The sequence below is a fragment of the Gossypium raimondii genome, chromosome 8 (genome assembly GCF_025698545.1).
Source record: "Gossypium raimondii isolate GPD5lz chromosome 8, ASM2569854v1, whole genome shotgun sequence".
Taxonomy (NCBI): domain Eukaryota; kingdom Viridiplantae; phylum Streptophyta; class Magnoliopsida; order Malvales; family Malvaceae; genus Gossypium; species Gossypium raimondii.
Genome location: NC_068572.1, coordinates 6,847,641 through 6,919,729, shown reverse-complemented (window position 1 = coordinate 6,919,729; position 72,089 = coordinate 6,847,641). Strand labels below are relative to the sequence as shown.

Sequence of the window (72,089 nt, the reverse complement as noted above, 5' to 3'; positions counted from 1 at the left end):
ATTTTTAATTAATTTCTAAGATTAGGGATGAGCCAGTTAATTTTCTTTTTAAAACATCCTTGCATTTGAGATAGTATTCTAAACTTAAATGAGGATTATTGTAAAAAACTAAGCATACGACCATGTCTTCAGGCCATATGGATCTGGGGAATTGTGTGGTTTCAAAAATATTTGCTTCTAATATTCACATAGTTGTGTCACGACCCATGTCTGCTATACGGTCGTGTGGTTGGCCATGTAACTTTTATAACACCGCCTAACCCATCTCTGTCGCCAGATTAAGGTTACAGAGTATTACATTACAATTCAGAACATTTGATTTCAAACAGAACATTTATTCAATTTACACATTCAATTTATAGCATACAATGCACTTACGGGCCTTAAACGGATCCTACGTGGCCCTAAAAATAGTTTGGGAGCATTCTAGTGTCAATTTGAAACAAAACAGGGGTCACGCGGTAGTTTGACATAGCCCAGATCGTGTGGACATTCAAAGTCTAGACACACGGCCGTGTTCCAGCCCGTGTGTCTGCCTATGTGGGTATTCGAAATAGGGCCACACTATAATGACCTAAATTCAAGGTTATCGGAACAGTGGTTTCGAGACCACAAATTTGATGAGGAAAAAATTATTTTTCTTATATATTTATGGTCTACGTTTTCACAAAATGATTTCGTGAAAATTTCGTTCGAAAATTTTGACGTTTGGGCACTCAATTTAGTCAAAAGGACTAAATTGTAAAAAATGCAAAAGTTGAGTTCTACATGTTGGAGGTGTCCAATTGTTATGAAACTTTAAATTGGAGGTCCTTATATGGTAATTAGACCATTGATTAAGTTGGTAGACAAAAATGGACATGAAATAAGTGAAATAGAAAATTTTTAAGTTAGGGGCAATTTGGTAATCTAGTAATTAAAATGAATTAAAAGGAAAAAAGATGGCAAATTGTGCTCATCTTCTTCATTTGGACGAAATCAGCAAGGGGGGAAGCCATAGTTAGGGTTTTCAAGTTTCCAAGCTCCATAATCAAGAAGAACAAAACTCGAGGTTAGACAAAGGGAAGAATAAAGTTGAAGACTAAGTTGGTGAATTGGGCTATATTTGGTACCGAGGTAAGTTTACGGTAAATAAATGAAATATTTCAATAATTATTATTAATGTTGATTTATTCCAGCAACTATGAATTTATTCCATGAATTTATTTGATGTTGATTCAAGTATAAAATGATAAAGAATTAATATTAAAAAGTCCCGTTGATACATAAGGAAAGTACTGGATACAAATGTCATGACATTTGGGTAAAGAGATCCCATGTAAGACCATGTCTGGGACATGGCATTGGCATCCTTGAGATCATGAGAGGTCCCCTAGAAGACCATGTCTGGGACATGGCATGGGCACCGAGATGAGAGGTCCCATGTAAGACCATGTCTGGGACATGTCGTTGGCACCGAAATGAGAGGTCCCCCGTAAGACCATGTCTGGGACATGGAATGGGCACCGACATGAGAACATCCCATGTAAGACCATGTCTGGGACATGGTTTTGGCATGTTTTTACCAGAAGAGACCCGAGTATCCTTATTGTTCCAATGTAACTCAGTGGGCTTATAAACAAATCATGTTCAGGAAAGTTCAGTTAAAAACATAAATGGCAAGCTCATGTAAGTTATAGGAGTTAAGAATTTATTATATTATCAATTGATATTCAATGATGCAGAAAGAGAAGAGTAAGTTATGCATACAAGTATACTAAGAAAACAAGCAAGAGAACTAGAATGAGATTATCTAAAGAGTAAACTAGAGATATAGACACTTGAGTTTAATTATTTGTGTTTAATGTTGTTATTTATTTGCTAGTAAACTTACTAAGCTTTATGCTTACTTATTTTATTTCTCTTTCTCTTATAGTATTGCAAGGCTACTTCAAGGATCCTAAAGAAGTCGGAGATCGTCCACACTATCAACCACAACTGCTCGGTATGTTATGATGAAACTCGTTTGAGTTATGGCATGTATAGGGATTTAGTTATTTTGCATGTTTGTAATTATGATTTTGATAAAGAATGAGGTGTAAGTATTTGATGATGAATGATTATTAAAAATGGTTAAGTATTAAGGTGTTTGTTGTTATAAGAGTCTAGGTGATAAATTATGCATGGAAATCATGAAATGGGTAAAATTTTGTAGAGAAACAGAATTCAGGCAGCACAGTGACGTGACTTTGAAAAATCACCTAGGATGGTATAAAATGAATTAGAGGGTGAATGATATATAGAATTAAAGCTTGTTGAGTCTATTTTCCTGTAAAAATAATAGTTTAGCAAAAGAAATTTTATATTTTGAGATATGTGAATTTTAGTGAGACAGGGTCAGATCTATTTTTGGAGTCCCCTGTTCTGAGTTTAGAAAATCATTAAAAATTATAAAAAATGGTTATGAGTTATAGTTTATATTCTTAGATTCCTTAATGAGTCTATTTTCTGTAGGAACAATTTGGAACACCATATGAAAATCTTATAATGAGAAAATTTATTTTTATTAACAAGAGGTCAGAACAGTCGAATGGTGTAACAGGGGAGATTTTAACTAATAAACTGTACTAATTGGCTAAGCCAAAAATTTTAAAAATTTTACGGTAGAAAGATGTATGAGTCTAGTTTTAGATAAAATTTGCAGAATTAAATTTTGAGTTTTGTAGCTTGAGTTATAATCAATTTAGTAACTGCTGTGCGATTGGACATGTTTGCTGTAAATAGTGAAATTAATTTTCAAAGTAAATTTTTTTGCTACGAATTAGTAAGATAAACTAAGTAGTGCCTCGTGCTTGACTCCGGCAACGGTCTCGAGTAAGGGGTGTTATACACACGGTTGTGTCGCAGGCTGTGTGCCAAACTGTATGCGCATTCGATGTTGGGTCACACGACCGTGTGCCAAACTTTGTTACATACTATTTTAAGACACAAGGTCATGTTGCAAATCGTGTGAAACCTACACCTAAAACAATAATGACACACGACAGTGTGGGATGGCCGTGTGTGGTACACGGCTGTGTGACAGCCCGTGTGCTTCTCAAAATGACCCTAAAAAAAGCCAAAGCATTAACCTTTTCTTGCATAACAAACCATTTCAATCATTTTGACTTGACCAAAACACTTTAAAACATACCAAAACCAACCAACTTAGGTGCCTACCCAATATGCCATCAATTAACACCACAATTCAATGTATTAACTTGACTCAATTCAACATTTCAAGTTCATTCATTAAGCTTAATTCATATATATCAAATAACCATTTCAAAGCATACCATTCAACCACATTTTACCTACTTTCATATGAGCATGCATAAATGTCACATACCATATTTTTACACTTTCATCTGCAATCTATCAACTAAGGACATTAAGACACATATAAGCTTGGCACAAACTTAAAACAAACCAAATTATCAAATCAACGTTCAAGCCTTATTACATGCCAAAACATATATATATATATATCATTTCAAGTAAATGTCTATCTAATATACCCTCATTGGCACCACAACTTAACATCCAAATCCATTCAAATCCAATACAATAAATTCATACCTTAAACTTACATCACACGTCTACCATTTAACCACTTCATTCACACATCAATGAACCAAAAGCCATCTAAATCTCAAGGCATTCACAAGTGACCAAAACATATACTTACATATTTACATTTATAAGCCAACATCTAGACATATAGGCAAATAAACTTAAACCACATCACATTGATAAATAACATAAAAACTCCTATTACATACCATTTATAACCGTTAACTAAAACAACCAAAACTACCAATATGATGAATGGATAGTGTGATTGTGCTCCTATGCGATTCCAACCAATTGAGCTTTCGAATGATCAACAGGAAAAGAAAACAACTAACATAAGCAAATAATGCTTAGTAAGCTCATATAAATCTTAAACGTAATCTTATTTGATTAAATGCAAAAAGTACATATTTTATGTAATTTAATTGGTCAATTTATGAGAATGCACTACTGATTTTCTCCATTGAATTTTATACAAGGGTGCAATTTAGGGTCAAAAGAGAAAAAAGGAGAAGCAATTGGGCCAGATTGAAGAAATGAGCAAAGAAGGCGAGCCAAAATAGAATTTTTCCAAGATGTAATTAGCTGAAATTTTATTTTGACTTAGTGGGAGATTATGTAGGGATTTTGATATTATGGGAATATTTTTCCTTAATTTTCTATGGCTAGTGGCCTTTAATTAGGCAAATTTGTTCAAGGCCACTAGTATAAATAGGGGCTACTATGTTCATTCATTCATCAAGTTTTTCATCAAGCTTTCATCTCTGGAATGCGATCTTTCTTTCCTTTTCACGAAAATTATTTGTTGTCTTTGGTTTCTTTACTTTCAATTTATTAATTTCTAGCTTGTCACCAACTACACTACTTACATTTTCTTTTTCATTTATCCAACCTTCCCCAATTATGCCCAATTCCAATACGCCTCAAACTTCAGCCAACTAAACCCATTTTCAGCTTTAGGTCAGTGTTAACCTCATCAAAGACCCGTGAGTTACGAACCCGAGCAATTTAACTCCTAATTTTTAGTATTTATTATTTCTTCGGATTAAGAGTATGACTTCATCAACTCACAAAGTCAAATCAACACTAAGCCAAAAAAGACGTCATTTGAGTTAGTATGGTTAGACGTACAATTGGAATTCCGAAATGATCGATTGTCTAATCGGTTTTCCGTGAACACATTGGCATGCCAAGTGGGGATTGTTGTTTGGTTCCGTCAAGGGAAGTAGTAACCGAATTTAAATGTCCCACGCGATTGAGGGCATTGGTTTGAGCTAGGCTCTTCTAGAAAGCAAAGCTGCCGGAGTTCTAAATCACAAACGTTTCGTAGGTTGATTGATCGGCAAGGGTTAGTTATTGGACGTTCTGTAACTAATTTACACAAGGAAGAGTTGGTGTCCGAGGCGTCCTTGGTAGCTATAACTAGCTTATTGGAAAAGAGGAGTTCATCTAATTTCGAGGATTGGTTCAAAGACGGAAAAACCCATGCCTGAAGTTGAGCTAAGTTTAATTATTTTTTCTTCATATTTATTTAACTGTTTTTATTATTTTGTTTTCAGCTTTTACTTTTTACGCATTTTTTCTATTTATTTCAGGTTTCAAATTTTATCCCCCAGAACTTCTTGGGCAAGACAACTGCCCCGACATAAATTTGGTCAAGAGGGCAACAATTTGCAGTAAACCCAGTCTTTAAGGGATCGACCCTACTCCCTATATTGCTTAAATTTGCAAATTAGGCGTAGGATTATATTGGTGGAATCGACAACCATCAGTTTTGGCACCGTTGCCAGTGACTGTCAACACTCACAATTGTTTAAATCATCTTCATGACCAGATCTTCATCCGGAGATCTCGAATATGACCCAGAGATCGAGAAATTGGCACGAGCACGACAAAAAAAGACGAAAATTCTTAAACGTGTAGGTAAAGCAAAAGTTGAGCTAGGACAAGGGATCCTAGAATCTGACGTCGAAAAGTTGAGCCAAGTAATTCGTGCAGAGGAAATTCGACGTGGGAAACAAGTCGAGGTGGTTGAACCCAAGACCGAACCACTTTTTGAAACAAAATAAGCAAAAGACAACCTCAGTGAACCAGAAAGGATGACAAACCGAACCATTCGTCAACTAGCCATTGCTCCCAACTAGGAAACACCGTTATGCATCAACTATCCAACCGGAGAAACCCGTTTGGAGTTGAAATCAGGCCTGATTCACCTTTTGTCCACTTTTCGAGGCTTGAAGAACAAAAATCCACACACTCACTTAAGAGAATTCCACATAGTCTGCTCAAGCATGAAACCCCAGGGAGTAACCGAAGATGAAATCAAACTTCGGGCATTTCCTTTTTCTTTAGTTGATACAGCAAGAGAATGGTTATTTTACTTACCCCCCGGTTCTATTGCAACGTGAGATGACTTATCTCGTGTATTTCTTGATAGATTCTTCCCAGTATCGCGAGCAATTGAACTTAGGAGAGGCATAGTGGGAATTCGCCAAATGGAGAGTGAATCCCTCTATGACTATTGGGAGCGGTACAAAAAACTATGTGCAAGTTGTCCTCAACACGGTTTGACCGAGTAATCACTCATTCAATATTTCTACGAGGGTCTGCTCCCTATGGAAATGAAGATGATTGACACTGCTAGTGGAGGGGCGCTTGTCAGTATGACTCCTCAGAGGGCAAGAGAACTGATATCCACCATGGCGGTAAACTCTCAACAGTATTGGCCGAATTCAGAACCCACGAGACGGGTTAATGGGGTAAACGTTTCATCCTTAGAAGATAAATTAGATAAGCTTACTAATATTGTTCAATCCATGCTTACAGAAAAGAAAAATTTGACCTAACTGTGTGGAATTTGTACTACGTCTGAACATCCGACGGATTTGTGCCCAATCCTTAACGATAATTCAATGGCACATGTTGATGCTATCAGAGGTTTTCGAAGACCTCCACAAAGACACTATGATCCTTTCTCCAATACCTATAATCCCAGGTGGAAGGATCATCCCAACTTGAATTATGGAGCTAATCGCTGATATAATCCATCATACCAACCGAGACCTCTGCAACCACCACAACAACAACCCAAGCCGAGCACATCTCTAGAAGCTATTGTGGAAAGACTTGCCGTTGATGCTGCAAAATATCAACAAAGGACAAACGCATCAATACAAGAGTTAACTAATCAAGTTAGTAAACTCTCGATGGCAGTTAATCATTTGGAGTCTCAAGGTAAACTAACTTCCCAGATAGAGTCGAATCCTCGGTAGAATGTAAGTGCAATAACTCTTCGTAGCAGAAAAGTTTTGGAAACAGTTCCAGATAAAAGTCATGGGTAAGACAAGGAACGGGAAAAATAGATGTCTGATCCAAAAGACAGACCAGAATCAGAAATTCAGAAACCAGTCGTGATGCCACCTCTTTTTCTAGGGAGGCTCACAAAGGATAAGAAAGAGAATGAGGAAAAAGAAATCCTCGAAACATTCAGGAAGGTGAAGGTAAATATCCTTTTGCTCGACGCTATCAAACAAATCCCTCGTTATGCAAAATTCCTCAAGGAATTGTGTACTAGCAAGAGGAGGTTAATAGGTAATGAAAGAGTAAATGTAGGAGAAAATGTCTCCACAGTATTGCAAAAGAAAGTTCCGCCCAAATACAAGGACCAATGTATGTTTGCTATTTCCTAAGAGATAGGTAATGTACGCATTAAGAAAGCCATGTATGATTTAGGAGCTTCTATTAATGTTATGCCTTATTCTATTTATAAGTTGATTAATGCGGGTCTTTTAAAAGAAACAGGAGTAATAATGTAGTTGGCGGACAGGTCAGTCTATCCCAAAGGATTGCTTGAAGACATCCTTATTAAATTTAACAAATTAGTTTTCCCTACAAATTTCTACATTATTAATACGGAGGATGATAATTCAACTAATTCGTCTAACATTTTGCTTGGAAGGCCTTTCCTAAGTACCGCAAGCACAAACATTGACGTTCAGAGTGGAACACTGACAATGGAGTTTGATGACGAAATTGTGAAATTCAATGTCTACGAAGCTATGGGTCATCCTAACTCATTATTAAATATTTCTAGTATTGATAATATAGATTGTTTAACTCAATCTTATTTCGAATATCATGACTATGATGAGTTGGAAACTGTCCCCTGCAGAAGCATTGACATGGATGTTTTAAATCATCTCGAGGAATTAACAATTATAGAAGAATCGTTGCGAGAAATTGTCAAACACTTGGAGACGCAACCATCATTGACGACCGAGGTAACCAATTTGAGCTATTACCTTTCCAAACTAAAATGTTGCCCTCGATTTTACAGCCACCAACCTTGGAGCTTAAAGAATTGCTGGACCACCTTAAGTACGTCTTTTTGGGAGAGAAAGATACTTTACCGGTGATAGTGTCAAACAAACTAACCCAAGACGAGGAGGAAAGTCTAGTTCGAGTTCTGAGGGATTATAAGAAAGCTATTGGTTGGACAATAGCCGACATAAAAGGGCTAATTCTATCCACTTGTATGCACAGAACTTCCATCTAAGATAACACAAAACCAAAGAGAGATGCTCAGAGGCACCTTAATCCACCCATGATGTAGGTAGTAAAGAAGGAGATCCAAAAACTGTTGGATGCTGGAATGATATACCCGTTCTTTGACAGGGATTGGGTTAGCCCGATTCATGTTGTTCCCAAGGAAACTGGCGTGACAGTGGTGAAAAACTCGTCAGGAGAGGTAGTCCCTACCCGAGTCCAGAATGGATGGAGGGTTTGCATCGATTACAAAAAGTGGAATGCAGCTACCCAGAAAGACCATTTTCCACTTCCCTTCATCGATCAAATGCTCGAGCGATTAGCTGGTAAGATCCATTATTGTTGTCTCAATGGGTACTCAGGATTTTTCCAAATTCCGGTGGTGCTAGAGAATCAAGACAAAACAACTTTCAAATGCCCCTTTGGAACGTTCGCGTATAGACGAATGCCGTTTGGACTCTGTAATGCTCTGGCCACTTTTCAGAGATACATGGTGAGCATATTCTCCGATTATGTCGAGAAAATTATTGAAGTCTTTGTGGATGACTTCACAGTATACGGTAACCCTTTTAACGAATGTCTCGATAATCTTGCTAAGATATTACAAAGATGCCTAGAATTTAATTTTGTTTTAAATTATGAGAAATGTCACTTCATGGTTGACAAATGATTAATTTTGGGTCATATAGTTTCCTCGAAAGGAATTGAGGTCGATAAGGAAAAAATAGATATTATTAACTCGTTACCTTACCCACATACGTGAGCAAAGTTTGTTCGTTTCTTAGCCATGCAGGATTTTATAGACGATTCATGAAAGACTTCTCGAAAATCATGCAACCGCTTTGCAGTCTGTTACAAAAGGATAAAAAATTTGAATTTGATCAGACTTGTAAAGACGCATTTAACATGCTGAAGCAGAAATTAGCCTCCGCTCCCATAGTGGAACCACCAAATTAGAACTTCCCGTTCGAAATCATGTGTGATGCAAGTGACCAAAGTGTGGGAGCTGTTCTTGGCCAAAGAATAGGGAAAGAGCCTTATGTTATCTACTATGCTTCGAAGACTTTGGATGCTGCCCAAAGCAATTACACAACCACTGAGAAAGAATTATTAGCTGTTGTGTTTGCCTTAGACAAATTTAGATCTTACTTGTTGGGAACTAAAGTGATTATCTTTTCTGATCATGCAGCTTTGAAATATTTAATAGGGAAGAATGAGGCAAAACCTTGACTGATTAGGTGGATTTTGCTCCTACAAGAGTTCGATTTTGAAATCCAGGATAAAAAGGGATGCGAAAACTTAGTAGCTGAACATCTGAGTCGATTACTGATTCCAGTAGACGACACACCATTGAAAGATAACTTCCCAGATGAAAACCTATTTTCAGCAAATGCGATTCATCCTTGGTACGCAGACATAGTAAATTATCTCGTTACAGGTACTATTCCTTCAGAATTACCAAGGTCTAAAAAAATAAGATAAAGAAAGATGTTTGGTATTACATTTGGGACAACCCTTACCTTTGGAAGCATTGCTCCGATCAGGTAATTCGACAGTGTGTAGCAGAAACAGAGGTACAGTCTATCTTAACTTTTTTCATTCTTATGCATGTGGAGGACACTTTAGTCCTAAACGCACCGTACATAAAATTATCGAATGTGGACTATTTTGGCCAAACATATTTCGTGATGCCTTTTTATTCTACAAAACCTGTGAAAGGTGCCAAAAAGTTGGGAACCTTATTTGTCGAAATGAGATGCCCCTTACTCCTATTCATATTTGCGAAATTTTCGATGTGTGGGGCATCGATTTTATGGGTCCTTTCGTTTCTTCTTTCGGTAATTTTTATAAATTCTTAGCTTTTGATTACGTTTCTAAGTGGATAGAGGCGAAAGCCACTCGTAATGATAATGCTAAGACTGTGGTTGACTTTCTTAAAAGTTTTATCTTTTCCAGGTATGGCACTCCACGAGCATTAATCAGTGACAGAGGAACTCATTTTTGAAATAAGCTCGTAAATACACTTATGGAGAAATATGAAGTGACTCAGCGGATTGCCATTGCTTACCATCCATAGACAAACGGGCAAGCTAAAGTGTCGAATCGAGAAATCAAATCCATTTTGGAAAAGACTGTTAAACCTAACAGAAAGGATTGAAGTTTGAGACTAAATGACACACTTTGGGCTTATAGGACAACTTACAAGGGACCAATAGGCATATCACCTTACTGACTCATTTTTGGTAAACCGTGCCATCTCCTTGTCGAATTAGAGCACAAGGCATTTTGGGCAGTTAAGTAGTGTAATATGGCGATGGAGTCTGCAGGAAGGTCTCGAAAATTGGACATCCAAGAACTCGAGGAAATTAAAAACGATGCATTTAAAAATGCTCGAGTTTATAAAGAAAAGACGAAGGCGTTTCATGATAGTTAATCACTAGAAAGCTATTTTCAATAGGACAAAAAGTTCTCCTATACGACTCCACCTTAAAAATTTTCGCTGGTAAGCTTCGATCTAAATGGATAGGTCCATTTACTATTACTAATTTATTCTCAAATGGTGCAGTGGAAATTCAAAGCAAAGAAGCCTGGAAGTGCTTTAAGGTGAATGGTCAATTACTGAAACCCTTCTACGAGAATTTTCAAACGAACACAGTTGAGGAGATTGTTCTCGAGGAGCCTAAAACTTGAATAACAGGTCGTCGAGCTAACGACGTTAAACAAAGCGTTGTTGGGAGGCAACCCAAATTTTCCCTTTATGCAAATAAAATTGTTGGAAGGTAAAACGGAAAGTGAAAATGCATGTCGAGGATCGGTTCTGTCTAAGGAAAGATTTGGTACTTAGGAATGCCCATTGTGGCTCACCTCTCTTTCTTGGGAACTTACCTGGCACATTTATCATGACTATTTTACTAAATCTCATAATCTTGGTTTTTAATAATTTATTTCTTGAATATTTAAGCATAGCATTAGCGAAGCTATAAAATCGAGAAATAAAAATTACACATTTTAATTTTAATTTATTTTTATTTTTATTTTTATTTTTATTTTGCAGGTAGACATTCCAAGACAAAATTGAAGCCCCCATGTCAGCCCATAAAATTCCTTTAATTTCAGCCAAGGCCCAATCCACCTACCCACCATTTAACATCGTGGACACACCTACGAGGCAACCCTCTACGACGTTGAAATACATGAGGAGTTTCTTTTTTTCCTTTCCCTACTTACCTTTACTTTTTATCATTTCGTTCAATTCAAATTACATTGGGACAATGTAAAATAAGTAGAGGGAAGGGAACATATATTGGTTCTATTTTGCTTATCCGTTTTCGCTGTTTTTGCATGTTTTCCGTGAAAGATAAAATTTTTCTTTTGATAAATTGGGATGGTACACTTGTGGTTTGACCTATTTAGCTATTTAGTTCTTTACACATAAACCTTTCAATAGCCTAGACTTAGTGGGTAATAATTTTTTTTACATGTCAAATTTTTGTCTTCTCTTGCTAAAAAAAAAGAAAAAAAGAAAAAAAAGGAATAAATAAATAATAATACTCCTCTTATACGAATGTTAAGAGTGAAAATTTGGGGTTGTACATTAGGCTGAGTAACCAGAATGTGGTGTTTGGGTTGTCATCACATCTCGCGTAAAAAGGTACGTATGACTGTCTAATTTCTTTACACTCACTCCGCTAACAAGCTATCATGAGTAGGGAGGAATAACTCAGTTAGAGACATCCGAATCGAGTAATCGGAACATGGTGCTTGGGTTGTCATCATGTCTCACGTAAAAAAAGTCGAAAATGTCCTAAGTACAAAAATATATAAAAATAATAAAATGAAAGGTAAGTCTATCAAGCTCGAATAAATTCTGAAATATATTTACTTACTTCTTAGGCTAGGTTATTTGAGATGTTAATGTGCTAGGATTAAATTGTTGAATTGTGCAAACCATAGGGGTCAAGTCCTATTTTGGAGGAGATTATTCCTTTTGCAGATACATGCTTAATGCTCGAGGACTAGCATTAAATAAGTAAGGGGGATTTGATTAAATGCAAAAAGTGCATATTTTATTGAATTTAATTGGTCAATTTATGAGAATGCAGCATTGATTTTCTCCATTTTATATTGAATTTTATACAAGGGTGCAATTTGGGGTCAAAAGAGAAAAAGAAGAAGCAATTGGGCTAGATTGAAGAAATGAGCAAAGAATGCGGGCCAAAATAGAAATTTTCCAAGATGTAATTAGCTGAAATTTTGTTTTGACTTAGTGGGAGATTATGTAGGGTTTTTTGATATCATGGGAATATTTTTCTTTAATTTTCTATAGCTAGTGGCCTTTAATTAGGCAAATTTGTTCAATGCCACTAGTATAAATAGGGGTTACTAAGTTCATTCATTCATCAAGTTTTTCACCAAGCTTTCATATTTGGAATGCGATCTTTCTTTCCTTTTCACGAAAATTATTTGTTGTCTTTGGTTTCTTTACTTTCAATTTATTAATTTCTAGCTTGTCACCAACTACACTACTTACATTTTCTTTTTCATTTATCCAACCTTCCCCAATTATGCCCAACTCCAATATGCCTCAAACTTTAGCCAACTAAACCCCTTTCAGCTTTAGGTAGGTGTTAACCTCGTCAAAGACCATTGAGTTACGAACCCGAGCAATTTAACTCCTGATTTTCAGTATTTATTATTTCTCTGGATTAAGAGTATGACTTCGTCAACTACAAAGTCAAATCAACACTAAGCCAAAAAAGACGTCGTTTGAGTTAGTGTGGTTAGACGTACAGTTGGAATTCCGAGAGGATCGATTGTCTAATCGATTTTTCATGAACACATTGGCGTGCCAAGTGGGGATTGTTGTTTGGTTTCGTCAATTGAAGTAGTAACCGGATTTAAATGTCTCACGCGGTTGAGGGCATTGGTTCAAGCTAGGCTCCTCTAGAACGCAAAGCTGCCAGAGTTCTAAATCACGAATGTTTCGTAGGTTGTTCGATCGACAAAGGTTAGTTATTTGACGTTCCGTAACTAATTTACACAAGGAAGAGTTGGTGTCCGAGGCATCCTTGGTAGCTATAAGTAGCTTATTGGAAAAGAGGAGTTCATCTAAGTTCGAGGATCTGTTCAAAGACGGAAAAACCCGTGCCTGAAGTTGAGCTAAGTTTAATTAATTTTTCTTCAGATTTATTTAACTGTTTTTATTATTTTGTTTTCAGCTTTTACTTTTTACGCATTTTTTCTATTTATTTCAGGTTTCAAATTTTATCCCCCCGAACTTCTTGGGCACGACAATTGCCCCGACATAAATCTGGTCAAGAGAATAACAATTTACAGCAAACCTAGTCTCTGAGGGATTGACCCTACTCCCTATACTGCTTAAATTTGCAAATTAGGCGTAGGATTATATTGGTGGAATCGAAAACCATCATTATCGAATAGGCTTAATTTATGTAATTCATAAATAATTCCTTCGATATGCTTAAGAGATTATCCATTTCCTATTACAACATCAATATCACAAGTCAAAGAGTTCAATAATGAAACATCAAACATTCATTCATATCAAGGAACATATATTGGAAGGAAATCCATATACATAACATTCGTCACATCTCTAATACGAAACATCCATACATTCAAAGCTTTTATGTCAAAACTTTCCAGTCCATCTATTATAGTTTCATAACATTTTATATAATTAAGTTCATTCGTTTGAGTCTTTATTAGCCGTTGAACCAAATGAAACAACATCGGATACACAGGAACTATGCTCACACAAAGTGTGCTTGTACATGTAATTGAAACATTTTTTGTAATACTCACACAAGCTGTGAAATGGGCTTGCTCACACGAGCAGTGAAATGGGCTTGGTCACACGAGCTGTGGGTTGGGATGTTAAGCTACACGATGATGCTCACACGAAATGTGGGGAATCTGCAACAAATGCAGGACCTCAACCATCGGTAGGACATCCAAGACTAGCACCTAAAACCTTATAACCCCTAATGACATGTCATTTGTATCCTAGGTATTCACAAGGATCAAATGGGACACATTACAACCTTTGATTCCTTTTCCAATATAACATTTCACATACATATTCTTGAAATTTACATTTTCCACATTTGGAAAATTGATCACCGTAATCATTTAATCTCATTAAGCATATAACACATAATAATCATTTAAGATATAACTAACATTATTATTCATTAAAATTTAAACAAATCTATAAATAATGAATTAACCATTATACAAACTTACCTCGACTACAATGGTTATAAAAGTAAAGTCGATGATTAATCCAAAACCTTAGCTTTTCCTCGATTCAAATCCGATTGATTTGTTTCTTGATCAAGATAACAATTTTCATTCAATTAAACCACTCAAATAACTTAATATAATTAATTCAACTTATAAACCTTATCAATGGGATACTTACGAATTTAACCCCAATATTTTACCTTTTATGTAATTTAGTCCCTAAACGTGAAACTTGCAATTTAACCACTTTTAATTTAAATTCATGCTAGCCAATTTTCCCTTAGTCTTATAATAGCCCATACGTTTCCTCATTTCATGCAATTTACATTGAATTTTACTATTTCAACAATTTAATTCCTAAACATTAAAATCATCAAAAATCACTTAACAAAATACTTACATTTAACTACCAACTTTAATAATCTATCAATTAAAATAAAAAACCTTAAAATCATTAATTTTAAGTCCCTAGAGTTTTAACAATTTTACGAATTGACCCCCGGGCTAGCTAGATTAAACTAAAACGGTCACAAAAATAATAAAAAATTAAAAACGGGATCAAAATCATACCATGCAAGCCAACAATGCTTGATCGAATGCCTCCTTCTTCTCTAATGGCTTTTGGTTGTGAATTTTTTTGAAGAAGAAGATGACAACATTTGTTTTTGTTTTGTTTATGTTATTAATTTATTAAATTACCATTTTATCCTTTAAAAACTAATTAAATTTCATGAAAATTGCCATCAAAATTGTCCAATTTAATGATAAATGGTACATTTTCAATTTAAGCCTCCTTATTAATCCTTCCCTTGCCATTTGACACCATTATCTAATAGTAACTTACTTTTTTAACTTTTACGATTTAGTCCTTTTCGTTTAATTAACTATTTAAATATTAAAATTTCTTAACCAAATTTTATATGACCTTAATAATACTTCGTAAATATTATTAAATATTTATAGGCTCAGTTTAAAGTAACGAGGTCTCGATACATCATTTTCTAATACCACTTGACTTTAGGGACATACCACTTAAACCTAATTATTCTTTCAGTTAACAAAAAATATTAAATTAAATTTCCACTTAATTCTATATTTGACTCGTAAATATTAAATAATAATATTTATGGGCTCACTCATCAGATTTGTGGCCCCAAAACCATCGTTTCTAACATCACTGAAAAACGAGTTGTTATAACTTTCGAAAATTATGTCCCTGTTTAAAATTTTAAGTTTTCTTTTTCAATTTTATAAATTTTACCTCTAAGTCCCTGCAAACAGGTTTCAAATGCAACCAAACCTATCACAACCAGGTTTGGCGAATCAATTCGATTCAAGAGACTACGTTGGCGAAGACCGCCTAAGATGCGAGACATAGACCAGATAAGGTTGGTAACTTCGTGGCGATGCGCTTAGTAAAACTTCGCCAAAACTGCGAAGTTCCACTTCGCGGATGGTGAGTTCGTGATGAAGATGAGAACTTTATTAGGTGGACCTTTCCACTAATAAGTCTTGCACCCGTGTTTTTGTGTCATTGTTGATGTAAGCATAGTAGTTAGTGGGACACATTTAAGTTATCTAGCATCCTAGTGGAGGTAACGTGTTCGTAATTAGGACGCCTGCAGAGCCTAGTAGGATATGATTAACTAGTAGAAGTGTGTGAGAAAAAGTAATGATTAGAGTAAATCCTGAGTGGGATTTAGATGTGAGTTATCTATTAATAGGATAGTCTGATAGTGGAAAAAAGATTTTTTGTTTCAGATTCTTTACTAGAATTTGTTGTTATTGAAGAAAAATCATGAGATTTCTTCGTTGTTAACGAATGTGTTGTCTGTTAAGCTTAGAAAAGTTTCTATGCTAATCGTTTACTGGTAAATTCTTAAACCTTTCTTTAAATTTTACCAAATAAATGGAAGCTAATGTAAGAGAGGTTCAATAGGATTTCTTTAAATACTGGAGAGGAAGTAAGCTTCTACCTAGAAACTATTTGTATGTCTACAAATTCTTGACATTGCATAAAGTTTTGGTTATTTTTTATTATTAAAGAGGTCTTTTTATCGTTTTAGCCAAATAAATTGGAAAAGGACCCAATAATAAAAGGAATGAACCAGTAGAGTAAACAAAGCATGTATATTGTAGCGAAAAAAGAAGTAAAAAAGGAAGATATCGATAAATTCAAAGAATTTTGAAGGGCAGGAAATAGAAAGTAGTACCCCTCCACTAGTGAACAGCACTGCACCTTCTACAAGCTGAGGAGTTATGGGAACAAAGTCTTAGAAGGCCCTAATGGAAATGATGGGATATGTTATGGGACAGTGGTTTGACCATTACATGAGAGCTGTCCCAACCTCGTCCTATAGACGTCGTGATGAGTTGTGAGACCCAAGAAAATTGTGAGGACAGTAGAGGTTGCACGAATAGTAAACATTTCACCTCCAGCCTTAGCTGTAGTGGTGTCTATAGGAGACCCTATGGAGGTCATCCGTAAATGTGGTGCCAAAGAGTTTCGAGGCAGTAAAGAGGATGGTCCAGTTGTGGTAGAAAACTAACTTTCTAGAGTCTGTCGGGTAGTTGAAGAGTTGCAGTGCTCCTTAGCCGAGAGTTTGAGATACGCCATCTCTCTACTTGAGGATGACGTGTATTAATGGTGGGCCATGGTATCCAGCATCGTCCTAAGAGAGCAGGTGCATTAGGACTTTTTCCTAAAGAAGGTCAGGAAAAAGTTCATTAATAGACTCTTCATTGAACAAATGAAGAAAGACTTCTTAGAGCTCAAAAAAGGATGAATGATAGTGTTTGAGTATGAGAAGGAGTTTATCAGGTTAAGTAAGTATGCTAAGGAGTTGGTCCCAGATGAAGAGGGTTTGTGTGTTACGTTTGAAGGAGGTTTAAATAAAGAATTGAGGGTATTGTTGTATGCCCTCAAGATCAGGGATTTCGTTGCCTTATCTAGAAAGGCTCAAATGATGGAAGCTATCATTCAAGATACAAATGAGGTCAGGGAAAGAGAAACAAACAAGCACAAAGCTTTAAGCTTAGTGTCTAATGTTGGGTTCAAGAGACCCATAAATGTAAAAAGACATTCTGCTGCTTCAGCAAGGGACTCACAAACTATGGGTTTCCACCGAGAACGAAGTGTATGCCAAGAAACTTTTATGGCTCGCACTGAAGGAACCCAGATAATGAAGATTCATGTGTGTAATAGTTGCGGTAAGAACCATATTGGTGTATGTTTGAGGGCTACCATGAGATGTTATAATTGTGGGGCCTAGGATCATTACAAGAAGGATTCTCCCATAAGAGAAGCAAATACTGAGCAATCTATTCAAGTAGTTAGGGAGTCCCAACCTAAGGTGAAAATTGGAATGGTGTCGAAGTCAAGATCAATCTAAGGAGCCCTGATAAGAAATCCAGTTATGTTTAGCACAAAATCTTCAGCAAAGGTATATGTCATGCAGGAAAAAGAGGATGTCAAAGCCCACGACGTCATTATGGGTAGATTCTCTTTATTTGACACATGCATGTATGCATTAATAGACACTGGGTTTACTCATTCTTACATTTGTGATAAGTTTGTAGTTGAAAGGAGTCTTAAAGTTGTCCCTAGTGAGGTCAGGATCATAGTCACAAATCCTTTAGGCTAGAGTATTGTAGTGAATAGAGTGGTAAAAGACTATTCATTGAGATTTGGAATGTAACACCCCTAACCTGTATCCGTCGCCAGATTTAGGTTTACAAGGCATTACCGACCAAAAACTCAACTCCAAAAAAAAAACCTTTCAATTAAATTATACACAAATTTTAATAACTCAATCACGAGAAGTTTTTAAATTCGAATAGTAACTAGCAGCCAATATTAATAATCACATTCGCACAAATGGATCACTTAACTACCAAAAATCCAAGCATGCTTTACTACTTATAATACATAAACAATTCATGCTTTAAAAAATTTTAAACACATCAATACTATTTATTTAATCATCTACTTGACTCAACTAATATACATTATTTCACAAGTCAAATTCGCAACTTATATCCCTATATAAATCAATCTTAATAACATAAAATCATAAGCAATGAATATTCATATACGAATCAATATCAATATTACACATAATTAAATAATTATCCACATGATTAAACTACCATTGTTAACTATCCACAACCAAAACACATCAATGTTTAATCCAATTAACTCACAAAACCAAATTCAACCCATATGTTATAAAGATATAATAATCATACATGTGTACCATTTAATCTACTAACCAAACATATCTTAATATTATAAAACATTATATCATAATACATATATGTAATAATCCCATTAGCGAAACTTGTGGATAAATAATAAGCCATTTGAACACCTAAATAAACATCGATTATATATTACTTCCATATACTCAACTTACATCAATGCATTCATTATATACATTTACCCATTTAGCATAATTAAACCACAATTACCATATCAATTCATAACATTAATTAATATCAATATAAATTATTTATGAGCTTGTTACATGTACATATAAATTTAAGGTGAACCATACCACACGGCAAAATGGAAAATTATACGAATACATACAAGCATTTCTAAATGATCAAATTTCAACTGTAAAACTAACCAATTCATGCACTACCCACTTAACTATCCTTTACCATTTTTCTAAGTTTTATAGTCAAATTTAAACATGCCAACTTTCAAGACTATATCATCATGCATATATCAAATACGTCATATACCTATAATATATATATTGCTTTCGAAATAGACTTAAACCCTAACTAAATTACACAACCATTACCAATGTACCAAATGCATCACATGTATGTTTATACCATCACCGAAATTTGCATAAACTTAGGCATCATATCTAGCCATTTTCACATGGCTTACTATTTATAAATTCAAAACTAACCCAAACACAAGCTAGCCTATACATGCCATGAGAGTAAAGTTCAACTTTTAAAAATACCAAAATAGCGATTGATAGTATGACCGATTACTCTGACGATCCCCGAGCTCATAACTTGACTCCAAAATCAATAAAACAATGAATAAACAGACGCACAGTAAGCTTGAATAGCTTAGTAAGTCATAAGCAAATAAATCATTAAAAAAACATTTATAATATAATTTAACTAAGCCGAATCAAGCAACCCTTATTCACATATACATTTATCATAGTATCCAATTCGTATAACTTCACAAATATATATTAGCAATTAAACATCACTTGGCCGAATGCACTATACTCATAAGCACACTTAACTCTCACTTTTAAATTTTCACAAATACCTTATTTGGCTGAATATGAGCATTCATATAAATACATATTATTCTCTATATAACATACATAATTTATATAATCATTTCAAATACTAAGCTTACCTTATTTTCATTAACATTAAACTTAGCACTTACCTGACCTTTTTAGCCCATTGAACCAATCAAAACTGAATAGGATGCTCGAATAATCATGTTTATTGTACAATACCAACGTCTCACACGTGGTCTTACATATAATCACATAGCGATGTCGCTGTCCCACACAGGGTCTTACTTGCAATTATAAATTGATGTCATTGTCCCACATAGGGTCTTAGACAATAACACTTATCGAAATTCCTTTGGTTCACACAGGACTTTCGTGCGTCATATTTCGATCAAATCTAAATTATACACATTGTTTCTATATACATATACTTTCGGCTATCCCATATAAATACACATAAATTCAATTCAGCATTTAAAATTCACAAATATTTAAATTTAACAACTTTTATGTGCTTATAGACTTACCTCGAATGAATACGAACAAACCGGGATGACTATTCAACAACTTTAGATTTCCCCCGATCCAATTCTGTTTTCCCCTTTTCTTGATCTAAATTAGTAACATTTAAACTTATTTAATCACATATTCAATTAAATTCAACCAAAAACACATATATAGGCAAATTACACTTTTGCCCCTAACATTTCACATTTTTACAAATTAGTCCTTATTTCACAAAATACAAAATAAACCTAATTTCATCACACCATACTTGGCCGAATATTCACTAAGCTTATATAAGTCCTCACATTTCATTTATTTTACATTTTAGTCCCTCAATTTATTATTTTCATAATTTATTTCAAATTACTCAAATTCACCAAAAATTCAAATACAAAACATATTAATCTAACAGCATAGATTTATTTTCTATCATAAAAGACAAGATTCATCAAGCTTTCAACAATTACAAAACACAAAATCATCATCAAATTCAAAAATTGAAACATGGGCTTGCTAGTTTACATAGCAATGATCTCAAAAACGTAAAAAGCATCAAAAACTAAGCTAAATACATTCCTTAATTGAACTTAGACAAGGCCGAAACCTAATAACTCCCTTTCTTCTTTCAACATTCTTCTAAGATGAACACAATTGCATGGCTATTTTATGTTTGTTTTTATTTAATTACATGTTATTATACTTTTTACCATTTTAACCTTATTAACATAATATAAAAATTCACCTAACCATGTGCAATATTGTCCACCACTAATATAAATGGTATAATTGGCATGCAAGTGCCCCACATTTTCATTTAATAGCCATTAAACACTTTAACAATCAGAAAGCCATTTTTACATTTTACGCAATTTAGTCCTTTTATTAAATCGGGCATCCAAATGATGAAATTTTTAAACGAAAAATTAGCACACATAAATTCACATATAATGAAATCAGAAAATAATTTTAAAATATTTTTTTACTCAGATTCGTGGTCCCAAAACCACCATTTCGAATAGGGCCAAAATCGGGCTGTTACATGGCGGACATGCTTTATTGGCGGATTTAATGCTTCTAAGTATTCATGAGTTTGATGATATTTGGGGTTTGGATTGGCTAACAAGACATAACGTAATGGTCGAGTACAAGTCTAAAGGGGTCTGGTTAGTATCTGCGGATGGCAATAAGGTATTTGTCTCAAGAGTAGAACGTGATATGAGAAATAGTTTAGTTTATGTTGTTTGAGCACAGAAAGTGATTGTTAATGGTGAAGATTCTCACTTAGCATATATATGAGATTCTAAAATGGTGAGGGAAGACTTTGGACGGGTACCAGTTGTGAATAGATTTTCGGATGTCTTTCCAGAGGAATTACCAAGGATTCTACCAAACAGAGATGTGGAGTTCTCAATTGATGTAACATCAGGGATTGCCCCCATATCAAGTACGCCATATATAATGGCTCCAGTAGAACTGAAAGAGTTGAAAGCTCTTTTGCAAAAACTATTGGATAAGGGGTTCATCCGACCAAGTGTATCGCCTTGGGGTGTGCTAATACTATTTGTAAAAAAGATGGATGAGACCTTCTGTTTGTGTATTGATTACAAGCAGCTGAATAAGGTGACTATTAAGAACAAGTATTTATTACCCTGAATTAAGGACTTGTTCGATCAACTAAGTGGAGCTAGGGTTCTCAAATATTGATATGAGGTCAGGGTATTATCAGGTGAAGATAAAAGGGGATGATATTTTTAAGACTGCATTCTACACGCGCTATGGTCACTATGAATTTTTAGTGATGCCTTCCGGCCTAACTAATGTGCCAACAGTATTTATGGATCTAATGAACAGAGTATTTCAACCCTACCTCAATCGTTGCATTGTTGTATTCATTTATGACTTTTTGCTATACTCAAAGAGTAAGGTAGAGCACGAAGAACACTTGCAGATAGTTTTAAATTTCTCCGAGAGAACAAACTGTATGGAAATTTAGCAACTATGAATTTTGGCTAAAAGAGGTTCACTTCTTACGGCATGTTATCTTCATGAAGGGAATCAAGGTAAATCTCGAGAAGATTTAGGCTCTTCTCAAATAGAATCCACCAAAGAGCATTACTAAGGTACGCAGTTTCCTTGGTCTTATGGGATATTATAAGAGGTTTGTAAAGGGGTTCTCAATGATTGTAACGCCTTTGACACGGTTATTGAAGAAAGATGAGAAGTTTCTCTAGTATGAAGAATGTCAGCATAGTTTTAATAAGCTAAAGAATGCGGTGATTGAAGCTCCAATATTGAGTTAGCCAGAATTAATGGTAGAATATGGCGTGTTCACTAACACGTCTTTGAATGGGTTAGCATGTTTGCTTAAGTAGAGGGGAAAGGTGATCGCTTACACATCACGCTAGCTTAAGCCTCATAAGAATAATTACCCAACTCATGATTTGGAACTGGCCACAGTGGTGTTGGCTTTAAAGATTTGGAGACACTATCTCTATGGAGAAAAGTGTCATATATTTTCAGATCATAAGAGCTTGAAGTATTTGTTCACTCAGAAGGAGTTGAACCTACGGCAATGAAGATGGATCAAGCTGTTAAAAGATTATAATTTTACCATCAAATACCATCTAGACAAGGCTAATGTAGTGGTTGACGCATTGAGTAGGAAAATCGTATCAACTCTAGCTTCTCTAAAAATAAGTGTGTCTAGCTAATGATGGGTCAATTCTTGTAAATTAAAGGCGTGACAAGTTTTCATTTCTCAGATATTGGAGTCACAACTTAAGGATACGAGATGCATTGAAATCAAGGAACGCATAAAGTCTGATGGTGCAAAGAATTTCAGCTTAGGAAATGAAGAAGAGTTGCGCTTTATCGGAAGACTATATATTCCCAACGAAAAAGGTATAAGGCAAGAGATCATGAAGTAAGCTCACCAATGACCCTACTTACTCCACCCAAGAAGTGTAAAAATGTATCGGGATTTGAGGACTTGTTTTGGTGGTCAGGAATGAAAAGAGAAATATCAGAATTTGTGATGAAATGCTTAACCTTCCAAAGGGTCAAGGCTGAACATCAGGTTCTTTCGAGTAAGTTTTGCTTATTAGAGATCCCAAAATGGAAATGGAGATCCCAGAATGGAAATGGGATAGGATTACGATGGATTTTTTTTAGGCTTGCCACTCAGTGCATCCAAGAAGAATTTTATTTGGGAGATCATGGATCGATTAACCAAGTCAGCACATTTTGTGGTCGTGCGTATGAACTACTCATTAGAGAAGCTGGCAAAGTTGTACATCTTAGAAATAGTTCACTTGCATGGTATACCTTCATCAATTGTGTCTGACCATAACCCTGTATTCACATCCATATTTTGAAAGTAGTTGTAGACATCTCTAGGAACCAAGCTTCGGTTCAGCACCGCCTTCCATCCATAAACTAATGGGCAATCAGAAAGGCTGATCCATGTGTTGGAAGATATGTACAGAAGTTGCATGATCGATTTTGGGTTGAACTGGGAAAAGTAACTACCTCTTGCAGAGTTTGCATATAACAACAGTTATCACGCCAGTTTAGGCATGTCACCTTTTAAGGCATTGTATAGAAGAAAGTGTTGATCACCGATATGCTGGATAAAGCTTAGTAAAAAAAGCTAGTTAACCTAGATCTAATCCGTGAAACAGAAGAAAAGTAATGGTTATCAAGAACCACTTAAAGTTTACCCAAGACTGCCAGAAAGCATACACAGACAAAAGAAGAAAAGATGTATCTTATGAAGTTGGTAACGAAATGTTTCTTAAGGTCTCACCTTGGAAAAGATCATTCGCTTTGGGTTGAAGGGGAAACTTAGCCTAATATTTATCGGACCTACTGAAGTTTTGGAGCGCATAGATCTTACAAGGAAAAACCTATATGTATCTTGGATAGAGAAATCAAGACGCTCAGAAAAACAAAGAAATTCTATTAGTTAAAGTGTTGTGGCAAAACCACAAAGTTGAAGAGACTACGTTGGAAATAGAAAGCTCAATGAGAGAGTAGTATCCGCATCTCTTTGTAAGTATGAAATTTTGAGGATGAAATTTTTATAAGGGAGGGGGAGTTGTCACACCCAAGTTTGGCGAACCGGTTAGGTTCAAGAGACTACGCCGGCGAAGATCGCCTAAGTTGCGAGACTTAGACTGAATAAGGTTGGTAACTTTATGGCAAAGTATTTTGTAAAAAATTTTCAAAATTGCAAAGTTCCACTCCGCAGCTGGAAATTTCTTGATAGAGGTGAGAACTTTATTAGGTGGACCTTTCCGCTAATAAGTTGTCACCTGTGTTTTTGTGTCGCTGCTGACGTAAGCATAGTTGTTAGTGGGACTTGTTTAAGTTATCTACCATCCTAGTGGAGGTAATGTGTCAGTAATTAGGACACCTGTAGAGCCTCGTAGAATGTGATTAACTAGTGGAAGCGTGTGAGAATAAGTAATGATTAGAGTAAATCTTGAGTGGGATTTGGATGTGAGTTATCTATAAATAGGATAGTCTGATAGTGGAGAAAAAATTTTATGTTTCATATTCTCTACTAGACTTTGTTGTTATCAAAGAAAAACCATGAGAGTTCTTCGTTATTAATGAAGGTGTTGTCTGTTAAGCTTCGGAAAGCTTCTGTGCTAGTCGTTTGCTATTAAATTCTTAAACCTTTCTTTAAGTTTTACGAAATAGATGGAAGCTAATGTAAAAGAGGTTCAGTAGGATTTCTTTGAATACTGGATAGAAATGAAACTTCTACCTAGAAACTATATGCATGTCTATAAATTCTTGACATTTTATAAATTTTTGGTTATTTTTTATGATTAAAGAGGTCATTTTATTATTTTAGCCAAAGAAATGGGAGAAAGACCCAATAATAAAAGGAAGGGACTAGTAGAGTAGACAAAGCCCTGAGTAAAGTATTCTGGTGAGTTCCTTTGTATTTAGAGTCTGTATATTTACATTATTTCGGTTAATCGTTATCATTGTACCGCCAAGTAAGTGGCTTTATCCTTTTTCTCTGGGTTTGTGTCTACAAAAATGTGGTCAAAGAGTCATTACATGCAAGGGTATAAACATGAAACAAACTCAGAAAACCTGACATATATATACAATATAAGTACTCCTTCTTTCGTGCACAACCTCCATATCCAAACTTGTGTGAGGAAGCAACAGAGGGATGTTGTGTAAAATGATAAAAGAAGACACAGGATAAAATTTTTTGCCACCGATATGGAATTTTGGTGCAAACCGTGACTGGTGAAAACCCGATCTTGCAGGGGAACATATATGTGTTCGAGAAAATAGGGAAGTTAAGAGGATATGGAGGTGATGTTTGTTAAATAGCTCTGAGGAGTGGATATGAAGATACAGGGAAATATGGTTCTTCGAAATTAGGATCAGAAGTTAGCACAATGAAGTATGTTGAAAAAGGGGTACATGTATGAAAACAATTGTGCATGTTGCATGTAAAATAAACTGAAAGTCTGATAGTGTAAAAGAGTAGTCGCGTAAGTGGTGTATTCGTAGAGCAAATGTACTCGTGTTCGCCATAGGCAAGTTTCCTAAAGCAGATAGAGTAACCTGGTAGACTGATTCTGATCGCAGCAGTATCCGTTAGTGAAAACTCCTAATCACAAAAATTTGTATCCGTCAAGTATGGCTTGTTGGCCCGTCAGTTCGAGTCTGAACTTTTATTTCCTGATGGTGTATATTGTGGGATGTATGTCCCAAGAGCTCACTAAGTTCTTACGAACTTACTCTGTTATTTCTTTTTAATTTCAGGTTTTTAGGCTAAACATAGTGATTGAAGGGAAACAACCATATCAACGTCCATTTATGAGCCTTCTTTGTTTTCGTGAGTAACATGTAATTGTTAGGAGTACTATGATGATTGTTAGATGTTGCCATTTAAAAATCATTAAACTGTATTTTGAAACAATATTTTCTACTTCAAATGTTTATTGATAGCCTTGTTAGCTTAAGATTAATTGTGGATTATGGTATTTTTGGATTAATTTGAGTAAAGTTTTAATCTACAAGCTCGAGTAATAATTTGAAAGGAAATTTTATTTGATTTTATAAATAATTTCTAAGTTGCCTTCAAAGGCTATATACTCGTAACTTTAAACCTTTAAAGTGGCATGGTACCATTTTACATTTTGATTTCAATCATTTATATTTTCAAGTTAGTTGAATACCCCTCTGGTAAATGGGTACCCACCTAAGAAAAATATTGGTTTAAAGAAAAGGTTTAGTGTTTTCAATGGTTCCACTCGTGACGCTCCATACCCAGATCCGACGAACGGGTCGGACATGGGGTGTTACAAAACCTATTTACAATTTAAGCATATAAATCATTCATACCATTCACTTATTATTATACACCACAAGCATATTGAGTTTCTATTTAAGTTCTCAGAATTTATAAAGTTTTCAAATTTACATTTTTGTCTTTCATACCCATTCACACACTATTTAGCCTATGTACATGTCAAACTAAACCAAAATTTAGTTTCATACTCTTCTCTAAGCTTGGCGATGTGATAAGATGAGCCGACCATGACCTCAGTTGTAGCTTTCCAAACCTATTTTCAACCTACACGTTAAAAATAAATGCATTAAGATGATGAAGGCTTAGTAAGTGCATCAAGAATTTAAAAAAAAATATTAGTTATATAAACTACTATACGCTACATTCATATATATTAAGTTTTGTTCATCTCTATCATTAATTCAATTTTTTTCCTTTCAAACATTTGCCATAACTTACCATTTTACATTTTTGTTTGTTTATACCAGATTTTGTTTAGTAGTCCATTGTAGACTAAATAGAACATTTAGGATATATGGAAACAAATACAAAGTCGCACCAAAGTGCATTAACAGAATAGAGATGCACCAAAGTGCAATTTCAGAACGGAGGGCACTGAAGTGCTAATAGAACAGAGGGTGCGCTAAATATCCTTAATGGCATGTCATATATATCCTAATAGTTCACATCTCGTCTACATGGGCTTTACTTCCAACGAATTGCAGCATTTTATATGTTTCAAAAGATACACTGTAATTTGTCACTTTTCACCATTTAGTCCTTGATCATATATATACCAAACTTGTAGATTTCATCACACAATTAATATTCATAAAATCATAACTTTAATATTTTTCATATAACTCCTCTTTTTAACATTTCAAATTATTATGACATATTTTGCTTTCTTTTTAATTTAGTCCCTTTTTCACCAATATTATGAATTACTTCATTTTCACGTCATAAAATAGAATATACATAATTTCTATAGATTTCCATAGATTTCCATCAACAATTATTTCATAAATTCATATAATACTAGTAATTAAAACATCTAAATAGCATAATTTTTGCTAAATTAAAACTAAACAAGGTAAAATTCTAGAAGTACTTACAACCAAAGCTTGGATAATAAGGTTTCCTTTCTTCTTACTTCTTGATCACCTCTTTTCCTTTTTCTTTAATCTGATCCTCACCCTTCTTCTCTTTTCTTCAATTCCATATCAAAATATATAATATATTCATGTTAAAACCACAATCAAATGACTTTTCTATGTTATTTTATTGAAATAAACATGTATGCCATGAAGATTTCATCATCTCTTACCTTAGTCACTTGAAATCACAACCTTATTCTTACTTTCTCTCTCCTTCAATACATTTATAAAGACTCTTCTCATGAAATTAAGGTAGCTAGTAAACTCCTCTATTGATTTTGCTAAGGAAACATGAAAGAAACTTGAAGAAATAAGCTTAGAAAGGCTCAAAAATGATGGAAAGACCTAAATGTAATAAAAACAAAAGTCCAAATGATGGAGAAAAATGGTGGTGGCGTGGGAATGGGAAAGATGAACGACTTTTCATTTTTTTCTATTCAATTTTCTACACAATTCCACTAAAATATCTCTTAATTTAATAATCAATTAATCCACCAATCCCATTTCAACAGAATTTCATCCTTTAATCAGTATGTTTCCATAATTATCTAATTTAACTAATTACCATATTGTCCTTTACCTTTTTCAATAATACCATATGTGAATCATACCTTATTTTAGTAAAATTTCACTCCTAGTCCTTCCTCCTTTTTCCACCAATTCCACGTAATCATTTCAAAATTTTGATTTTCTCACTTTTGTCCCATCAATTTTTATTTTCCTACAATTTAGTCAATGTCCTAAATCAAGTTTTCTCATCTAATAAGCATTTCTTAATTTCTTATCAACTCTAACTATTTTCTAAATCGACACTCAAAATTCCTATTTTATATATTTCAAAAATTTCCTAATATTTCCTAACCTGATATATCATTGTACCTAGCTCCGAGGCATAACACGGATTTTCATTTCATATCAAACCATGGTGATCCAATTTGGCTGGTTAAGGAAGGCATGAGATCGACATGTATTATCTATTAAGGCTTATCTTATGGCTTAAACTAATGATTTTATTTGGATAATAAGGTTGTGTCTTGGAATATATTTTGGAGGATTTTATCTTGGATTATATTGCACCGAAATAGAGTATTTATCTCTACAAAATCTTATTTAGAAGGCTACCTCAATTGGCCTATAAATACGCAACTTATTCGCGTGAATGGATGCACCTTTTCGGAGAGTGTTTCATGTTGATATTGCTGGGATCTTTGCTATGATGTTTCTTGTATTTTACACTCATATTATAGGCATTCTTTGAGAGGGTTTATATCTGATTGTAAGTGAAGTTTTGGGTGAGTGGGTGTAACAAGTTAGGACTAGCTATTGAAGCTACAATTACTTCTTTGTGTAATGGTAGATTGGGCTTTAACCAATAGATTGTTAGATTAATTGTTGAATAAACCATTTATTAATCGAGACTCCACAAAATAGGATTGTTTTCGAACTGCGTAAATAAACCTTGTGTGCTTATCTCTTTTTACTCTCCTTATCTACACTGTTTTTATTTCTGTTCACTACCTTGTTCAAACTCGTGTCTGAACTAGTTGTTTAGAGAATTGTTTGAACAAGAAGCAATCTGTCTATTTATTTTCAAATCTCTTTTGCAAGAAAATGAAATTTTTATTTATAATCTTGAACTTCTTGAATATTGATTAAAAACCTAGCATTTTTACTTAAAAATGATTGTTGCAAGTGTGATTATTATGAATCTTGTGTTTGAAAATTGACATATTGCATTCTAGTGACACCAAAAAGCACTCAAATGATTTTCTTTTACTTGTTATATATCGGCTTCACGAAAACTTTTTCTTTTAGTTATTGTTTAGTTTTATAATAGTCTTATATTTAACCCATATACATTAGTTTACTTTTGTAAACATTTTAAATTTTTTTAAAATTAACCCAAAATCTAAATTTTCTAATTTCACCCCGCCTACAATAGCCTTTTGTAGACAAGGATATTGACTTAGATTTTGTGGAAGGTTGGATGGATCCAAAACAGGTTGCTACACTAAGAGGGACTAAACGAAGTTGGAATCCGAATTTTGTAACCGGAGATATTTTATTTCTTGTAAATGTTGTTTAGGCTGTTTGATAGCAACACAAAGGTAACTTCAGGAATTTACTGAAATCATCTAAAATGAATTAAGATCCAAGATGTATATGAATGAAACCGTTCATCATTTTGAGCTTAACATTTATTCTGTCTCCCTATTAATTTATCACATTTGTCATTCTTGCTTAGATTTTTTGTCCCCTGATTTCTCAAATTAGGTTAAGCATGCAAATTATATATATATATATATATATATATGATATTTTGTAATATGAGTTTTGGAATGTAATTCAATTTTGATATCTTGAATTTCAAAAATGTTGTTTTTGTTCGGCTATAAATAATTTGGTTGATTGTTTTCATGAAATTATTATAAAATTAGGAGAGGAAATGATAACAACAAAGTGTCGAACCATTGTCATTGTCAAAATTAATAAAACTGCTGTATATAATTCGGTAACCCTAGATATATGCTTTGTTTTGCTTTTATCTCCTAAAATCACCCTACTCTAACCTTATCAATGAGAGTTATACAAAGCATTATCGGCATCTACTTTAAAATATAAACACTTGTGGTTAATGGTGCTATTTTTAATTTACTACAAACGTTTAGATATCTCTAATTAATTGTAGTTTTAATCTATTAGCATCTGGTTTTTTACTTTAATTTGTGAAATTTTGTTTAGATTAATTAAAAAAATTCGATAATATATGTGAGTAGAATGATTGAAATATTGGGTGATTAATCTGAAGATTTTAAAGTTTATAGACTATAAATGACATCAACATAGCATCGAGAGCCACCAAAACAGCCTGCTTTGCTCTCAATGCCTTCAACAGCAGCCCCTCTCTTCTTATAATTTTTCTAATAAACGTCACTTTAGTTATCTTTTTCATATATTATATTGTTACGTTGCGTCCGAATTATCCAAGTAAAGATTGTAATTATTTTGTGCTCATATTTTGGAATCTTGCAATTTCAGCCTAGTTGAAGCAACCTACATGTGTCATATGTAGTAAATAATTTGTTATATACAAATATAAATATAAACCTTAGTTCTTTATTCAATCCAAATAAAACCCCAAAAAAATGCAAAATACAGATTGATATCTTGTTATTCATACACAAATTCATGTAAACCAGAGAGGGTATAATCCATTTGAACTGCTCATTTATCTTCAGAGAAGAAATGGTTAATGGCTGGCATGACTTCAGGGGGACGTGTTCTTAGGAATTTACGAAGCCCATGTTCTGCATATTTTTCTCCTTCCTCATAGTTTTCTAGCACTGCTTGGCTACGATCAGATTTGTTGATCCTGCAAAAAATTAACAATTTTGAGAGCCAAAAATAAACATTAAACATACTTGTTTACGTATGAAAAATTATGATTAAAAAACAAAAAAGTACCTGACAGCAGGATTTAAGAAAACGTTCCTTGTAAGCTGAAAGATACACATGCTAGTTACAAAGGCCATGGCTCCTACTAGAGGGTACACCTAAAAAAAAAAAGCCAATTAACCAAAGAAAATAAAATAATAAAATATAAATAATTCATTTTGCCCTTACCTCTGGCTTCATCCAACGCCCCATAATGAACACTTTTTTTCTTTTTTCGTGTGGTTTGTGAAAATAAACCTTGAAACACTGTAGGGTGGATTTGTTTTGTATAGGCAGAATTTGGGGATTGAAAGTGCAATTTGAGTATTTATATGAAAAAGGCAGGCCAGGGAAGTTTACGATGGCTGATTGGCTTGACCTGTATTTCAGTGGGCTACATTTAATATTTTGACTTAACCCTTAAAATGAGACCCAAAACCATGTGCTTTAGCCTATGGTTTTTTCTTGACTAATTTGGGTTTCTTTGAATTTAATGACTCTATAGAATGTTCCCAGTTCGTTTTTAGAACAAATCCAATTAGACCTTTTTAAAAAAAATTTAAATTTGGTAATCACAAGGAACTAAGAAGATCATTTCCTTTCTTTCTTGATATTAGAAATTTCTTAAGGACTTGGACTTTTTTCTGTGTGGCTGTTCCAAATATACCCATCATTACAATCGGTTAATTCCTTAAGTTGCTATTCAATTAAAAAAGAAAATTCAACCTAAGCTTATCTCTCACATCTTTGATGACATTTATTATAGTATGAAATTAACAAATCAAATTATATTTGGACAGATTCACTATAAAGATCAAATTCATGCCATTACTTGATATCTTCTTCATGCGTTGCTTACAGTTATGTTAGAATGCGTGGCCGGAAACATGACAGTGCTAAGAACTCATTTCCAACTCCATATCCCTCAAACAAAAGCGTGTGATCTTAGCTACACATGCCTTGCAATGATGTCCCAAACCCTACCAACTCAGATTTCACCTGCAATGTGTAAATGTATATATCTACTCTTGTTGTATTGGATGAGTTCTAGTTAAGAGAGGACATTGGTTACAGTTTGCTCCCCAATGCTGCTTCGGCTTCAGAAAGTTAAAAAACTTTCATATTATTGGGCTCTGCCTCTGCTCATCAGGGTGTCTGCTCAAATTGATAGCACCATTAGAAGTTTCTTAGATGGTTCAGTTAGAGAGAGAGAAAGGTCTCAACTGTCAACCATGAATGGCCCCAATTCAACACAAAGTACCCAAACCTATACGGCTATACCTGATCCTGTTCCAACACAAAATATTTAGATACTAGTATATATAACAAATGGTTTTGCTTTCTTTCGCATTACACTATGACAAACAGATTTACATTCCACTAATTAGGAACTTTCCCCCCCTAAGGCCTTAAAAATACAAATGCAATGCAATGATATACAAAAGTAACGGAAGGAAGGGCATGGTTAGAAAGTAGTACCAGCCTCCTTCCTCAGTAGTCATCAGTTCGACAACTATCTTCCTCTCATTGCTCCCCGCACCTTCTACCAGCAACTGCAAGTTGCAAATCAACATTCTTCAATGATTATTGTCCTACACATGACTTTTCCAAGTATGTTTATCTGATTGGTACATGCACATTTCATAATCATAGTTCTTTAGTTAATCCATCTAATAGACACATCTCAATCAAATAAAGGAATTGTTTTACTTGAATCGGCATTCCATTTGAGTACCATCATCGAAGGCAGTTTCTTTGATCATACTCCACTTAAAATCTCATCTCTACCATCTCCATCATTGCATCCTAATTCACTGATCACATGACCTCATTCCTTCTCATCTCCTTCACCATAACTGCCAAAATTTCAAGAAAACAGCAATCATGTAAGAAACGTGGTCTTGCAAAATACAACATTTGTCTCATTGAACGCTTTGATTTGAGCAACTTGATCCAATTAATAATCTGTTTACTAAATCACAAAAAAACAGAAACCACAAATCTGGAGTCAAATATTAATTGTCACCATTTGCTTAGTGCTGTTCTTTCTATTGGATATAGACAATAGATACTACGAAAAGAGCTTGTAGTTCAATGACCTTTAAGGTCAATTCTTGACAAGTATTAAACAGAACAGAAAATATCTTAAGTTGATTTGAAGTTAGAAAAGTATAGAATTACACAGATAGGACAGAGCATTTGAGCCAATGCTCAAACATACCTAAACTTTTGCTTGTGTTGTTGATCAACTTGTTTTGTAAATCTTGAGCAGCTTCAATCATGCCATGAGTGTTGTAGGCTTGAATCATAGTTGCAAAAGTGATGTTATCCGGCATGCATTTTTTCTCTTTCATCAACATAAACAATTCAGCCATCCTTTTTATGTCATCAACCTTACCATAGGCACTGATGACACAGTTAAAAAAAGGGGTATCGAGTATCACATCAGAATTCTCCACCTGCCTCAAAATTGAAGCAACCTTCTTAATTAAACCAGCCTTAGAGTAAGCACTAACAAGAGAACAATAAGTAATAGCATTTGGCTTCATTCCTTTATGCTTCATTTCCTTGAAATATTCCTCCATCTTCTCAATCTTTCCGGCCTTTCCTAATACTTCAATAACAATATTATAAGTAACAATGGTGGGGGAGAAAAATCTTTTGCTCATGAACTTCATGACCGAACCCATCTTCTCATACATGCCTGTTTTCCCAAAAGATTTAATAAGGATGTTGAAAGTGTTAATGTCTGGCCTTATTCCCATTAGCTGAAATTCTTCATACCACTTTTCCATCTTCTCAATCTGCCCTATGTTTCCATAAGCCCCAATAATAGAATTGAAGGTGAAAATATCAGGCAGGGAATCACCACTTTCAATCATATCTGTCAGTAAGTTCTCCATATCCTCAAACAATTCAGCCTTACCATATCCATCAATAATACTGTTGTATGTAATAGTGCTAAACCCAATTCCTAGATAAGACATCTCTGCAAGAATTCTACTCATGAGATCAAAGCGGCGATGTTTCACACAAGAGTCGATCAGAATGGAGTAAGTATACACATCAGGTTTGCAGTCAAAGACTGATTTCATATCTTCAACAGCAGAAAAAGCCTTGTCAATGAGGCCACTTTTACCATATGCATGTACAAGAGCAGTATAGACATCAATGGCGGGTTTAAGTCCTTCCGAAAGCATTGTTTCGAATAGCAAACTGGCTTGCTCGGGTTGCTTGCATTTACCCAGCATCACTATCAATTTTGTGTATGTTTGGCATCTAGGCTCGTACCATTGTTGCTTACGTAGAAGTGCAAATATCTATGAAACAAGCGAGTAATAAAATATGTTGTAACCCATCTTATATAAATATTATTTAAGAAGTAAGGCAAAACAGTTGAGAGGAGAAGAGAATGAAACGACCCAGTCCATAAATGACAAACCTCAAGAGCAGAGTACCAAGCGTTGTCCTTTATGGCTTCATCGAGAGCCTCCAAGACAGCCTTAGGCCAAAGCCTCTTGCGCTGCTTCTTGGACTTGGCTTTCCTCCCAATGCCTTCAATAGCAGCCTCTCTTCTTATAATCCGAGACAATGCGTCCTTGGAATCTTTCTGGGACCCCGTCAGGCAGTAGACGGAGCTTCGGTTTGATGAGCGAATGAGCTGTTGAGGGCGGATTTTTGTCGAACAAGTGATGGGCGGTGAGGAGACTGACAGCGGGCAGCTTAAGTTGACGGCGCTAAGGGGACTTCGCAGCATTGGTGAGTGAAATACAAGCTGATAGTAATGAAGAAGTTACGAAAATGAGAGGGCGGAACGGAAGGGAAGGATGGGAAAAGGAGTCAGGAATTAATGAGTCGATCCATTAAATGTGAGATGAGGTTTCATCGATGAGCCGAAACCCCAAAATTTGGAATATTTTTATATATACACAATTTTCTTTCAAAAAGATATTAATACAATTATGTAAGAAAAGAAGCAATCAATTCAAGATCAGTCGTTAATCAGCAATCCCAAGACGTTGAAAGAAGACCTCAATTAGTGGAAGTAGGCATGTCCCATATAATCCATAACAAATACTAACTGCATTTTTTAACCAGAAATAACTAATCATAAATGTTAGAACATAGCTTTTTTTTTTAAATAATGGGTTAATGCAAATTCTGGGTTTGAATTTGCTAATGGGATTTAAAGGTTTTTCAACTTAATATCATATTAGATTTTAAATTTTTTAAGAAATGTCAATGATTAATTTAAATAAAAGAAATTTTAATTATTAAGTTCGGAGATTAACTTGAATAAAAATTACAAATCATGTTGCAGGAAACATGTTCAAAAACTAAAATAAAATTAAATTAAAATTTGAGTATAATTGTCAAGTACATGCTCTAAATAGTGTATTAACCCAGAAATTAACATTGATAAAAGTATATATTTAGAGTTATGAGTTTGAACTTCCTTGAACCCTTTTATATTCAAGCACTAAAATCATTCTTTTTTTTCCATTAACTTCATTATACTAAAATTAACTATAGCCCCCAACCCTTAAAGGAAGACAATACACCCTACATCTTCTTATACTAACAACAAAACAATAGTTTGTTTAAAAATCAGCATATTCGCATTATCAACAGGACAATTTTTTTTCAATCCAAATATACCCAAAATATTTCTATATTATACCCGCCATAGATTGGAATCACGATGTCTGTGTTTTGGTTAATTTTGTACCGTATTTAATAGACCGAAGATGTATTTTGGTTAATATTAATAATTCAAATAAGTAATAATTATCCAACAAATATATTCAAAATATTGAACATTCCGCTAGAGATTTCAACAACTTAAAAACATGAAATAAGGATAAATTTATATGTTTCACATAATCCAGTAACTTCTATAAATGAAAATACCGGAAATCAACTAACTAATAAACACCAAGTCTCTAAAACTGTTACAGACGATGGAACCAAACAACCAAGCTTAAGTTCATATTTGATAGATTCACCCAGCTTTCACCCCCTACATCGATGCATCACTGTCTCTCCGAAAGTGGCTTTCGGGCCAAAAAGAAATACATAGGCGTAAATATCTCTTTCCTGAAATTGAAAACCAAAACAAAAATTAACATAATGTTAGCATATTGATTGGACCCAGACAGAGAACCATAAGAAACCGTCACCCATCTCGTTTATTTAGTTTTTAATTTTTTAAATACCGATTAAGAATACATGGCAGCTTTTTAATCCTGCTTCTAGGATTAAAGAACTCTACCATCCGAGTATCATTCCAAATCAAACTTACATGCAGATGAAGTAATCATGGGGAAATAGGACTCAGTAATGTAACTCACCTGCCACCTTCAACCAACCCTTCTGCAGCTTTCTCTAGAAAATCTTGAACTCTTTGACTTCCCTTGGGAGCTAATCCCACAAATTCTAGACCCTTTACCTGCAAAGAAATGGATAAAAGTACTGGTAAGTGCTTATGATCTTAACATTGAGTCCACTGTTACTTCATGATGAGCATCATTAGAGTGGAACGATGTAGTGTTTCGTAGCTTTTACCATATTTCTAGTGATGAAGCGTCCAACAGATGTTAGGCGGAAGCTACTCAATGAGAAGTGGCTTGTATCCAAAGGCAAGTACCAAGGGAGTGGGGAGCCAACAGCAAGATCTTTCTCCCAAATTATCTAGAATACAATATGAAAATGGTTAACAATATTAAAAGATAAAAAGGAAGGGACAAAGGGCAGAGACTAAAGTAAGAGTTCACCTCAAAACCAGCCTGTTTTAGAGCTTCCAGGCACTGTCCAGTCAACCTGATATCCGGAAGACCATCACCAATCTCAATTTCAGCCTGTATAAACAAAACTCTCATTTAAGCTAAACTCATGGATGCATAACAAACCGGTTGCATTTTAATGCCCTTAAGATGCCCACCTTAATTTTCTGATGTTCTGAGTTATTTGGATCAAATGAATCTGTCATGCACCACTCGTATGCAGCAAAATACTGTCCTGGCTTTAGTACTCTGTAAATCTCCTTGTAGCAGCCATACTATGTCATGACAGACAACAATCAAATCAATAAAGTGGTATAATATGAAAACAATTAAATCAAACCAAATCAAATCAATAAATAATGGAAACTTTATAATTCATTCCATCCAAGATGAAAATGATCTTGAGTGTAATGGGGGAATTTTAAATTGACATACCGCATCCGGAGCATGGCAAGTAGCTTCAATTGCATAAACTGCATCAAAGGTGCTGTCAGGAAATGGCATCTTCATGAAGTCAGCCTGCATTAGACAATAAAAAAAGAAAGTCAGCCATACCACTACTGTGCCTCGTGAAAAAACTTTATTGCATGTTGTATGAAAAATTGTAAAACAGGGAATAATAACAGACATAATGTAAAGTTGAGTGCAACAATAATAAAACTTGACACAGAAAATTACCAACCTTCACAAAGTTGCAAGTCTTTTCCACTCCAGCAATGCTGTTTAATTCCTAAAATATTCACATTTTTAATAATTAAAAAGTAAATTTTACGGTAGTCAAGCGAAAACCTAGACACAACATGAAACACAAAAACAAAATAAAGAAACTAACATAACTATGATCCATCACTATTAAAAGAACTTGAGAAGTTCTTAAAATATTGCCCTTCTTTTATCAACCCAATGCAGCTAATAATAATTTCAAAGATCAATAAACTTACAATCAGAAACAAGAGTTAAAAAGAAAAATGAACAGAGAAATAAAAAGCCTATCTGCTGCATATCCATAAACGTTTCTATTGAGAATGAAGAGATATTCACCTTCCCTCTTGTTATTTGATATTCATTGTTGTTTATCCCAGTGACCAATGTGGAACTGCAGCAATCACCAGAAAAACATGACTTAAGAGTCCTTCAAGGTATTCTCTAGATAAGAAAATCAACTACAAAAAAACTAGTCATGATTTATTCAAAAAAATATATTGGTACAACTACAATACCATCCGAGGGAACAGGGCAATGGTTCAACAGCTATGAAACACCAACAGAAGTTAGATTACCTTACTAGATAATTGCAACATTTTCCCCCTAATTTGAGCTTAATTATTTATTCAGCCAAAAGAAATTTAAGAAATAATGAGAAAACACAGGTTTAATGAAAAACAAAAACTAATATCAGATGACTCTAGTCTCCATGCTCATCCATACACATACACATAAAACAAAGAAAACTAGCCTATTAAGCAATATAAGCTACAAAAAGGATACAAATAAACTAGGAAAAATACATAAAAGGAAGATGAAATAAAGCTAAAGGGCTTTGAAAACAAACTGCTATTTACCTGAATCGAGCAATTTCTCTAAGTGGTCCACCAATGCCACATCCAACATCCAACACCTAAAAGAAAATGTAAAATCTCAAGTCAAAAATCATATGTAACAGAAAACTTAGAAAGTAATGGCTCCATGCTCTAATGAAGTGGGAAAACCTTGTGTCCAGGCTTCAACCCAAGTTGTAAAGCAAGAAAATGTTCATGCCGCTTTATGCTTTCTTTGAGAGACTCCCCTTTCCATCTGCAGGAACAAATTTTATGATAATGATCAACAGTGACTTGAAAAAGCAACTGTACCGTCTTCCTTGCATACACAAGATAGAGGTGAATGAATGGATACCTGGGAGCAAAATGGAAAGATTCACCCCATCCAAACTCATAAAAGCTGGTAACAAGATCATAGTATTTGTTAACCTGAATTCATAACATCAAATGAGTGTTTGCACATGCAATCAAATCCTAATTTAACTTTACCATTCCAATAAAACTGTAAGTGAGAATACAGTATTCATTAGTTTAAGACAAAATAGCAGGTATCGGATCATCATATGGCTTGATGAAATAGACAACTATATCTGCCAGTGTAAATAATACAGTCAAACAAAACAACAAAGCAAACATCCAAGCTCCTAATTCATAACTAACAGAAAAAGTTGAAAATGAGCTAAAACTAAGAAACTAAGCAGTAGGTTGGAAGGATCACTGAGAGCAAGATTGGTAAAAGAAGCTAGTCTGACCATGTCAGTGTAGTTGGCTTTTCTCTCTTCCTCTTCGCCTCCATAAAAGACATGATATCGCTCATACCTGAAGCATTAAAATAATCTCATATAAATTTCAAAAACAATAGCAAAAATCTAAAGTGTAAAAGACAGCATTTCAAGTGATCGTGCATATTGTAAGGATACACTGTATGAGTTCTAAGTAACTACAAACAACCCTATGGTATTGGTCACTCTGTAGCAGATTTTGCATGGGCACATATGTCTTATTTTTGTTTAATGATTTACAAAATATTTTGATGGCATGCTATCGATATCTTTAAATAACTTTCACCACATGGCTCTTCAGTTGGAGTTGGAGGTCTTTTTATGATTACATTTTTGCTTTGAGAGTAAATAGCAGGGTCCACTACTCTTTTTGCATAGCAGGAAATAAATGAAGTTCTAACTTCTTTGAGAAAAATCAACAACTGAAATCAACAGACCTGCCAAATTAAATTTTTTTTGTATATTACAATCACCATTGAAGACCAAAGGGATGCTAACAACTAAGATAAAAGAAACCTATAAATCAGCTGCCAGTCATATCATGTTGACACACAGGTACATTTACTTCCTTAATAATATCGCCATAGAATCTATAGTCACTTGTATCTTTCAACCAAACCCGTCATGTTCTAAATGTTTCAGCCTTACCCAGTTACAGAAGAGTCAAAAAGTAAAACAGGTACCAGTCATGACCCGGTCCATGTTCCGTGCAGTTATATAAATTTAATAACTTAATTATGGCCAACATCAAAGAATCTTAAATTTGAAACTTATTATGGACGTAATAAATGAGATTGTACTGCAAACTAACGTCACCTGTGAGTGAGAGAGAGATGATAACAATCAAAGGTTAAGTACACAGAAAATAAGCTTAGCAACTAGAGAAAGATTAAATCAAGCAAAAAGCTTAATCCATAGAGTGGGAAAGAAATTTAAGTTACTTTAACTAAAAGACGCATTAATCCAGAGAGAAAGAAGGGTCATACTCTAGTGAAGATTGAAGTAAAATATAAATTCGTTAGGCATTTTTCACAAAAATTATTGCTTTTATCTTATTTCTCTCTCTATAAAAATTTATTTCTTCGTATCATTTTTCTTTCCTCAAACACAACAATTAAAAAATATATATGCTTTCTATATTTCTTTCCACATTCCAAGTAAAAGCTTAAGTATTTTTTTCTCTTTTATTCTCATTATGAACATTTACCAAACATATAAAAAAAATTGCATAAAAACTGAAAAAGGAGGGATCTATACTCAACTCTCAAGACATAATTAAAAAAGTAAGAAAAAAAATCAAAAAAGGGGAGAATGAATACTGCTCAACAGCGGAAAGGACTTCGGTTTTCTCGATCTTGCCGCCGAGACCGGATGCCAGATCCAATGCACCAGCCTTCGACATTTTTCTCGGTCTCTCTCTCTCTCTCTCTCTCTCTCTCGTCACTAGCAGCACCCGCAACAAATCTAGTTAAAAAAAAACAACAACAACAACAACGAAGTTATTCAAGATTCCACTTAAATGTAGATTCTTTTGCCTGACCATATATACATACAGCGGATGCAGATAAGGGAAGCGAGAGGAAAAAAAGGCGGAGAGTGGCGTAAACAGATCAAACAATAAAACCAAAGCAAAGTACCGGACTGGACTTGGACTTGGACGAGAATGCAACAACTTTGAGGAGAAATTTCAGGAGAGGGTGGTGCAAATGAATAATCTCATATAATGGTACAAAATTGCCCAACTGGACCAGCCTGTTACCCTAATAGGGCTGGGGCAGCCACAACGTGCACATTCTGAAAACTTATTAATACCCTTGAAACATCCTTAAACAATACTCTGAATTCTAAATCAATTCTAAACTTTTAAATTGTTTTAATTAAGTACTCAAAGTATCAATATTACATTAATCATATCTTTCTGTTAGTTTAGCTGTTGATTTAGATGTTTAATGTGGAATCGCAAGTGACATTGTACTCCCAAACAAAAAATCTTGGTTCGAAATTTAGATTTCATTGATAATATGAGCACATTAGGAGTCTATTTGATAATATTAGAAAATTTTATGACACGCATATTTGTATGAAAATTATGTATTTAGAATAAAAATTTGTGTTCAAAAATAATATATAATAAATAATGAAATGTATGATGTCAAAATAAAAAAATAGATTAAACTCTAAGTAAATCAAAATTTAAACATATGAATACGTTATTTATCATGGTGTTGTCATCAATCCTAAATTGGTATCGAGTTAATTTGTGGTACCATCTCGTTAACAATATTATTAATGTATACAATTAATGAAGATTATGAAACGTGTATAAGAAAAATAAAATGTATAAAAATATCAAAATAATAATATTTCTCTAAATAATATCCCTTTTATCTTAAAATTTGTTTTTTTGGTACATATCTTAAAATTTTGCCAAACTAAAAGAGATCGATCCTTAAAAAAACATTATCAGTTATTTTTATTTTATGAAATATAAAATAATTAAAATATTTTATAATAAGATATTACTTATAAGTCTTAATTTAATTAGTAAGTGATAAATAATTTATTCTAACTTCTTATATTTATTATATGATTTTTAGTTTTTATTAATACGAAATTAATTTTACATAATAATTTGAATCCAATACTGTATTATATAATAAATAAAATATAATTAATATGATTTTATCTATTATAGTTAAATAAATAAAATCTTTGTTATATTTATCATATTATTTTATATGACTTTAGCTATTATTAATTATTAATTAATATTAAAATATAAAATACAAATAAAATCAGTTTTAAATTTTATCTATTAATATTATTCAACATAGTTTAAATGTATAAAACTCTATTATTATATTTATAAAACATTATTCATTACAAGTAACCTAATATTTTTATATTTATCAATAACCAATAAATTTACTATATTAATTTGTAGATAATATATAATTAATATAAATATATTATATTATATTATATTAAAATAATTTTTATTTATTATTCATGGAAACATATTAATTTAAATATAAAATAATGCAATATAAAATTTGAATTTTATTTATTATGTGAATTTATTTAATAAATGTCTTTTAATAGATTTATAATTTTATTTATAAGTATGATAAATTAATTATCAAGTAAAATTTTTAACCAATTATTTTCGTAAAACTAAAACTCTTATTATAAATTTGATAAATTTTATAAATAAATAAAAATTTAAAATGACAAATTCAACTCTGGTTATATTGTACCGTTCAAAAGTTTTTTAAACTCGTGTTTTTCTATGCATTATAGATAAATATAAATTATAAATAATTATTAATTTAAATTATTTATTAATGTTGATTGAATCTTAGCTCGACTAGCATGGGTATTGTTGCCAGTCTAAGATAACGTGGGCTCGAGTAGCGCATTACCCTCTTATTTATGGGTTGGGGGCTATGAGTAATTTTAGACATTGTATATATAATCACTCTTTTTTTGTCAAAATACCTATATGTAAAAGAAAATTTAATTATTGACTTTTCTCTGGTTTCTTCTTCTTTTTTTCAAATTTTTCATTGTTTCTTTTTGTTCAAGATTTATAAATAATTGGGTTTCTACCATCAATTCTTTTTTTGTAACGACCCAAAATCTGTAGGTACCGAAAAAAATATGTTATCGGGCCTCCGTCTTAGTAAACTGAGTTAGTAAATAAATATTAGGAGTAATTATGAGTCTAATAGTGTGTTTAATTAGATTTTTATTTAGTGAATTTAGCCCAATTTAAAGTAATTAGGCAAAAAGGATTAAATTGAATAAGGGTAAAAGTTGAATTATAGATTAATAGAAAATAAAAAGGATTAGAATAGCAATTAAGCCATTAACAATAAATGATGCGGCAAATGGGAAGATTTTCTTTGATTATATATTATATTATATATAAATATTATTATGGTTTTATATTAAAATTATTATTATTAAAAAATTAAAAATAGTGACAAGTGTATGGTAGAGATAATAAACATGTGTAAATATATGAAAACACACTTATAATTTATTTGTATATTTTCTTAAATAATAAGTAAAAGATGTTTATTAATTAATATATTATATTATGAAATAAAACAAATAAAGACAAGTGTGAGGTGATGATAAAATACAAGTGTGTTAATTAAAATATGTACATTTGTAGTATATGTATTTAATTTACTTGTTATTTAAGTAATAGATATTTGTTATAATTATATACCATATAATTGTTAAATTAATAAACAAATATAATACAAAGAAAGTAAAAAGGACTAAAAGGGCAATTAAACCAAAAGCATAAGTTGAGGCGGTTAATCCTTAAAAAAAATCTGAGATTTTTAAGTTTAATATATATTAATTTTGATGTGTTAGAAGTCTTAGAATAAAGATTTTGATGAAATTAAGTTGGGACTTTGGAAGTTTATAGGTTTTAAGTATAGTTCATGTTGAATAAATGTTTGAATTAGGGGTTTAATGATAGACTTATTGATTAGAATTGATTAAAGCATTAAATTGTAAAGTAAGCTATAAGTTTTACATAGTAGGGACTAAATTTCAAGAATTTCAAAATTAGGGTTTTATGATGAAATTTAGATAGTTATGTCTAAGTTTGGTTAAAATTTGAATTGAAATAAAGTATGAATTGAGATAGAAAAATAAGTGAATTTAGTTAAGACTAAATTGAAATTAAAGTAGAACATTGAATAGAAATTTAATTAAGTAGACATAAATTAATAGTGTATTATTGATTATAAAATTATCTTAATTTTTCGTAGCTAGCAAAAAACTAGAAGCATCGGCACGGAGGGGAAAAGAGGAGATTGTCGAGGAGTAAACTCGAGAAAATCACGGTTTGTATTACTATAATTCAAATCTATTTATTATTATTAATTGTTATATTTTAATTAAAATGCATGTTAGGTAAAATTAGGTAAGCAATTAAAATGATAATATTGAATTGAATGAAATTGATTCAAAATGTTTATGGCTATTGAAATTGAAGGAGAACAAATTAGAAATTAAAATGATTTGAATTAAGTAATTGAATTGAATTGAATTGAAAAATAATAATAATAATAATAATAATAAAATAAAAATAAATAATTATGTGAATCTTTGAAATGTATATTGACTGAAAAGTAATTAGTGATTTGAATGTGATTGAAAAATGAAATAAAAATATATATACATATGAATTGAATAAAAAATTATGAATAAGTGTGAATACTTGAATTGAGTATCGATTGAAAAGTGGTTTGAATTGAATCAAGTATGATTATATATGAATATCTGGAATATGTATTGGTAGAGTAGAAAGTGGAAAGTGAATTTGAATTGAAATGTGATTATTGAATAGAAATTGAAATGGTTTGAATTGATTATTGAATTGAACTGGAATATTGAAATTGGTGATTGATATAGATTTTATTGGAATTGAAATTGAGAAAGTGGAAATTGATATGTGAGACTGATACTGAACTGAATCATGGAATACTGAATATTGTTATGTGTACTGCATTGAACTGTGAAAATACTAAAGTAATGAATTACTGCAATACTGTGAAACTGATTGAAATAAGAAATTATAATTGATACTGAACTAAGATGGAAATTTATACTGGAAAGTGAATTAAATACCCTATTAACTAGTCGGGCTAGTCGGATATAGTTGGCATGCCATAGGTTATGGAAGAGTACGGGGTATTGCCGGCTTACTGATTAGGCACTTATGTGTAACACCCATAACCCATATCCGTCGCCGAAATAAGGTTACGAGGCATTACCATAAAAAAAAAACACGGCTCAAAATAGTCATATTACACATGCTTTAAAATCCTACCATTCGAAACATATATACTTCTTACTCATATCATTCAAAAATCAAATTATAAGATGACTCATCACATTACAAATTCCATACGCATACATTAAGACATCCAAGCATTTTTTTTTTTACTTCTTAAGCTGAATATCAAACATATTAATTCATATTTCTATTCATGTGCATAAAACCAAACAATCCATATTGCTCGGCTTATTGTCCATTAGAAAATGCAGCATAATCAATTTCACCAAATAGTCAAGTTTAGCATATAAACATCTTAGCGATAAATGCATTTAACCTTATAAAATATACACCATTTTTTTTAAAACTCAACTAATAAGACATACATGCCTAACTTCCCATTTAAGTACAAAACATTTGTATGCTTTGCCATTCTTCTTATCTTCTATTCAGCTAGCAAACTAACCAGACAATTTATACCCAATTCACATGCTAATTATTAAGCCTAAAATACATGCAAAACCAATTCATACTTTACTCACTTGACTAACATTAGCCATTTTTCAAGTATTTTAGCCAATTCAAAACGTGCCAATTCCATACAGTATAAATCATGTCAAAATTTTATATACACACCCAAATCAATTTATTATATATATATATCCGGTCATTCAAATTAACTTATCAAAGACATATATATTTGTTTACATTTCATCAATCAAATACATATAATAATATATCAATTTCCATTTTCAATCCATTTCACCAATGTACTCATGCCATTACAAATTTACTCAAATTAATCATTTCAATTTACCAAATATTCATAGCATAACATAGTCCATACATAATGAATACAACCAAATTCAAAATTAACATATAACTAAATACTTAACTACATGATTTGATCACCAATGCCGAATCACAAACTAGATTATGACCATCACCTATATTTACATCACATAAATCGAAATAACCATTATTTCATCTTCAATATATATCGATTTTACCTATTTAATCAAGCCAAATCTCAATACCATTTCATCACACAAATTAGACCATAATTCATACTTACAAATTAAGCTAATACAATACCGAAAATCACTATCATTAGCATTATTAATAAACCACAACCACAACCATAACACATCCATCATCCATATCATGCTTACCAAAATAAAATAATTATAAACCATATATATATCATTAAGTCTTACCAAATTCATATACTAAGTATACCCCACACCTTTACTATGACCAAAATTACTTAAACCTCGGATCATTTGCATTAGATCAAGCCATTTTCGCATGGCTAAATATATATACAACAACTAAATTAAAACTAGCCTATACATGCCACATAACCAAAAACTTCAAAGCCTTAATTTACCGAAACGATAACCGAATAGTGTGATGATGACTCCAACGACTTCCAGCCCGAGCAAGTCTTTGGAACTCTAAAAAGTATAGGAAAAAAAACACACAGAGTAAGCTATTACAGCTTAGTAAGTCATGAGCAATTAAATAACTTAACAACATTTAATTAGTTACAACAAAATCAAATAATGTTTTCAATATTCATATCCATTTCCATAATCGAAAAATACATTTACCAAACATATACTATACATCAAATCCATATTTAACCGAATACACATAAGTTTAACATTTGGCGAATATATATATAATGTCATTCACATGTGCAACTCTTATTTTAACCTTATTATTACATATCTATTTTGACCGAATATAAACTACATTATCAACTCATTTTAACCAAATTAAATTATACTAGCATAATCACATTTAACCTCAAGCTTAACGTTTCATATAAAACATGTGTTTTCTTAAATAAATCTTATCTTAACCGAATGTACATGTATATATATTCAAAGTGTCATTCAATTCAAAGACATAATATCATTATATATTCGAATATATATTTACACACATATACATATAATTTTGAACCAAAATATAACATCATATGCATATACATAACACATGGCCGAATATACTTCACCAATGTACATATGTTCACATTAGTAACTTATATAATTTATATCACATACCAACTGGCCAACTTACCGTATTTTTAAATAGGTAGTCAAGTAACTCAACCTGATCATTTTAGCTCGTTTTACGCCTTTAATCACAACTTATCATTGCCCGCTGAACCATTCGGAATTTAATAGGATACTCGAATAATCACATATATCGAACAATGCCAACGTCCCAGACGTGGTCTTACATGCTATCTCATATCGATGCCACTGTCCCAGACAGGGTCTTACACGAATCAAATATGATGCCAATGTCCTAGACATGGTCTTACACGTAATCACATATATCGATGCCATCGTCCCAGACGTGGTCTTACACGAGAACACATATCGGAAATCCTATGTCATGACATATGTATCCTAGCTATTCCTAAGGTTCGTACGGGCCTTTCGGACGTCGTAACTCTGTCGAAACGAATTCATAAACATAGCTTCCAAGCTTATTTTCATTTGATTAACACGTGTATAAGTTCACATATTTCCTTTCAGCATATAAAATTCATATTTAATTAAAATAAACAGTATATATAGATGCTTATAGACTTGCCTCAGATATCGACGGGTATATAAAACGACTATTCAACTACTATTTTTTCCCCAGATCCAAGTCTGATTTCTTTTGTTCTTGATCTATACAATTTCAAATTAAGCTCATTTAAACACAATTTCATTCAATTTAATCCAAAAACAAAAATGATAAAATTACTATTTTACCCCTGACATTTTATACTTTTTACAATTTAGTCCAATTTGCATAAAACACAAAACATACAAAATTTACACATACCAAGCTTTGGCCGAATATTCATCATGCCCATGCAAGCTCACAAAATTCATTTATTTTACATTTTAGTCCCTCAATTTATTATTTTTGCAATTTAGCCCTAATTACTCAAATTCATCAAAATTTCCAATACAAAACATACTAACCCAAAACATATCTTCAATAATTCATCATCAAACATCACAAAACACAATTATTCATCAATGGCATAACTCAAAATATTCATCAAAATAAAAAATTGAAGCATGGGTCGGGTAGTATTCGAAGCAACGATCTCAAAAACAAAAAAATCATCAAAAACCGAAACCGAAACATACCTTAATTTGCTTGAACAAGGGCCGAATACCTAGCTTGGTTTTCTTATTTTCTTTCTCTTTTCATTCGGCACAAATATAATGAAAATGGCCACTTTCTTATGTTTTGTTTTTATTATAATAACATTATAATATATAAATTATTATTATAACCTTTATAAATAATATAAAAACTATATATTATAAACACAATGTTGTCAACTATCTTTTCAATGGTCAAATTGCAACATAAAACCCCCATATTTAAAGAACAACCACTATTCGGCCCTTTTAGAAATAACCACTAAATTTTTATTTTACGCGACTTAATCCTTTTATTTAATCGGACACTCAAACGACAAAATTAAAGCACAAAATTTTCACACAAGTAAATTCATACATAATAAACACAGAAAATAATTTTAAAATATTTTTCTAACTCGGATTCGTGGTCCCGAAACCACCATTCCGATTAGGATCAAAATCGGGCTGTTACATTATGTGTCGACTACTGTTACTGTTACTGATTCGGCACTTTGTGTGTCGAATACCGTTACTGTTACTGTTACCAATTCGACACTTTGTGTGTCGAATCGTTATCATATCACTTATGATTCAAACTTTGTGTGTTGAATATCATTATCTTATCATATCAAGTATCGCCATCACATCGATTCATTTCTTGGTGTGTTTGGTTGGAATCCGTGTATCCGCCGAGTCCGAGTCAAGTTAATTGGGGCAAATGAAATAAAGTTATTGATAAAACTAAATCTGAATGATATGACATATGCGAAAGGTAAGAATTATGGTTCAAGAAACAGATAAGGATAAATTTTATGAAATAGATTTTGATAATATGAACTGATGTAAAAATGAGAAGTGAAAATGAAAAAAATTGAATTAGTGAAATAATACTTGAATTTAATTGAATACAAGTTATTGAAAAATATATTTATGGACTTAATGTATGAAGTGAGTATTTAAAGACTCTAACTGTAAATTGATTATAAAGGAACGAATTGACAATGGAAATTGATGATGGATAAATTATTAAAATGGAATGGGAAATTGAAATGAATGTGAAATAGTTCTTGAAAGACTAATGTTGTAAGGTTTAGATATGAAATAGAATAAGTTATTGAATTGAGATATATAAATGAAATGTATGAAATAATGATTTTATGAAATGGTTATTGATGAAATGCATGAAATAGATACTGTTATAGTAAAAAGATAAATAAGTTAAAATGAAAAGAAACTATTTGAAATACATACCTTTGAAATAAAATTAAAGTTTAAATGCATGAATGATTTATTAATGGTAAAATAGTGGTAAGATTTAATATATATATATATATATATATGTTGTTTTTGCCTTAAGTATTTAAATTATAGTAATACCACCGGGTGTATACTCAGCGTACAGTTTGTTTCCGTGCGCAGATTAGGTACAGAAATTTTAGAAGAGTTGAATTTGAGATTGCAAGTCTTCATCTCATCACATCTTCAAGCAACAGCAGGGTATGTTTTAAAGTTTTTTATTAGAATGGCATGTACTTATAAAAAAATATTAGGTATGTTCCAAGTATTTTTTTTATGTTCAATTATATTAGTGATTAGCCAAGAATTAATTTGGCACCAAATGTAATATTCCTATATCAAGCTCCTTAAGTCGAACATGATATAGGGGTGTTACATTTTTTTTTATGTCCAAACACGCCAAAATTGATGGTATGTTTGAATAGTATTTAAATCTAATACTTTTTAGAATTTGCACTCTATTCTTTTTGAGAATTAAGAATTTATAAGGGTGAGTATTCGTTCGAACTAAGTGAAAAAGTTTTAAAATTAATTGAGTTGATGAGTCTCATTTTGTCATCCTATCTCAATTTAATTTTTTTTTGAATCGAGTCGAGTGAAATGGAGTTCAAGTCGAGTCGAATAAAATCAAATGAAATTGTTCAAGTTAAATTAAAAATTAAAAATGTCAAATTAAAATATTATTGCAATATAACCAATTTAATATTAAAACACATAAATTTGAAAACTTTTTCAAAACAAAATAAGAGAAAAAAAATAAGATATTTTAGTATGATAAACTTGAATAGTTAATTTCCTTATTCATGTCCTTAAAATTATTATTTTAGAATTTTTATAAAATTTTAAACTTTTCATATATTTAAGTTTTTATTTTTTTAGAATTTTTTAAAATTTAAAATTTGAAATTTTTATAAATATTTTGAATTTTTGTAATTTTGTTGAGAGAGATAAATTTGATTATTTTCAAAATTGACAGGGATGAAAGGGTATTCACACCAATCTATTATTTGAATTATTTGAATTATAAAATTTAAATCGACTCGAACTCGAATTATTTATTCAAATTAATCGAATAACTCAATTCGATTAACTCAAAATTTAAAATCATTTTCAATTTTTTTTTTTTATGAAATCGAGTTAGAGTTTTGTTAATTCTTAAAGATTTGCATGGGTCTCTGCGATTCACTAGCGGTTGCTTTAATCAAGCCCTACAACTAGAGCTTTGAAAGTGTTCATTTTTACAAAATTTTAAAGTAGTTTATTTTTTGTTAGAATATTTTAATAGATCTACAAAGCAAAATTGTTAAAACAAGTAAAAGAAAAGAAATCAATGATAAAAATAAAGGAGAAACAAGCAAAAGTAATTATTTAAATAATTAGAAGAAAAGTTTGAATTTGTACCATCCTCATTTTTTTATATAAAATAAAACCCATTAAGAATGAACTTATATGGAAATTGATTAGGGGTGAGCATTCGATCGAATCGAATCGAATCGAATAAAAAATTTTCGAGTTAATTGAGTTTTCGAATCTCATTTTATCATCCTAACTTTATTTGAAGTTTTCTCGAATCGAGTCGAGTGAGATGGAATTCGAATCGAATCGAATCGAATATATTTATTCGAGTTAAATTTTAAAAAATAATTTTGGGTCCTTGTAACCACTGTCATCCATCGTAAAAAAATTTGTCCACCTTAATCAAATTTTTTATTAACTTTCATCACATCATAATTTATTTATTATTTTTTTATATATTGGTTAGCTTCTTTGCTTGCTTAGTTGTTTCAATTATCTTGATTCTTGTCACGATGTATTTTGGCATTAAAAATATATTAAATGTAAAAATATGATTTTAATAAAAGTTATTTTAAAAATAAAATGTGAAATTGATACCAATATAAAATGTTAACACGAATATTTTATGATGTAATTAATAATTCAATTTTAATATAAATATTCAATATGATTAAACAATTTAATAATATAAATAATATAAAATGTGAGATTTAATTTAATAATATAAATAGTAGATATAAATAAAATTATTACTATTTATGTTTAGTGATTTTTTTTTGGATAATTTTGATTTTTTATTTGAGAGTAAAGTTTTGGGGAATAAAAGTTTGAGGGAAAGTAAATATGGGGAGTAAAATTTTGGAGGGAAAATATTTAAAAAAATTGGAGGGGAGAGGGTTTGGGGTAGATGGGAGGTGGGATGGGAAGAGAATAAAAGTTTTAGGGGAAAAGTGGGAGGAAGTAAAAATTTTGGGGGAAAATAAAAGGTTTTGAGGGTTGTTGGGAGTAAAATTTTAAGAAAAAGTAAATGGGAGAGTAAAATTTTAGTGGGAAATAGATTTTGGGTAGATTGGGGGGTTGGGAGGGGAGGGGAGGGGAGTAAAAGTTTTGGGGGAAAAGTGGGAAGGAGTAAAAGTTTTGAGGGAAAAGTAAAAAAGTTTGGGAGTTTGGGGTAAAAATGTAAAATATTATAGTTTGATATTCAAATTATTCTAATTATTCGAGTTATTCGAATTCGAAAACTCAACTCGATTCGAACTCGAAATTTGAAAAAAAATTCGAGTTAATTCGAATAACTCGATTAACTCGAATAACTCGATTCGTTTAACTCGAAATTCAAATTTTTTTTCGATTTTTTCGAATCGAATCGAGTTTTGCTCACCCCTAAAATTGATAATTAGTTTTTTTATAGAAAAAAATCCCCTAATGCAGTATTTTGAATGCGAAGATTTACGCTTAGGTGTAAATATAACGTAAAAGAAAATATCACGTAGCTTAGCTTAATTGCTTATCACCATAGCTTAAGTGATAGAGGGTAAAAAGTATTACAGAAGATTTTGTATTAAAAGTTAAATTGTATTTTGTTTTATTTATTAAAAGATAAATAAATTAATCATTGTATATAAGATTAAAGAGTAAATTGGTTATTTCATTAAAATATTCATCCATTTCTACTATTAAAAAGTGGTGTGTTTGATAGAATAATCAAACAGTTACACATGGTATGTCATGCGTATATTATTCTATTATATGTGGATTGGTTTTAATACTAGAAATGAATAGAATTTTAATAAAATGACTAATTTATTCTTTGATCGAATATATAATAACTAATTTATTCAGTTTTTGAATAAAGAAGACAAAAATATAAGGAAATCACTGTCTCCTGCCTAACCTAACCATAATTTTTACATTTTTGAAAAAAGTCTTCTTGTTTAAGATGGTTAATGTTACCTTTGATTTAGTGCTACTCCATATAGATATTGATTTCGTGACATGTACGCCTTGTAAAATTAAGAAGAAAGTAAGTACAAAAAGAGGTTGGTTTTGGGGATCTTACTAATTATATATGTTAAATCGACTCTATTTCAGTTAAATTTGGGAAATAATCTTTTAGTTAGATTCTGTTTATTTGTTTCAATCAAACTCTGATTAGTTTAGATTATTTTATTATTATTTGATATATGAATTTAGCCTATAGATTAGAACTCATAACACATTTAAAGAATTTTGTATTTACGTTTTAAGGGTTCTTTGTTTTCGGGTTTAGTTTTTATCTCCATCTTTTGTACTCTTCGTTTTTTTGCCATTATAGTAAAATTATCTTTACTCGTAGTTTTTTATCCTCTTTGGAGGGGTTTTTTCACGTTAAATTTGTTGTTCAATTTCTTAATCAGGTCGATCTCCAACAATATAAATGATGAAATTTTATGTGGCCAACAATAAAATCAATTATTTTCAAAGAATTTTTTTAGGAGAAGACATAATATCAAATAACCACATCGGCATGGTAATTAAGGATCAAATTTGGAATAGCTACCAAGCTTCGAGGTTAATGCAGACCAAAAAAGGTTCAAGGATGAAGATGTGAAACTTGCCGAATTGAAGGACTAAATGTTAATTTACCTCATTATTTAATTAACGTGCTTGGTGGGTTGATTTTGGCGTTTTATCACGTGAGTTGTGACGTGTTGAGCTCGGTGAATACCTTAGCAAATGACAAGAAAAACAACACATGTTATAGGGTGAAAGTAACAAGTCGCTTATTGAAAAAAAAAAAAAAAAAGAGGAAGGTAACTTGTCGCTCTCTTACAGGGACTTTATTATTAAAAAATCACACGCCTGCCTTTTACAAAATAAGATATTATTAGGGTTTTTTTTTATATGAAATTAATAAAAAATGTACAAATTGTAAAATTTAAACTTAAAATATTATAATCTGTAATTCCTTAACTTTAACCTTTCAATCCTTAAAAGTAAATTTTTCACATATGAATGTGTCATTATCTATGTATTTTTAAAATTTTAATTTAAGCTTAAATGTTATTATTTTTTTCTATACAATATTTTTACATCTTCTATCATCATCCATTATTGATTGATGGATATCTTTCTCCAACAGATTTTTCACAGAATGAGATGAATCTTCAAGAATAACCAAGCAATTAACTCTGTCTCCGTCCATTTTTTCTATACAATACTAAGAGTAAGAGATGGGGATAATATGATTTGAACCTGTTACAAATAAGTACCTGATAAGAGTATTAACCACCATTCCATTCCAAGTCAAGCTAATATAAATGAAGTAAATATTGGTACTTGACTTTGACGTTGGTTTATTACGTGATATATGTGTTATTTTTTGGTCAAATCTTGTATTGTATTTGACAAAAGTTATATATTTTGGTACCTAAAGATAATAGTGTTAACTTTTTAGTGTTTAATTAGGTTTTAGAGTTAATTTGATGAAAATTCATAATTAGCTAATAATATTAGTAATTAAATTCCATCAAATTAACTCTAAAATTAGAATTGAATCACATCCATCGAACTATATTTGACAAATTAAACACAAAATTAAATAAATTCACAATTAACACTAAATTTACTTTATTAACAAAGTCATGAAAAATCAAACCTAATAATATTAACAATTAACTTTAATCAAATCAACCCTAAAACCCGAATTAAATACTAAATAATTAACATTATTATATTTAGATACCAAAATATATAGCTTTTGTCAAATACAAATGCCAAATTAGACCAAAAACAACACATATACCTATCAAACTCAACTACCAAATAATATATTTAGCGTACTTATTTTTATTTTAACATAATCTAATTTTGACCGTATGGTAAGTGGATGATGAAAATTTGTCTTGTGCTGTTTTGGAAGCAAAGTTTAAAGCGCAGGAAGTGTTTTAGGTATTGTTTGGAACTATTTAGTAATTTAATTTGGGTGTAGTTGTTTTAATTATATAAAGATGATATGTTTGGGTAATTATTATAATGGATGGGTCTCATCGAATTAGATCTAATTAGAGTATCCAATTATGCTTTCTAATTTTTGTAGGGAAGGATGAGAACTAGAGTAATTATATTGAAAATTAATTTTAAAAATTGTTTTTATACAATTTATAAAAATTATATTATAACATGGACATCTATGAGTGCTTGAGATGGTAAAAATTTCTTATATTATAAGTTCTAAAAATTATATTATAAAAATAATTTATGTATTTTATAAAATTATAACAAAAATTTATGTTATTTAAATCCTAAAAAATCTAAATTTATAGATAAAAAGTTTATTATAAAATTTTATTTTACTTATTATAAAAGTATAATAATATATTTATTTATAAAAATTTATGGTCAAGAAGTATTAACATAACTTATTTATATATCTATACTATACATTATAAAAATAATATAGTTATAACTTATATATATATAAAACTAAAGTTACGGTAAAAATTATATTATTTATAAGAAGTGTTATGAAAATTATTGGACAATTTATAGAATTTTTTTATAAAAGTTATATATTATAAAAGTTATATTATTTTTAACTTAGTTTATGTATTATAAAAAAGGATATAACCTACCGTAAGTCTTTCTTCAAATTGAGTTTGTATAAGTTTTTATAATTAAAGTTTCAGGCTAGTTGGACTGTAAACCCAAATATTATAAGATCAATGCTAATTATGCAAATACAAAATGTTTTCTCGAATCATATCGTGGGGTTATGATATGATTTGAGAGAATGATGCCAAACACAAGCACCATAGACAACTCATGAATTCTTTAATTTGAGACATTCAATATTTCAAAATGTGATTGAGAAGACATTTGCTATTCTACAAAAAAAAATCTATATTAACAACATCACCTTAGTATAGCATAAAAAAACAATGTTGGGTCATACTAACATATTGCATATTTCTTAACTTAAATCATAGGTGAAAGATGATCTATACTTCAAAGACTACATGAAAGAATGAGATATTGATAATCTTAACGATGCAAATTCCAATTCGGATAATGAACTCAATCAATAACCAACAGATGATGATAAAGAGAACATGTTAAATATTAAAGAGGAATAACTCAATAAATATGCAGAGAGAAATTAGATAAAATTGCATAAGATGTGTATTTTATTGTTATTTTATTAATAATCATATTATCAACTACATTTTAGACTAACATAATACATATGATGATTTGATTTTAATTTTGTTGTTTAGAAATTATTTTTAACATACTAGTAATTTTTATAGTAATTAATATTTTTAAAATATATAAATTATATAAATGTGTAATTACAATTCATACTATCAAACATGACATAGAGAATTATGATGTAATTACACCTTGTTTATAACACCCCTCACTCGGCTTGATCGTTAGACCCAAGCTACGGGATGCTACTATTATTGCTGGAGCAGATACACACAGCTCATACCAAATAATTCAATCGAATGTCAATTCATTTCATAATTTCATGTGTAATATGATTTACAAACAAAACCGAGACTTAATTGAGCTTACGAAAACTCTAAAATTGATCAAAGCATGAATGATGACCAAACTGTAAACTTTTCAAAGTTTAAACATGGGTATCGATACCCAAATTAGGTACCAATACCATCTTTAGCTTCAATGTTTTAAAAATTGAGTAAAAATATACTAGTATCGATACTGTTTTGGCATTCTGCCATTTTCATAATTTTTGGACACAAGTCAATCCATATCGGTACCTTTATAAAGTATCGATCTTTGGGATTAAATACCTATATATTGGTATCGATACCAAATTGACATTCAATCTTAGAACATTGTTCATTTGATAAAGTACTGAAACTTCAACCTATAGTATGGATACTTTTTACTAGAAAGTTCAAATCTCAAGTTTTGATACTCTTCATGTTCAAATCAAAAGTCAAACCAAATCATATTTATAGGCATTTATTCAATCTGCAACAACCAACTTCCAAATATACCAAATGCCACAATTTATTTATTAAACCAATCATGAACTCAACATACTACACTTAGTAACTAACATATACATTTACCTATACAATTCAATAATTTAACCATGACCAATGCAATGTATGCCAACTCCATTGATCAATCAACAATACAAATAGCCATTTGCAAGATCTTTCCAAACCATTAGACATCAATACCATCCTTATAATAATGCATGACAACCTGTGAAGTAACAATTTATCAAACATAAAATGCTTTTCAATTCCACCATCTAACACAACCATTTCTTTGTCAACTTTCACACTTATGAACAAAGTATATAACCATTCAAAATCAAGCCACATTTTATATTCAAAACACCATCATTCAAGGTACAAGCATAAACATAACATTTCCTATATACATGCAACATAACTGAGTCCAGAACAATAAAAAGACTACCGAATCGAAGGGTTGATAGCATGAGCTCCGAAGCGATCCGATCACCTTGTTCCGCAAAAGGCAACTACAAACAGAGAAAACACAACAAAGTAAGCATTACGTATGCTTAGTAAGTTCATAGGAGCTAAAATAGTAAACTCACATCAATTCATAACAAACATAATGAATTAGCTAATTATACGACTTTTCTGTCATCACATTCTACATCAATAAGGTGAGCTCATCAATTACAATCTTATAACATTTCAATATGTACAATACATTTCCATTCAGTGTCATTCTATTAGAATCATCGAACATATACGCCATTTCATCATTCCAACCACATATAGGCATTTTCATGTACAGTACATATTATCAAACAAAAAATTTCCATTTTACACTAATTGTTTAGCCCGATGAACTATAATAAATATATACAAATACGCGGGTAACCACCAAAACACACCAAATTGTTCGTTCGAGTGATAACTCCAAAACACACATGAGCACTGAATTGCTACGCTCGTAGGGCATCATATGTCATAAAACATTACATACCTCTAGAACACACTAAGGTCTCCGTAGAGACAATCAATAACAGTGATCTCCGTAGAGATAAAACTCGGTAATCTGCAGCAAATGTCGAATTCTGGTTAAAATAGTGAATTCTCCGTACATCATTATCATCCTATATCATATCTCGTACAACATGCAAATAACCTTAATGGCATGGCAATTGCATCCTATCATATCTTGAGTTCATCTGGGCACATTTAACACATTATTTCATTTCTTTGTAATTCAGTCTATTTCTCACTTTATTGTACTAACTTTCATACAATTCCAACACATTTAAAGTATGTAAATTCATAATTAAAATACATACATTACATTTACATATACAACTATACCATATGAACTTACTAGACAAAACAACGAGTGAAGTGTTGAGGACTAATCCAAAATTTTCCTTTTCTTCGATTATTTACAAGTTGATTCAAATCTTAATCTATATGGGTAATTGATTTCAATTTATCAGTTTCAATTACCTTATAACATTTTGTATTATGCATATAACAGTTCAATTTTATTTTTAAAATCCATAAAATTTTTATATTTTATTCAATTTAGTCCCTAAAATAGAAACAATCATAATTTTCACATTTAAGCCCTGTTTTCAATCCAATTTCAATCACATCCTTTCACAACCATTAAACAACCATAATTACAGAAATTTTATACTAAATTTGAAATTTTTACACTTTAGTCATTTTTTACTAAAATAACTATTTCACTTTACAAATTAGTCATTTTTCATAACTAAGCTCAAAATCTGTAATAGTTTTGTGACAGATTCAACAATGAAAACATTTAAAATTTGTAACAGTTTTGTGAAATAATACCCATGTTAACTAAATCAAGCTACAACGGTCTTAGAAACATAAAATTTATGAAAAACGAGTTTGAACACACTTACCATGCAATGGTCGATTATTAGAGCATTCAACAATGGCTTTTGTAACACCCCTTACCTGGTCCGATCGCCAAACCCGAGTAATATAATGCTATTAAAAATATCAAACAATTCCATGCAATTTATTTATCAAAATCTCAAATAAATATCAATTTATCACATACGAGCAAGTATCTCGTGCTATTCAATCGATTTCAAGTTTATATCGGGCATACAGAAGCTTAAGAACAAATCAATATTAAACAAGGATCAATTTGAATAAAAAGTTAAGAAAAATCTAAAAATAGGGGACGCATGGTCGTGTCCAGAGGCCGTGTGGAAGGGTCACATAGTGATGTGATAAAATTGTGTGAAATTGGGGTCACACGGTCGTGTCGTCAGGCCGTGTGACAAGGCTCAGCTCGTATGGCTCAAGAACATGGCTGTATGGCCTGACCGTATACAATTTGAATATAGGGTCACACGGCCGTGTCACTAGATCGTGTAACTCCTTGAGATCGTGTGAACAAACATGCACCAAAATTAAATAGGCCACACGACCGTGTGGTAGACCTTGTGCATCTAAAATAACTTCAATTTCAAGCCATTTCACCTACCATTGCTTGGATATCAAGCCATACCATTTGCATCTATAGATACCCATTTCAAAACACACCAAATCATGCCATATACCATTCAACCTAAATGCCTAACCAATATGCCCACAAAGGCACCTCAATTTGTAATTCAAAACAACCAAAATGAATATGCTTAAACATACCAATTCATTAACATTATATGACACTCTCACTGTCACTTACTCAAGAACAACTAACCTTTAAATCAACCTCATGTTTCATACATCACATATATCAAATCATACCATAGATCCTTCCACATCTAAGAATCAACCAAAAACATATTGCATAACAAGACATTTCTCTCAACCATAAGGATATTAAGCATACAATTCAAGCAATCTAACAAGTTATCAACCAAATACCATTATCTTCTCATATATACATGTATACATATACACTTATAAACATAATAAGCAAGACCATCAATATACAAAATGAACATTATAACCAAAAGACTTCCTAAGTACATGCCAATACCAAAAATGATCGCATCACCAACGTTTGAGTTCGGAATTGCCATTGGATGCTGAGTTAATGATCAAATTGTAATGGGCCTAACCTGCGCAAGGAAAACAAGACCGTACACTGAGTATAACTCAGTGGTATTTCTATAATCGAACATTAAAACATATTTTAAAGGTTATAATGCATTTTAACATGGCAATCTACTAGTCCTATTACATCACCTAATTATTCAATCTAATTACATATTTTAAACCGAGCTATCATAGTTGCAGCATATTCATTTTTCCCTATCTCAATCGAATTGATTAAAACGTACAATATAAAATCCCTATTTCCAAGCTTATAAATTGATATCCACTAACCACTCTTGTTTCAATTTCATTATACTCAATTTCTCAGTCCTATAATATAATTTCATCAACCAATCATTAAATCACATATGTGACAACATAATTCATCACTAATTGAACTCAATTGCACAATTAAACAATATATCATATTTTTAAATCTATTCAATTTAGTCCTTTTCACAATCAGTTTAATTCAGCTCGTCCTATCATTCCCAACTTACCTTATATCATTATCATGAAACAATTGAAAAGGTTCGGGTTATAAAAATCCAAACCGTAAACTCCAAGCTATTCATTGACGACCTTGTCTTTTCCTTTCTTTCTCGAGGATTCCGGGTCAACGTTAGCTACAAATTAAAACAAATATAATAAATTAACACTACACAACCTAATTCGCATTCAATTGCTAAATTATACAACTTCTGCATATTATTCAATTTAGTCTTTGAAACTGAGACTAACATAATTTTCACAATTAACCCCCTAAACTTTTATGCCAAATTTTCTAGAGTCCCTATAGGACTTCCTATTTCTCAATTACGCCCAAATTTTGAATTTTTCACAATTTAGTCATTATTGTACAAAATCATCAATTGACTTTACAAATAGTCCTATTTCACTTCTATCCTTATTATCTATCAAAATAACACCTCAAACTTCAATTATTTAACAATGGCAACATCTTCAATCTTGAATAATACCGAAAAATACTATATGGGTTAGCTAGCTCGTATTACCGGAGTTTCAAAAACATAAAAATTACAACAAAAAAAGACTAAATTGACTAACCAATTAAAACTTGAAACTGTTGAAACCATTAGTGTATTGCGTCTTTCTCCATTTTCTTTTTTCTTCGAATGGTAACAATGTTTCCCTTTCAATCCATTATACCATCTTTTATTTATTTTGTTTTTATTTTATATTTATTTTATAACCTTTTGTTTTGTTTTATTTATTAATTTTATTACATTTTATTTTATAACATCATTCATTAAACCAATCGTTTAATTGCCTTATGAGTCCCTTAGTTATGTTTTACTTTATGATTTAATTATAATTCAACTTTTGACTCTTACGTGATTTAGTCCCCGTACTTAAATTAAGCACTAATTCAACAAAATGACCTAACTAAAATTCAAGTTACTTCTAAAGTAACTCCGTAAATATTTAGTAAAAATATATATAGGTCCGGTTTACGGAAATGAGCTCCCGATACCTCAATTTTCAAAACCACTGACTTTAGAACCGATACACTTGTAATCTAACTTTCCAAATAACCAAAATTATTAGACTAAGCTTCAGTTTAATACTGTAATACCCTATTTACTGACTTTATCATCGGAAAACAGAATTCCAAAACTACTATTTTGGACACCATTGACTTCCGGGTCGTTACAACTTCCCTTGTTCTTTTTGGTGTAAAAACAGTGATAAAAGAAGGAATAATAAACTTGGAAACTTTTACTAATGTTTTAATTGTTGTAAAATGGATGTTCATATAACTCTCATAACCCCAAAGAATTCATTTTCTTGTAACTCTTGTAGCCCCGAAAAATTTATAGGGTACCTTAATTATATGTTTGTAACCTATGGTAATTGAGGGCTTTTTGATATCTCAAGTGAAAGTTACATCATCCTTCTATTTCTTTGTCTTTCTTTCTCTCTTATTTTTTATATTATTCTTTTAATTTTATAATACATTATCAGCACGATTTTATTCGAGAGTAATATGGTCTTAGTTTGTTTCAAAATTTTGTTGGGATCCAAGCATTGAAATTTAATTTTGTTTTTGGTTTAAAAATGATTAGAATCATGGTTATTTGATATTTGCTTAGGGTTGATCTCGTTCTCTTTATTACAAAGGATGCTTATAATCACTACTTTTCATCCATGGTAATGTAAGTCAGTCTAAGCAACTTCTTTCAAATTTAATTTGATTTTTATTAAAGATTTCAATTTCTATAATCCTTTATTTGTATATCTATGAATTTATAAAACCATTCACGCATTTAGTTATTGGGATTTTATGTGGAGATAATTTTTTGGTTCATTTTTAATAGAATTGATTGATTTAATTTTTGGTTCATTTTAATAGAATTGATTGATTTAATTTTAATTTTAGTTAAAATATATGATTATTGCGAATGAGAGTAAAAGTGCTTACTTGTCATGAACTTTGGGATATTCACCCTATCTAGATAGTTTCATGATTATCGTAAAATTTGAAATGAAATTATGCCATAATAGGTGGAGGTTAAAAATGTTTATATTTAAACGCTTATAGTTGTAAAGTTACTTTAACTTTGAAATTACAATATTTTGTATTTTGTTGTGTTATGGTATATAGAAAAATATTATCTAACCATAGTGATTTATTTGTAACATGAATTTATTATTTGTTATATTTAATATATGTTTTATTTATACTGTTCATTTTATTTTATATGAATAAATAAAGTTTTGAAGATAATTTTTTATCATTCATGTTGAAAAGAAGTGCAAAAGTGTAAATTATTTAAAATAAGTTAAGCATCCATTAAAGTTATGTAATAAAATGATTACATGCTCCTAAAGAGTTAATATTGCATCAAAGCGTAAAAAGCTCTTTAAGAGCTAATATTTTACTTCATTGCGATGCAAAATTTTGTAAAATATAATATTATTTTTAGATCAAGAACATATATGTTGAAGGAAACATTTATGTGTTTTACATTAAAACCATATATAAAAAACATGAGACACTCGTGTATTTGTATTATATATATTCCTCAAAAGAATACATTACACTTGTATGATTGAAATATCTAATGTGCTCCTACAACAGCAATATTATGAAAAAGACTTTAAAAAATATTTTTAAACGATCACATACCTTCTAGTGGCTAAGCAAAATAATAAGTTACTGATGAAAAACCATGAAATTTTTCCCACTAATTTTGCTTCATTCCCTAAAGTGAATGTAACAGTACATAACAATTATGAAAAATGAAAACATAGAGATCATGGTTGTTGTTGTGATTGAGGATGTGGTTAGAGACGTACTAATAATCGTTATCATGGTGGTTATAATAGTGATACTTCTAACCACTAGAAAAAGAATAATAATGAAAAACAAGAAAATGGTGGTCAAAATATTTGAAGGTTATTGAAAATTCATGCTACCTATATGGTACGAAAAAGCACTAGTCACATACCTGTTGTACATTTAAGGATCTAGTAAACATTTATCAAAGCATCCATTAAAATGGAAGGGAAACATAAATATCTGGGTGTCCCATTTTTCCACAATAGAGTGGGCATTGATACTTTTCAATTTGTCTTGGACAAAGTTCGTACTCGGCTAAATGGATGGAAAGAAAGAAAGTTATCATTAGCTAGTCGCTTAACATTGGTTAAGTCGGTATTACTTACCATCCCAAACTATTTCATGACAATAGCTAGTGATAAGTCATAAAAGTAACATATTTTAATTCCATTCTTAATGCGTTTTTTGGATGATTAATTATGTAAATTAGTGAATTTGATGCTTCCAATCTTTTAAATTCATGTTTCTATACTTATGAGAGCATTTGGAAGTGAAAGAAGCAAAAAAAACAAGCCAAAATTGAGCAAGTAAAGCTGCTTCCAGGATCCACATGGCCTGGCCATTTCCACACGGGTTGGTCACACGCCAATGTGCCAGCCCGTCTCGATGTCGCATCCTGTTTCCCAAACACACGGAAAAACCCAATTTTTAGGCTTTCTGAGCATTCTAAAGTCTATAAATATCAATTAGAAAAATATCTAAGGGAGCACACAGAGAAGATTGAAGAAGTTAAAAGATCTAATGGAGAACACAAAGAAGATTGAAGAAGTTACTCGAAGAACACCATCAGAGCCAAATCAAAAGCGGATCTCCTTCAAGATTGAAAAATCTCCTTTTAACTTCTTTTGAAGTTTTATTGAATTTTTTTATGTCTTATGGTTTTTCTGACTTTGAGATGTTTTCATTTCAGATTATGAACTAAATTCCCTAGATACTTAGGAAATATGAAACCTATGATGAATTTTATTATTTGATTTTTGAATTACATGATAAATATTTTATTCTTGTTTTCAATTATGTATGCCTAATTCGTGTTTTAGTATTATCGGAATATTAATTCATGTTTAATGTGCTTATTTCAGTGGAGCAAAAGTCCCTATTTAAGAGTAGATCTAGCATAATTGAGTAGAGTTGCATACAATCCTAGAAATAGAACAACATGAATCTACCGGGTTAAAGTCAAATCTAATAGGGGAATCTATAGATCGAGTTAATGCGACAATAGGGGTTTTAATTAGAAAGAGATTTCAATTAATCAGCCTAGAGTCAGTTCTTCTTACTCTTGAAAAAGATATTAACATAATTTAGGGATTTCTAAAGATCAAGACACAAGTGAATAAATCGTTTAATTCAAATTCAAAATAACAGGTGAAGTCTAGGTGGATTCTTTCCTGGGCATTGTCTTTCTCTTTGGTTATTTTCGATTATTTCCTATTTCATTTTCTGTTGCGTTCTTAGTTAATTTAGATTAGTAAATTTAGATTAAAATCAATCATCCCAATTTATCGATTAAATAATAGAAAAACGATAATTACTAGTACTTTTAGTCCTCGTGGATATGATATTCCCTACTCACCATAGCTATACTATTGTTCGATAGGTGCGATTGCCTTTGTCGTAATTATAGTTAGTTTAGACACCATCAAGTCTTTGGCGCCGCTGCCGGGGACTAAAATATTAGGAACACTTGATTTTTATTAATTTAGCCATTTATTTTTATTTTAGTTTATTTTTGTTTTCTAATTTTTCTCCTATTTACTTCTGGCAGGTTCTTTTAGTTTATGATTAGAAGAAACCCGTCGAGACCATTATTGTTTGACAGCGAAATTGAAAGTACAACTCGCAAAAATCGTAGAGAAGTAAGGCAGATTCGACAAAGTATAGTAGACGAGTAAGAGGACGTTATTATTATTACTGAGGAGATGGGTGATAATTGAAATAATCAACTACCTCCTGCAGTTGTTGTGAATCCTACAAATCCAAATCTTGCTCCTCGTACTATGTACGATTATGCCAAACCCACTCTAACTGGGGTTGAATCGAGTACTGTGAGACCGACCATTGCTGCGAATAATTTCGATTTGAAACCAAACACTATTCAGATGGTACAACAATTTGTTCAGTTTGATGGTTTGCAAGACGAAGATCCAAATACTCATTTGGATAATTTCTAGAAGTCTGTGACACTTTCAAGATTAATGGTGTTTCTGACGATGTCATTCGCTTACGATTGTTCCCTTTCTCATTGAAGAACAAAGCTAAACAGTGGTTGAATTCTTTACCACGAGGTTCCATTATCACATGGGATCAAATGACTGAAAAATTCCTACTGAAGTATTTCCCACGGGCTAAGACAGGCAAGTTAAGGAATGATATCTCTTCCTTCATTCAGTTTGACTTAGAGACCTTATATGATGCATGTGAGAGGTATAATGACTTATTGAGACGGTGCCCTCACCATAGGTTACCTCTATGGCTACAGGTTCAAACTTTCTACAACGGTTTGAACCCCTTAACTAGGCAGTAGATCGATGCAGCCGCCGCTGGTACTCTGAACAATAAAACACCTGAAGCGGCTTATGAGTTTATAGAGGAGATAGCACTGAATAATTATCAGTGGCAAGTCATGAGGACAAAGCCGATGAAAGCAGTCGGTGTTTTTAACTTAGATGCGGTCACCATGTTATTGAATCAGATAGAAATTTTAAATAAAAAATTGATGGTATATACGGTTTTACGCAGGTACATCTGGTGATACAGTGCAATATGAATAGAGGAGGAATGAACAATCCAAAATATTTACCCTACGGTCATGGCACAGAAAACGAACAAATTAATTATACGGGTAATAATTCTAGACCTCAAAATAATCTTTACAGTAACACCTATAATGCAGGTTGGAGGAACCATCCCAATTTCTCTTGGGGTGGTCAAGGAAATCAAAGAGCGCAACCCCCTCCAAGCTTCCAACAACCACCTCACCAGCAAGAGAAAAAGCCGAACCTTGAGGAGATGTTGATGAAGTTTATCTCGGTGTTAGAAACCCATTTTCAAAACACTGAAATAACACTTAAAAATTAGCAAGCATGGACTCAAGGGCTCGAGAACCAAATCGGTTAACTCGCTAAACTAATTTCAGAACGACCACAAGGCAGTTTGCCTAGCAATATCGAAACTAACCCAAGAGAGCAACTTCATGCAATTACTATTCGAGATGAAGAAGGGTTAGTTGAATCTGAATTAGAACTGAGGCAATAAAGTGTGATAAGTAACGGTAAGGTTAAGGTAAGCCAGAATGAACAAAAACCGATTGGTAAAAAGTATAAACCTCGAATTCCATATCCGAATGCAACGAAGAAAGACCACACGAACGAACAATTTGGTAAATTTCTTAAACTTCTAAAAAAATTACATATTAACTTACCGTTTATTGAAACTCTTTCATAGATGCACAATTCCGTTAAATTTTTAAATGACATTTTGGCAAACAAACGGAAGTTAGATGATTCATCGCACATGGAGCTAAATGCAGTTTGCTCGGCCATTTTGCAAAATAAACTACCCCACATGAAAGATTCAGGGAGTTTTACTATTCCTTGTTTAATTGGTAGTTTGAATATTAATAATGGTTTGGCTGATTTAGGGGAGAGTATTAATGTCATGCCTTATAAAATGTTTAAGCAATTAGGTCTTAGGAAACCCAAACAAACTAGGATGAGTATTCAATTAGCAAATAGAACCATTAGATCTCCTAAGGGTATTATTGAAGATGTTCTTGTCAAAATTGATAAATTCATATTCCTAGATGATTTTGTTGTTTTAGACGTGGATGAGGATAGTAACGTACCTTTGATTCTAGGTCGGCCTTTTTTAGAAACTGCTAAAACTATTATTGATGTTGTTACAGGTGAATTAATACTTCGTGCAGGTGATGATACGATTACTCTCCAAGCTCGTGATTCGGTTAAGACATATAGTGTAACAGCCCGATTCTGGGCCTAGTCAGAATAGTGGTTTTGGGACCACAAATTCGACGAGGGAAAATATTATTATCATTATATTTTTATGGTCTACAATTTCACGGAAAAATTTTGTGAAAATTTTGTTCGAAAATTTTGAAGTTTGGGCACTCAATTTAGTCAAAAGGACTAAATTGTAAAAAGTGCAAAAGTTGAGTTCTACATGTAGAAGTGTCTAATTGTTATGAAATTTTAAATTAGACATCCTTATGTGGTAATTAGACCATTAGTTAATTGATGGACAAAAATGGGTATAGAATTAGTGAAATAGATTTTTTTAAAGTAAGGGCATTGTAGTCATTTGGTAAATAAATAGAATTAAATGGGAAAAAGATGGCAAAATATGCTCATCTTCTCCATATTTGCTGCCGAATTTTGGAAGACACCATAGCTAGGGTTTCTTCACTTTCTCAAGCTCATAATCAAGAAAGACGAGAAGACAACCTCAATCGGGGAAAAAAGAAGATCGTGGAGTAAATTGTAAAATTACAATATTTTGCACCGAGGTAAGTAAACATGTGAATTAATTAATTATTTTGATATTATTTAATATATGTTGTGATTTAATTGAACATAGAATAAATACTTGGTATAGATCCTAAAAAAAATGTGGTTAAGTTGGGAAAGGTGGTAAAGTGTTGAAAAACAAGGTTTCCGGTTGAACACTCGGAATAAGCTGGAATAAATTAAATATAAAGGGGGTTGCTAAGTGTTGATTCCCCCAAGGGGTTGCTAAGTGCTGATTCCCCGAATCATTGTTGGTTGCTAAGTGCTGATTCCACTGTAACTTGAATGTGAAAGGGGTTGCTAAGTGTTGATTCCCCGAATCATTGGTGGTTGCTAAGTGCTAATTCCACCGTAACTTAAATGTGAAAGAGGTTGCTAAGTGCTGATTCCCCGAATCATTGGTGGTTGCTAAGTGCTAATTCCACCGTATCTTTAAATGTGAAAGGGGTTGCTAAGTGCTGATTCCCCGAATCACTGGTGGTTGCTAAGTGCTGAATCCACCGAGTAACGGATAACATTTCGAGTGTTCAACAGGGAAATTGGAAAGGTGTATATATATATAATGGACAAGATTATGTGAGGAATATTGGGTTTGGTACTTAATCAACCCAAGTGTAAGATGGAAGGAAATATCAAAACTACAAAAGAGTAAATTTAGATATAATACAGTTTTGAACAACAACAGTTGGGAAACATTGAAAAAATCACCATAAATGGTGGAAATTGAATTAGAGGTTGAATAATATATGAAATTGAAGCTGAATGAGTCTACTTTCACATGAAATAAATAGGGCAAGCAAAAGAGTTATCTATTTTGGGATATTTGAATTTTAATAAGACAGGGTTAAATTGATTTCGAAACCCCATGTTCCAACTTTGGAAAATCACCAAAAATTGTACAAAAATAATTATGGCTTGAAATTTACATGCTTGAATTCCTTACTAATTATATTTTAAATATAAGCAAACAAGAACATTTTTTGAATTTTGTACAGAGAGTTAAGTAAATTTTAGTAAGGAGAGGTGAGAACTGTCGGGCAGTGAAACATGGGAATCTTTAGAGGATAAACTATACTAATTGGATGAACTAAAAATTCTAAAAATTTTATGGTAAGAAGGTATATGAGCCTAGTTTCAGCAAAAATTTATGGAACTTAATTTGGATCCCTGTATCTCCAGATAAAAATAAATTAGTGACCGTGACGCAGAAAAACAGCTTGCTGGAAATTGAACAAACAATGAAATTTATGTGTGATTAAAATTATGTTACTATGTAATCATGTGAGAAATTTATTTATTTGTCATATGTTTACTTACTAAGCTATATGCTTACTCTTCTTTATTTTCCCTTGAGTATAGTGACATCAATCAGCTCAGAAATTGGACGAAGTCAGAACATCATCCACACTATCATCATCTTTTGGGTATTTTGCAACCAACACTTTTGAAACATGGCATGTATAGATGACTTAATGTAATCAGGTAAAAATATGTATATAAAATATTGTTCGGTTTAAAATGTGGGTGTTTATTATTGGATAAATTGTGTTTGAACATATAACTGTATTTGGTTGAAATATTGAAATCGTTTGAAATTATGTTTTGAAAATTTGCAGGGGGTTTTATGTAAAAATAAGCAGAAATGCTGCCGAAATTTATAAAAAATAAAAAAATTTAGTGACAATGTATCGCAATTAGAACAATTACAAGTGTTTGAGTTCTAGTAAAACCTCATACTCTATTCCGGCACGGAACACGGGTAAGGGGTGTTATATATAGTGATCGAGATGATTTTACAAGTTTTGTTAATATGAGTAATCATGTGGCTCAGCATTCTTTGCAGGAAACACTTCAGAAAAACGTGATAGAGCCATGTTCTAGTCCATGCGATTAAAACAGAATGACTCATGAAGAACGAATGTTACAGATCGATGAACTAGACGAATGGCAGACACATGTCAAGGAGAAATTGAGAATACACGATGCAGAGCTAAAGCGACACCATGTTGAGCATGTGGATGGAACGAACCAATTCAAGGTTGGAGACAAGGTACTACTAGATAAAACAGATCTAGATATTGCCACTTCAGAGCTTAATGCAAATGGAGCAACTCCTTTTACGGTACTGAATGTCTTCCCATACGGTACAGTCGAGGTAACTCATTCTGAACTTGACACATTTAAGGTAAATAGTACTCGACTTAAGCCTTATGTTGATAATAGAATTGATAACAAGAAAGAGGAGTTTTGACTCCGCGAACCACCTTGACCGTGTGAATGCAAGGTAAGTCGAGCTTAGACTTTAAATAAACGCTTCTTGGGAGGCAACCCTAACACACTACTAATTCTCTTAATTTTATTCCATTTTATTTTAAAATTAAATAATTTTCAAAATTATAAAATATATATATGTTTTTTGAGCCACACGACCTGGACTCACGGGCGTGTCTTAGGCTGTGTGCACTAAAGGGTTCAACAGTGAGTTACATGGCCTGGCGACATGGTTGTGTGACCCACACGGGCGTGTCCTTGGCCATGTGGATCCTAAGTCTTAATTTTAAAATATTAAAAAAATCGACAGTGAGTTACACGGCCTAGCGACATGGCCGTGTGACGTACACGACCTGGACACACGAGCGTGTCCTTAGCCGTGTGAATCTTAGGACTCAATTTTTTAAAAATTCGATGAAGACGTGGCCTAAAATAGTCCATACGGACGTGTGACACGGCCGTGTGGACCACACGGCCTGGACACACGGGCGTGTCCTAGGCCGTGTGAAACCTGAAGCTAATTTTTTTCATTTTAAAATCAAGTCAGAGAGTTACACGAGCAAGGCACATGGCTGTGTGCGAGATACGGCTAAGCCACACGGGCGTGGGAGAAGTAAAGGAGGTTGCACACAGTCATGTGACATGGCATACACGGCTTGGACACACGGGCGTGTGACACGACCGCGTGGCCCAACATGGTCCTTACACGTGTCCCCCTTTTCAACCCTCAAACTTTAACTTATTTTTACTTTTATCTCTCCCAAATTACCAACAAACCCTAGCCGCCATTCCTACCCTTTTCACCCTTTCTGGCCACAATCGTTACCTCACGTCGCTCGTACCTCCCCTGTTTCCCCTGTTTCCCCTCGCCCCCAGACCCTCTCCTCCCACATCTCCTTCACCTTCCTTCGACTACAGCTCTAGCCACCGCTAAAGCCACCTTTCTCCCATTCTTTTCCCGTTCTAGACCAACCCCAATCGAATTCCCCACCCTTCTCCTTTCTCAACCTCCCACCAAGCTGCCTGACCCCCACCCTCTCGCGCCGACTGAACCACTCCCTCTCCTCTCCCTTTTTTTTCCCTCGCACTGTACAACCCCGCCCTGGCCCCTTCTCCCTATCTTCCTTCCGACCCCCACAGATGCCCTCCCCTCTCTGCGTCTCCCACCGTTATTTCCCCGTCCCCAGCCATTGTGCGCGACCATCACTCCAACCACCGCCCTTACCATTGTCGGTCATCCCTTTTTCTTTTTCTTCTTGTTCTTTTATTATTATTATTACTACTACTACTACTACTACTTTTCCTTTTGTTATTATTATTATTATTCTTATTATTATTATTATTATTATCATTATTATCATTATTATTATTATTATTATCATTTTTTTTAGATTATTTCGATTGTCATTTGTTTTAATATTATGCTTCTTATTTTTATTATTTTTACCTTGCTATTTTTAATATAGTCATATTGATTTGATTACCTAGACTCCTTTGTTTTTGTTGTTTATGGTTTTATTATTTTTTTTATTTTTTATTATTAATTCTCATTCTTCTTTAGTTTCATTACTATTTTTTATGAGTAATTTTGGTACTATTATAGTTATATTAGTAGTTGATTGTTTTGGGATTTTATTTTTCTAATGTTACTACTTGCTACTCAATGTATGCGATGGTTAGATTCGACTTTATTCTTTTTAGCTGAGTGTTTGATTTTATGATTTTAGATTTTAATTGCATTCGAGTTTTCCTTTTGTGCCTATTTCCATTGATCCAATGTGTTGATTCGTGCCCTTGCTTTGAATACTGAAACTGTTATTTGGTCATTTTTTTCGTGCAGGGACACCATGACAAACACTCATAGAAAGTCCAAGGTCGTTGTCCCCGCTTCAAAAAAGCGAAAGACACCGGGTGCGACCTCCTCCTCGAGCGCCTCTACCGAGGCCTGCCACCCTTATATCCGATTTTCAGCGGGTCCCCAAGAGGAATTATTTCAGCTACTTTGATTGCAACCACTCGACTTAAGCTGATGTATTGATTGGGTTGTTTTGGACCAGGTCCAATTAGCTGATCTTATTCGCGCCTTTATTGCCACAGCCCT

General features: G+C 32.3%; 4 protein-coding genes, 1 long non-coding RNA gene and 1 other non-coding gene across 11 annotated transcripts; 1 reads left to right on the top strand and 5 right to left on the bottom strand.

Annotated features, from left to right (window-relative positions):
- Positions 1-30,787: 30,787 nt before the first annotated feature.
- On the bottom strand, positions 30,788-31,782 carry LOC105790585 (uncharacterized). The gene is made up of 3 exons (XM_012618257.2): positions 31,299-31,782; positions 31,140-31,228; positions 30,788-31,047 (listed from the first exon to the last, which is right to left on the bottom strand). Exons 1-3 carry the CDS (start codon positions 31,320-31,322, stop codon positions 30,900-30,902), a joined length of 261 nt encoding a protein of 86 aa, XP_012473711.1. The 5' UTR covers positions 31,323-31,782; the 3' UTR covers positions 30,788-30,899.
- A 128-nt stretch (positions 31,783-31,910) lies between these two features.
- On the bottom strand, positions 31,911-35,199 carry LOC105790584 (pentatricopeptide repeat-containing protein At3g53170). Of its 5 annotated transcripts, none has more exons than XR_001132528.2 (5): positions 34,552-35,199; positions 33,331-34,429; positions 32,845-32,965; positions 32,589-32,662; positions 31,911-32,396 (listed from the first exon to the last, which is right to left on the bottom strand). XR_001132528.2 is itself a non-coding variant. In XM_012618256.2 (3 exons), exons 1-3 carry the CDS (start codon positions 34,864-34,866, stop codon positions 32,928-32,930), a joined length of 1,452 nt encoding a protein of 483 aa, XP_012473710.1. In that variant the 5' UTR covers positions 34,867-35,199; the 3' UTR covers positions 32,400-32,927. The 5 variants fall into 5 exon arrangements, 1 of the variants encoding a protein (XP_012473710.1); XR_008198357.1 differs by having other exon boundaries at positions 31,911-32,264; XR_001132524.2 differs by having other exon boundaries at positions 32,589-32,965.
- A 742-nt stretch (positions 35,200-35,941) lies between these two features.
- LOC105790583 (cycloartenol-C-24-methyltransferase) lies at positions 35,942-40,986 on the bottom strand. 2 transcript variants are annotated; one of them, XM_012618255.2, is made up of 14 exons: positions 40,850-40,986; positions 40,532-40,676; positions 39,183-39,249; positions 38,786-38,859; positions 38,602-38,686; positions 38,455-38,510; positions 37,934-37,988; positions 37,575-37,622; positions 37,328-37,411; positions 37,051-37,167; positions 36,884-36,967; positions 36,675-36,800; positions 36,461-36,558; positions 35,942-36,206 (listed from the first exon to the last, which is right to left on the bottom strand). In XM_012618255.2, the coding sequence occupies exons 2-14, from the start codon at positions 40,612-40,614 to the stop codon at positions 36,143-36,145; spliced, it is 1,041 nt and encodes a 346-aa protein (XP_012473709.1). In that variant the 5' UTR covers positions 40,615-40,676; positions 40,850-40,986; the 3' UTR covers positions 35,942-36,142. The 2 variants fall into 2 exon arrangements, with proteins under 2 accessions (XP_012473709.1, XP_012473708.1); XM_012618254.2 differs by having other exon boundaries at positions 40,766-40,933.
- A 5,211-nt stretch (positions 40,987-46,197) lies between these two features.
- Positions 46,198-48,269, bottom strand: LOC128032065 (uncharacterized). The gene is made up of 2 exons (XR_008188192.1): positions 48,180-48,269; positions 46,198-46,472 (listed from the first exon to the last, which is right to left on the bottom strand). It is a non-coding gene; the product is annotated as an uncharacterized LOC128032065 (long non-coding RNA).
- A 17,281-nt stretch (positions 48,270-65,550) lies between these two features.
- LOC128032083 (small nucleolar RNA R71) lies at positions 65,551-65,657 on the bottom strand. Its single transcript, XR_008188213.1, has one exon. It is a non-coding gene; the product is annotated as a small nucleolar RNA R71 (small nucleolar RNA).
- Positions 65,658-69,617: 3,960 nt separating this feature from the next.
- Positions 69,618-69,968, top strand: LOC128042989 (uncharacterized). The gene has a single exon (XM_052634764.1). The coding sequence runs from the start codon at positions 69,618-69,620 to the stop codon at positions 69,966-69,968; it is 351 nt and encodes a 116-aa protein (XP_052490724.1).
- Positions 69,969-72,089: the final 2,121 nt, after the last annotated feature.

Coding starts and splice junctions, on each gene's coding strand:
- LOC128042989 (XM_052634764.1), top strand. CDS start 69,618: ATGACTCATGAAGAACGAATGTTACAGATCGATGAACTAGACGAATGG.
- LOC105790583 (XM_012618255.2), bottom strand. CDS start 40,614: ATGTCGAAGGCTGGTGCATTGGATCTGGCATCCGGTCTCGGCGGCAAG. Junction 39,250..40,531: donor GTCCTTTCCGCTGTTGAGCA/GTATTCATTCTC, acceptor TTAATGCTTCAG/GTATGAGCGATATCATGTCT. Junction 37,168..37,327: donor CTTGCCATGCTCCGGATGCG/GTATGTCAATTT, acceptor GTCATGACATAG/TATGGCTGCTACAAGGAGAT.
- LOC105790584 (XM_012618256.2), bottom strand. CDS start 34,866: ATGCTGCGAAGTCCCCTTAGCGCCGTCAACTTAAGCTGCCCGCTGTCA. Junction 34,430..34,551: donor CTTGGTACTCTGCTCTTGAG/GTTTGTCATTTA, acceptor CTTGTTTCATAG/ATATTTGCACTTCTACGTAA. Junction 32,966..33,330: donor CAACACAAGCAAAAGTTTAG/GTATGTTTGAGC, acceptor AAATTTTGGCAG/TTATGGTGAAGGAGATGAGA.
- LOC105790585 (XM_012618257.2), bottom strand. CDS start 31,322: ATGGGGCGTTGGATGAAGCCAGAG. Junction 31,229..31,298: donor GGCGTTGGATGAAGCCAGAG/GTAAGGGCAAAA, acceptor TTTTTTTTTTAG/GTGTACCCTCTAGTAGGAGC. Junction 31,048..31,139: donor TTCTTAAATCCTGCTGTCAG/GTACTTTTTTGT, acceptor AATTTTTTGCAG/GATCAACAAATCTGATCGTA.